We start from the raw sequence: 53,457 nt of genomic DNA on the forward strand, positions 1-53,457 counted from the left end.
CTTTTCCAAAACATGCTACTTTGCATTCCAGGACATTTTGCACAGCTTATACCGCTAGCAGAGACACCTCGTTCGATCGGGGCAACTTGGGACACCGTAATCAGTACTAGTGCCGGGTGTGGGTCGGATTCCGATGGGGGGTGATCCGGCAACATATTTCTTGGACTTAGAATATTGTTCGGACTTAGAATTTTTTCGACTTTTGACCTCGTTTCTGGGACTTAGCCGTAGAACCAGATGTAATGCGTGTTGCATAGATTAAGGCGCAGGGGAATTTAATAAAAAAGAGAGAAGCCCCACACATTTAGGGTGGCTTCTCTCTCTTTTATTGGACGATACACAACACATAACATACATGACATAGCACTGACCTAGAAGCAGTATTTACCACCGTACTTGATGACCCGCTTCCACCTCGCAGGTAGGGAATCTATGCCTCTGGCATAGAACGTAGGAGGCTTGCTCTCGAAGAACTCTTTTAGGAATGCGCTTATCTCATCCTTAGTCTTGAAGAGTTTATTCCTATTTTATTACTCAATGACCTGAATAAATGGTAGTCCGATGGACTGATGTCTGGCGAGTTAGGAGGATGGTTCAATATGTTAAATCCCAGGCTCCTCGCCTTATCTATCGTTTCATGTGCCCTATGGCACGGAGCGTTATCGTGTAGTAGGGGTACCGGCCTATGTTTACTCAATCCCAGTATACCAGCCACCTTTTCCAGCTGCTTCTGATATCGTTTACGATTAACAGATACACCCTTGTCTAGCAATTCCCAGTGTATAATGCCTCGTCGATCCCAAAACACACAGAGCATGTTCCACTTGCGATTCATCCTGTCTTTGGCGATTGTCTTCGCCATGGCGCCTTTTTCGATCCAATGTATGCCTCTGTAAGGCGCAAACATGGGTATCTTCGATTCATCACAAGTGACCAAATTATCGAGCATACCCTGGTCTCGTTCACTTTGTCTGAGTAGTCGTTGGGCTAGTTTCACCCGCTTTGCAAGGTTGACTGGGTCTAGCTTGTGTGGGTGGTATCCCATTCTTCTGGGCACATAGTTTAGTTTATGCAACGATCGCATAACAGTCGCTGCCGAACAGTTGTATTTCTGGGCCATAGACCTCGTAGATTGCTGGCTGTTTTGATTCACATCAGCAAGCAGTGTTGCTGTGTTATCGATTGCCTTCGGACGGCCTTTGCGTGGACGATCCGCGCAGTTCCTGTCGGTATCGAACCTTTTGTACCACATCGTAACCGTTCTACGAGTAACAGTTTGTCCATATGTGGAATTCAATGCCAAGAGGGTGTCCGACACTGAATCACCCATGTCGTAGTGGTGCAAGATGAACGTTCTTGTTTCAGTTCTAGATAGTTTTATGGTTTGTATATCATATTGACTAGCATCTATCGGCTCTAGGACAACTCTGAGTTCTTTCGGAGAGTCTAATTGGATCGTCTGCTGTGTATCAAACGACTCTATGTCTACAGAAGGGGACTGGGGTGGTTGCTCTAGCATCACTCTGGATGACGATGCTAGTGGTCCCCATGATACTGATAAGGGTGACGTTGCTAATGGGTGGTCAGACCTAGCTGCTCGCTCTTCGATTCTTCGTACAGTGGGTCTTGTGTCCTTTCAGATGACGATGGCGGTGCTAATGAGTGGTCAGACCATTGCTGCTCACTATTCGATTCCACGTGTAGTGGGTCTTGTGTCATTTCGGATGACGATGGCGATGCTAATGGGTGGTCAGACCTAGCTGCTCGCTCTTCGATTCTTCGTACAGTGGGTCTTGTGTCCTTTCGGATGGCGATGACGGTGCTAATGGGTGGTCAGACCATTGCTGCTCGCTTTTCGATTCTTCATCCGGATTTATATCTATAACCGGAGAAGGGGATAGCGATGAGGACGAGGACGAGGACGATGATGATGAGGACGATGATGACGATGAGGACGACGATGCAACTGAGTTCGCACAACAAGGACACTTCTTAGGATGACGAATACGCTTCGATCTTCGCATTAGGTTGGTTTTGCTTTTCATGTGGTTCCCACGAGTCGCTAGGGAAAATATATGGTCGACTGTGGACTACCCTGCCATACCACAGCAAGGGCAACATTACTGTGAGGTTTGCCCCGGTACCCCACAGGGTCCGTTCGCGGCTTCATATTTGTATCGCCCCTTCCACCATTCAACTATCGGCACGGATCGTATACACACCTTAAGCTTTGGGGCCCGAGTGCCCCCTTCTCTGTCTACATACGACCTAAGGTCCCACCGAGGTTGGTTACTCGATCTTTCCGAAGGTTGCTCGTATCCCAGTCGGTACCACGGGGAGGTAGAGATAGGAGTTGCTGAATCATAGGCTACCATCATAAATGGATCATCATAATGAGTTCTATGTTCGCTGTATTCAGCCATTTACCGACCACTGTTTAATATATACATGTGGCCCCGAAAGCAGTGTATAAGTATTGATCCAATGTCCTGGAAAAAAGGTAATGAAGATGGTCGAGTTTTGAGCGACACAGCATGCGCTGCCATAACTATTTCGCAAATAGTGACGTCAGTCGTTGTGTTTATCTTTGATTGCCCATCGCATCCATGTGAAAATGCTATTTTCAGGAAGTAATTCATCAATTAAAAACGTTAATTTTTGTAGAGCTCCCGCTGACAAGAGACTAAAGTGATAGCTTGGAGTGAATATTAGTGAAATCTCGTCTAAAAAGACGGATAAAAGTGATATTTCCATGCGGCATTTTCACTCCCCCACGTTCATAGAAACAAACGAAGTTTCATTATTTTACCGTAATGAAGTTGATTTTTCGAAGGCTCTCAGTTTCGGTGTGTATGTTGTGAGATAATAATCGCCAACTAATCAAAATTTACGTTACTGTTTTCCAGAACTAAGCATACGACTGCTCTCTGGACCTTTTGTCACATGAATAACCGAAATAAGCTACGATATAATTGTCATCTGTTAAAAAACAACCAGTTGAATGATTTCATGCGAATTTTGGCTCAAATGATCATGCAACCGTGAGTACTTTCAACATTGTTTTGTTTCTTCCATATACATTCCATATTGAATGCAAATAATTACGACACGATATTTTGTTTGCCAATACAGATACACTTCGCCTACTGCTCCACCTCTATATGTACCTCATTGGTATTGATCCATCCTTTCCAAAACTTTTGCAACACGCCAATACACACTAGTGAAAGAATTTCACTTGTGGAAGAATTGGAAACAGTAAACTATAAACTAATCGGTGACATATGGTAATTTTTAACATTTACAGTTTCGGGAATATTTTTTTTATAATGGACAATATCTACAAGAAAGCAAGAAAAATGAAAGGAAGTTCCCAGAAATTATTTTATATAATCTTTTTATGCCCCCTCTAAAAAAACAGGAAGTGGGTTATATCTATATATAACCGCAAGGGTGACGTAGGACTATCGTTGATTTAGAGATCATTTGTTTGAAGTTGAATCTAAATCCATTCTGAATGAATCAATATTTGGGGGACGAGAAAACGAGAGCGTTACGTTGGAGGCACAAGGTTTTATGCATCCAATATAGGATACGAAAAACCTTGTTCTGAAGAATAATCTTCACAAGCTTTCCTGCTAACTGTACTTGATTAACAAATCATAAACCCAAATGTATTATATGGATATTTTATGGATAGAAAACATTAAAATAAACTCTTTCGCTTGAATGTAATTTTCAATTCCAAGGGGAACTGGCAGATTATTTTCCAGCAACGATTAGATATTTCCAAATTTTCCTCGATACTGGAAGCCCACCAGTGGTTAATGCTAATTCGATAACCACCTGTTAATAGCACTTGATTGAAACATATTTGGTCACAGTGTTACATGGATAGAAAACATTCAAATAAACCCTTTCACATGAATGTTCTTTGAAATTCCCAGAGGAACTGATCGATTATTTTCCGGATCTTTCTCGATGCTGAATGGCATCCAAACGGAAAGAATTCCGTGCGTGTATGTGTGTGTGTAGCGGCTGCTTCGATGGTCATCTTCTCTTCTCCTGAAGGATCGGCTTCTCTGTGCTCCCTCACAGTTTCAAACAAACTGCGTTACAGGGCAGATCTCGATCCTTCGCTGTCCAGCACCCTCAGCAACAATGTTGTCTTGTCGATGTCCTCACGAAAAATGAATGCGTCTCACCACCAGAATATCGCTTAAGTATGCTTTTTGTGCGTGATTGAATCGAGAGAAGGCGTGGTTTACGATGGCAATTTGGAAGGCAAACTAGAGGGGAATGAACTCTCTGAGCTCGGAACTTTCGGCGACTGAGCAATAATCGATTGCGGGCGCATACAATATTGGATACGGAAATATCCTACTGATGGGGAAAAATAATCTTCAGAAGCTATCCTGTTAATTGCGATTGATTGAAAAATCACAAAACCAAATGTATTTGGTCACAGTGTTACATGGATAGACAACATTAAATTAAACTCTTTCACATGAATGTATTTTTAAATTCCCAGAGAAACTGGCAGATTATTTTCCAGCAACGATTAGATATTTCCACATTTTCCTCGATACTGGAAGTCCACCAGTGGTTAATGCTAACTCGATAACCATCTGTTAATAGCACTTGATTGAAACATATTTGGTCACAGTGTTACATGGATAGAAAACATTCAAATAAACTCTTTCACATGAATGTATTTTTAAATTCCCAGAGGAACTGGCAGATTATTTTCCAGCAATGATTAGATCTTTCCGGAACTTTCTCGATGCTGAATGGCATCCAAACGGAAAGAATTCTGCGCGTGTATGTGTCGATCCTTCGCCGTCCACCTCCTCCAGCACGTTAGGCAACGATGTTGTCTTGTCGATGTCGTCACGAAAAATGAATGTATCTCACCACCAGAATATCGCTTAAGTATGCTTTTTGTGTGTGATTGAATCGAAATAAGGTGTGGTTTACGATGGCAATTTGGAAGGCAAACTAGAGGGGAATGAACTCTCTGAGCTCGAAACTTTCGGCGACTGAGCAATAATCGATTGCGTACGCAGACAATATTGGATACGGAAATATCCTACTGATGGGGAAGAATAATCTTCAGAAGCTTTCCTGCGAATTACACTTGGTTGAAAAATTACAAAATCAATTGTATTTGATCGCTGTGTTATATGGTTAGAAAACATTAAAATAAACTCTTTCACATGAATGTATTTTTAAATTCCCAGAGGAACTGGCAGATTATTTTCCAGCAATGATTAGATCTTTCCGGAACTTTCTCGATGCTGAATGGCATCCAAACGGAAATAATTCTGCGCGTGTATGTGTGTGTGTAGCGATGTCTTCCCGGGGAACCGTTTGTGGCATCACTCTCCTCCTGATGGATTCCCTTCTGGCCTAGGGTGCACAAACAGGCTCTTGGTGACACCGTTCATCCGCGCTTTCATGATAAACGAAGAGCTTCACCACAACAGCGACAACATGCTCCAATCGGTGTTCAATTAGAACTGAGTGGATTTCCGAGTGGCGCTCGCTTATATACCGATTGGTGATTTCAATAGCCTGTTTTGAAAGCAATTTTAAGACTATTGAAACAAGTTTTTGGATCAAAAAGTAACAAGTATAGAACGCGTAGGCATTTTATCTTTCGAATGAAGTGTTTATCATACCATTTCGTTCAGTTGTTTAGGAGCTATTAACGCTCGAAATCTCGGTCTCCGGCGTAACGCTTTCGTTTTCGAAACTTTGATTTTACACCCCGGTATAGAAATGAAAGACGTAGTCCTACGTCAAAAGGCATTAATTCTTAGTTTACCAAGAATACAGAGACAAAGAATATTAGAAATATGCAAATTTTATATTCCAGAACTTTTATCATCTGGTAATTATCTAGAAGGTCGTTATACATTCTTCTCTCCGATAAAAGACCCGAAAAACACGCAACAACTGCATGAAATATAAAAAATATGTTTGTTTCGAACATGTAGTTATGCTATGTTCTGATTCTTACTCCAATGAAACCACAATCGATTAATACGTTTTTATGTTATTTTATAGCTCTTTATACTTCCATGAATTATATTCAGTTCCTTACTTCTAATTAATAACAGTAAAAAATTCGAATTTCGTTATTTGTGTTGAAGTATCAAAAATTACTCTGTTTTGAAGAGGCTGGATTAGATGACTATTAAAACTTATTAAAGACGAAGAAAACATATTTTTTAGAGTTTTTTCATTCAATCATACTCTCTTCTTCAAATAAATGCCAATAAAGCCTGAAAAATACACAATGGCAACATTACAGAGAAGTTCAATTTTCGGTCTGTGACACCGTGCGCGAGTATACGTGTTATGATTTTGCACGAAAGTACAGGAGGGTTAATGAAGGCGTACCAAGTCCAGTCGACTGTGTGAAACATCGGGACGTGATAGAGTTGAGCTACGAGTTTAACGAACAATCAGCTGACAACGGTGTGGGCGATCACCTGTCCGAAAAAGGTTGTGATGCCAACGAGGATGATGTCTACACGGACTGTGAGGATGATACAGTAATCAACGTGACTACTGTGCTCCCTCCGCGCAAAACTTCACATCCACCTCAGTCACAGGTGTCGAGGCGTAGCGGTCGGGAGCACAAACTTCCAGGCAGGTACAATGAATTTGAGGTTTCGTTCGAAGGTCTGCCGCATTTCCAATCCTTACAGGGTTCCGATCAGGTCGGAAATAATCAACCGAACCGAGGTAATGAGTCGATACAGCTCGACGTCCAGGAACAGTTAAGTGGAGTCGCAACCGCGATTGATATGGCCGTAGCTAGGAGTACACTAGTAAACGATGATCCGGCAACGCACCAGAAGGCCCTGTCCCGTGAGGATACAGTCCTGTGGAAGAAAGCGATGTGTGACGAATATGAGGCACTGAGGGCAAATAATACATGGACCTTGACAGAATTGCCACTCGGTCGGAAGCCGATTAAATGCAAGTGGGTCTATAAAACCAAGCATGATGCGAATGGCAACGTAGATGGGCACAAAGCACGCCTAGTTGTGAAAGGTTTTTCGCAGCGAAAGGGGGTGGACTACGATGAAACTTATTCACCCGTTGTACGTCATAGTTCACTGCGATACCTTTTTGCCATGCCTGCTAAGTACGGGCTTTCAATCGACCAAATGGACGCTATGGCAGCCTTCCTCCAAGGAGATTTATCGGAGGAAATTTATATGGAACAGCCTCCCTGTTTTGAGAATTCGGGTCAACAAAATGTGGTGTGCCGATTGAATAAGGCACTTTACGGACTTAAACAGTCCAGTCGCCTTTGGAATGCCAAGCTTGATAAAACGCTACAAAGCTTCGGGTTAACAAAATCAAAATACGATCCATGTCTCTATTATCAAATAGATGGACGACGGATTCTGTTCGTCGCAATATATGTCGATGATGTGATAATTTTCTCTAGCGACGAGGCGCTTACGAGGGAAATCAAGACGAAACTGAGCAAAACTTTCCGTATGAAGGATCTAGGAAAGGCAAGCAGCTGTCTCGGAATTCGGATTACTCGTGAGAAAAACGCCATAGCACTGGATCAGGAGGCGTACATCGAGTCAGTGCTCATTCGATTCAACATGCACAATTCGAAACCTGTGTCTACTCCGATGAACCCAAGCGTTAAGCTGACCAACGAAACTATCCCGCAAACCGCGGACGAAGTTGAAATGATGAAAGGGTGCCTTATCAGGAAGCAGTGGGCAGTATTATGTATCTCGCCCAGTGTACTAGACCCGACGTTCTCTACGCGGTAAATCAACTGAGTCGCTTCAACACAAATCCTGGACCGATGCATTGGGATGCTGTGAAGCATTTGCTTCGGTATATACGGGGCACGGCCAAGCTTAAGCTACGCTATACGAAGGAAGGAGATTTCGAATTGAAGGGTTATTCCGACGCTAGTTGGGCTTCAGACCTGGATGACAGGAAGTCCACTAGTGGATACATCTTCATGCTACAAGGTAGCTCTCTCTACATGTGAGGCGGAATACATGGCGTTGTCAGCTACTGTTCAGGAAGCCATGTGATGGCGTGGTTTGATGGCTCAGTTTGGATCAAAGAAAACTGTGGAACTACTTGTGATAGCCAGAGTGCAATTTGCATTGCGAAGAACGGTGGATACACACCACGTACGAAACACATTGACATCCGTCATCACTTTATCCGGGATGCCTTGGAACAAAAAGCCGTTACACTGAACTACGTGAGCACCGATCAACAAGTCGCTGATGGTCTGACGAAACCTTTGGACCGCATCAAGCTAGAACGCAATCGATCAGCGATGGGAATAAACGCATCAACTTAAGGGCGTGTGTTAGAATATGAATAAATAAGCTGTGGTTTATCTGGAAATTATCTGTGCCCCCTTATGTCACTACTACCAGTATGTAGCTAAACGCAGTTAGCGTTACTTTTTCACTTTTCAATAAATGGTTAAACGATACAGACGCTTTTCTATTTTTCTCTGCGCGTTGTATCTCTCCAATAATATCGACGATGAGCTGTATCGCCTGCATTCGTCGTTTCATCTGTCGCAGAGGGTCACCGAAGGAAATATACTCCGACAATGGTCGGAACTTCATCGGAGCGGATCGAATTCTGCGAGACCAAATCAAGCGGATCAAGTAGGATGCAGCTACGACGTTTACCAACACTTTACCTGTACATCGACTTGGTGAGATTGATGGTTCCATTCATTCTTACGGGGAGGGGAATGTTGGCACGATCACAGCACCGGCAACTATGTCCACAGCGCCTTCACTGTAATCGACTTATCGAAGATTGGTTCGCTCCATCAACAGTAGGTTCGCTATCGTTGATAGAGCGAATCAATGCATAAACAATAACCTCAATTGATTTTCTGCCACGAGAAAACTATCACCCTTATTCTCATTTACGGCCGTATCCGTATATTGATTCGTCGGATACGATACGTCGTCAAAGAAAAAGCTATCCTCATTTACGGCCGTATTTTTGTGTACTAGATTTGTTTGGTAAACTGTTTTATCGACATCGATGAAAGATGTTTTCTTATTTTTTCACTTATGTTTTGTTTTCATTTGAGATTCCTACATTGTGTACAGTTTTTGTCGGGAAAAAACGGAAATTCCCGGTTTTCTGAGTGATCCGCAGACATTTTACTGTGCGAATGTCGATTATGACCAAGTTATTCGGGTTACTTCATAACAGCACGATTGATCCAATGTGACAACAAATCGATGATATGTGAATGGAATCCGCCGGATGATAAAGGTAGTCGCGTGAAATTCATGTCAGCTTGCGTGTGTAACTGCATGCGACATTTATTATATCAAAATTGAAACAGGCAAGTCGGAGCACTAGAGGTATGAAACGGCCAATTGCACATGTTCACAATAATAACATTCTTTTCCCTCCCTCAGCACTGTCACATTCACCCTTGAACGAAAGCTCCAGCCGTTCGGAACCATTCGGCAGCGGTTTTCTCGAATGTCAACCTGAAGGAAGTAAATCATATGTGCTCACTTAATGCCGGAACGTATCAGGACAGTTCGGCTCTTGGAACCGAATATTCAGTTATGCTTGGTACAATTAATGAAATTCAAAAGCTGCACATTCGAACGGTACAAATAGGAACAGGAAGCTTCTCAATAGTTTGGTGTTATAACGGTGCGAATGGATCTTCAGGACTCGAGTGGTCTGACTCCTTCGAGCAGTGCCGAGTTTGGTCAAGAAGTTAAAATTCACAATCTACTTTTTTTTTATCTCATTTATTTATTTATTAGGCTCATTAGCATTATAGCTGAACAGAGCCAGGTTTTAATCGTGTACATGTACATATGTTTATGTTTCTATAAATTGTAAATTACACAGTAGTTAGTAGTAGCCATTTAGGCGTTAAGTATTCTGTTCCATTACATTATGGTAAATCACACAGTAGTAACCATTTAGGCGTAAGGGTTTCTGTTCTTCCATTGTTCAGCAGACCGGACAGCGGAGACAGTTGATATTGATCATTGTTGAGTTATTTATAGAACAGCAGCCCGATGTGTCTTGCAGAGCAGAGCATTGTATGGATGAATCGATCTCATTTCGACCGTGGATCGATTTCCATCGCTGATGATGGTTGCGTGGACGTAGTTATTCTATAACAACACAAAGATGGTCAATTGAGGGCCCTGAGTTTGAACTCACGATCGATCGCTTGGTAAGCGAACGCGTAACCAAGTGGCTACGAAGACCCCCTACACACACACACAATCTACTTATCAGAATCAGAATACGTTCGAGTTGCTACATGCACATCAATTCATGCAAACGGAGTATACTATGTCACTGATTCCGGCGAAATTGGGCAACGACTCGAAAACTTATTGCATCGTCGGCACAGCACTGATACATCAAGCGGAACCGGAACCCAAAATAGGAAGGATTATCATCTATCACTACGAGGATGGAGCCCTAACTCAAGTTAGCGAGAAGGGAATCAAGGGCGCGTGCTATTCTCTCATTGAGTTTAACGGCCGTGTATTGGCCAGCATCAATTCAACTGTACGATTGTATGAGTGGACTGATGATAAGGATTTGCGACTTGAATGTAACCATTTCAATAACGTGTTGACATTATATTGTAAAACCAAGGGTAAACAAAATTAATGCAACCACTTGGATTCCTCAGAGTGACGGTTTTTTTTAACAGGAGACTTCATTTTGGTGGATGATTTGATGCGATCTGTTACGCTGGAGGTAATTTTGAGGAGATCGCTCGCGACTATTAACCAAATTGGATGACAGCAGAGTGGATAACAGAACAATCTATTTGTTTGCCTAAAAGATGGATAAGTAGGGTTTCCGTAGCTCTGTTTATCATACGAATTTTTGTATTTATTTGAAGGGCCGCAACAACGGACGACGAACGACAGCAAATGCCAGAGGTTGCTCAATTCCATCTCGTTAATATGATGAATATATTCCGCCACGGTTCGCTCGTGATGGAAAACATTGGTGAGCGTACGACGCCGACAACGGGCTGTTTGTTATTTTGGTCAGCTATCGGTCTGGTCACACAAATATCACCTGTTTATGAATTATGAATTTCTTCGAAAGTTACAAGAAAGTTTGATTGACACTATCAAATCTGTTGGCAAGATTGATTATTCGTATTGGCATAGTTATCATACCGAAATGGAAACGGAACGTTGCGGGGAATTTATTGATGGAGACTTTATAGAAGGTTTTTTAGATTTAAGTCGGGAAAAATGTACGATGTATTGGGATTGCAGATCGACGTGGATAGAACTAAGAAGGGGTGGCCGAAGATGGTATAATCAATATTGTAGAAGACCTAACAAGAATACATTAGGATGTCCAGTGTTGATCAATATTATTCAATCGATGCTATCAGTTGTTTTCTGACACAAATGCTGCGAAACCGAGATATTACACATTTTTCTAAAAAACTTTATTAATAATTCAACTCATTAAGAGATAGCTGGACGGACAATAGAACCAGATCGAGCTAAGCTCGTGAATTTCAGCATTCCTCGCGAAGAATTATTTCATGTTTGTTGGATAACAAAGAGACACCAGTGAATGTACAAAGTTCGTACAACATCTCGTTATTTTGATTCGAATAGTCATGCACGGCGTATTTCTCAAAACTATTTAAGAGTTTTATCAAAACTTTATTACTTTTTGAATATGAAACATAGAATATTCAGGTGTAACGCGGTATGCGTAGGGGGATGTTAGTGTTGGTGCTGTAATTGGAGTATTGAAAGATGTTATGAGATACAATTTGAATGAAATAGAGTGGTATACCTATCAGGTTGGATATTTCCTAGCGTTCACATTTTTCCATCGGACTTCACACTACCAAGTGTCAAATCACCTTCTGGAGAAATGTTGGCCCTGCGAATGAACGAATAGGTTAGTTGATTTCGAACTCTTCCGAATGCGATCATAATACTTTTTCGAATTCTTCTTTCGCTCGTGCTGATCCTGCAGCGGGGTGCCTGCTCCCCAAGCGAACCTATTATGGCTCCACCACCGTGGCTTTCATCACTGAGCAGACCTAACAGACAGAGGAACCACATTAGAACGACCAGCTGCAGCTCTCCTCTTTGGCTGCCGCTGTTTCTAGATGACTTGATACGAGACTCGAGCAAAGCTAGGGGTAAAAGTTTCACATGAGAATAATTGAGACAGTTTTTAGGCAATATATGAGATGCTAACGCTTGCTGGTGGTGAGGTTAAACAACGCCTTTTCCAGAAAATATTTAGCGTTTGCAGTCTAAAAAAAATCACAAAGTGAAAAGAACGAACATTCGTTCCTATAATTTACAATCGTCTTATACTAATAAACTTGATGGGAGAACCTAACGACAAATCAATCGATGCAATTTTTCAAAACATAAATCAGGCAGTGAGAATTTGTATCAAGATTTCGCTTGCCCAAAAAAATATGACAATGATGAAACGAAGCACGTTATTATGAATAGTAATAGAAGAAAAAGAACAACCACAACATATGATATATGATCATGAGGAACGGTAATATATAGTACAAAACAACATTAAATTCGAATGTTGCAAGAGATAACAATTTCTGCACTGGTAAATGCATTGTAAGAATCCAGTTCTATCGTAACATGTAAGAATTGATCTGTAGAATTCGATGCTTCCTAAGAAGTTCTAATGCTCATGGGACCACCTCGTTTCTGTTGGCACAATTTTTGCGTGACGGAGGGTTGTGGCTCCTGCAGTCGGCTTTGCAGAGAAATATGTATCATTAGGATATTTGTCACCAGCCGGTTAGCAGTGTGACTATGAACCGAAAGACTTCGCTGCATGTTTGGACAAAATTATTTTACGAATTGCTGCACAGCTGCATTTGGTTCGCCGTTGTTAATCACAGCGGCAGCGGCAACAATTCGACCGTTCTGATCACAAAGCGCCTTACGTTGATCCTGCAGTTTTTTTGCGGAGCGTTCTGAATTATGGATCGGGTACGGAACTGCAGCTCACGTTGGGATGGATAGTTGGGTTGGGTTGTTGGGTTGTTGCATTTGTGGTGGATCAGTTGCATTCTCAACGTTGTTTTTCATTGTTTCTGTTGATTTTCACTGAGAATTTGCATTAGAATTTGTTGCTGAGTAATCATGCTACTGTTGACTTGATTTTGTGCTAGCATGTCAACTAATCGATTGGTGAGGCGTTGTTTGAAATATCTCCATCGAATTCACAAATTGTGTCCAGGCGAAAGGTAGGTCCTGCCGACACCCATTCTGGCTCTTCCTCGTTTGCTGTATCTTGGTGTCGTTGTTCATCTGCACTTATGTAGTTGTTTCGGTTGCTGAACTTGTAATTGCGACGGTCATCTATTGCTACCGGACGGCGGTTGCAGAGCAGGGATTTTCTCAATGTCAACAGCTGACTAGTCGTATAGCGAATAGAGCGGACACATGAGTTGCATGCCCGACAGTATGATAGCCGGCAATCTGCAATGTAGAATAGCAGGATCTTGTTCCTCTAGCGGAAGTTTATCTGCATTCAACAATTTTGAATTATTCAGAGTACAAATCGTCTGCACATGTTTACAGAGATCTCACCTGCTTTATATCTCGTTTATATTAAACTGCACAAATCAAAACTACAACGTTCAGATAACTCTGTATGTCTGTATCATAAATTGAACACGTTCGATACGTAAACACCTCCTGATTGTCAACGATGTCGATAATGTAGTACACCAATAACTTGATCTAGTACGACTGTAAATTGAAAATACGACGAATGGTTCGTACGAAAACAAGGATGGGATTTGCGTACGTATCCTATTCGTTCGAAAACTATGATAAGGGTGATTGTTTTGATAGCGAATTAAAAATTGTTTGAATTGAACAAAAATTTGAACTTCAGAACCGAATTCATTCCTGATTGAAACCACAGCCTGAAGCAATCAGGTTCGTACATAGCACTATTTGATATTCAAGCAATCAAATGAATAAAATTACTGTAAAGAGTGGTGCTCGTTTGTTAACGCAACAAAAATGTTACTTCTTATTTGGGAGAGACAATCATCAGGGATAATGACAATCACCCTTATTCTCTTTTACGGCCGTATCCGTATATTGATTCGTCGGATACGATACGTCGTCAAAGAAAAAGCTATCCTCATTTACGGCCGTATTTCTGTGTACTAGATTTGTTTGGTAAACTGTTTTATCGACATCCTTGACAGATGTTTTTCACTACCAATGTTGTTTTGATTTGGGATTCGCAGTCTTCGTGTAAAATATTGTGAAATTTGGATTAAATTTGGAGGATAAGGACAATTTTGCTCTATTTGAAGGTATCTTTTATTTAATGTGTGCGCTCGCAGGCGGTCAACGTTTTACTTCCTCATGGAGAAATATACTAACAGATTAACAGGCTAAAAAAAGTTACGCTGGAGACCAGCTGACTATTCTGAAAACGTTCCGGTCACTTCCGACGACAAACGTGTTCGCATGTTCGGATCGCCCAACCGTGATATACCGCTCTAACCACAAGCTGGTTTCCTCAAATGAAGGAAGTAAATCTTATGTGCTCACTTAATGTCGAAGTTTATCAGGACAGTTTGGCTCTTGCACCCAACATTCGATTATTCTTGGTACAATTGATTAGATTCAAAAGTTGCACTTCGAACGGTAGCGATCTTCAGGACTCGAGTGGCCTGACTCCTTCGAGACAAAGCGCGTCTTCTCTGACGACAAATGTAACTTCCTTGAGCAAGATGGGTCTGCTTAAGCCAGGACCCAGCAATGCCGAGTTTGGCCAAGAGCTGAGATTCTAGTTATCATCGATCATATTACTTTCGAGGTGCTACATGCGCATCAATTCATGCAAACTGAGTACATTATGCCACTGATTTCGGTAATGATTCGAATACTTATCACATCGTCGGCACAGCACTGGTAAATCCAGAGACCCAATGTAGGATGAATGGAGCCCTCACTAGAGTTAGTGAAAAGGAAATCAAGGGCGCCTGCTATTCCCTCGTTGAGTTCAACAGTCAGTTGTTTTTGAACAGGCAACTTCATTTCGGTTGGATATTTAATGCGATCTATCACGCTGCTGCAGTACAAGCAAATGGAAGGTAGTTTTGAGGAGATCGCTCGCGACTAACAACTAAATTGGATGACAGCAGTAGAAATATTAGATAACGATGCCTTCCTTGGGGCGGATAGCAGCCAAAATCTATTTGTTTACCTAAAAGATGGGTAAGTAGGGTTTCCGTAGCTCGGTTTATCATACGAACAATTTTTCTATTTATTTGAAGGGCCGCAACGGACGACGAACAACAGCAAATGCCAGAGGTAGCTCAATTCCATCTCGGTGATATGGTGAATGTATTCTGCCATGGTTCACTCGTAATGCGAAACATTGGTGAGCGAACGACGGCGACAACGGGTTGTGTGCTATTTGGCATGGCTATAGGTCTGGTCACACAAATACCACCAGATTCTTATGAATTGTGAATTTCTTCGAAAGGTACAGGAAAAATTTACTGACACAATCAAATCTGTTGGCAAGATTCTTTTTCTTCTTTTTTGGCTTTGAGAGCCTTAAAACTTTTCAGTTCATTCGCCTCTAATGTTGGCAAGATTGAGTATTCGTATTGGCGTAGTTTTCACACCGAAATGAAAACGGTACGTTGCGAGGGATTTATTGATGGAGACCTTGTGGAAAGTTTTCTGGATTTAAGTCGGGGGAAAATGTACAAAGCTGCATTGGGATTGCAGATCGACGTGATTGGAACTAAGAAGGAAGCGGCCGTAGATTAACCCAGATATTTGTAGATTGTAGAAAGCAGAAAGTAGACAAAAATATAGAAAACCTAACACGAAGAAATCAGAATGTCTAGTGTTGATCATTATTGTTGAATCGGTGCTATCAGTTGTTTTCTTGCACAAATGCTGGAAAAACGAGAAGTTACATATTTTTCCTTAAAAAAAAATTATAAAGAAAACAACTCATTAAATAATCTATTCAGCTGGACGAACAATAGATCGAGCTAAGCTCATGAATTTTAGCACTTTTCGCGAAACTAAATTTTATATTTGTGTGATAATAAAGAAACTCCAGTTTACTACAAAATTCGTACAACATCTCATTAGTTCGATTCGAATAGTCATACACGGTCGGTCTCTCAAAACTATTTAAGAGTTTTATCGAAACTTTATTACTTTTGGAATAGCATATTTGCATCGGACCTGGCACTATCAAGTGTCAAATCACCTTCTGGATGTCGACACTGCGAATGAATAAATAGGTTAATTGACTTTGAACTTCTCCGAATGCGATCATATTTCTTATTCTTATTAGACAGCTTCTTCCGCTCGAGCTGCTCCACACACAAATCACCTTGCGTTGCTCCATTAAAAATTGTTGCTGAGCAATCATATTACTGTTGACTTGATTTTGTGCTAGCATGACGACTAATCGAAAGATACCTCAATCAACGCCGTATCTTCATCGAATCCACAAAGTTTGATTGTGTCCAGGCGAGAGGTAGGTCCTGCCGAAACCCTTTCTGGCTCTTCCTCGTTTGCTGTATCTTGTTGTCATTGTTCATCTGCACTTATGTAGATTTTCACGGTAACATGTTGGTTCCGGTTGCTGAACTCGTAATTGCGACAGAACCTTGCTGCAAAATTTGACACAATAGGGTCATCTGCTGCTACAGGACGGCGGTTGCAGAGCAGGGATTTTCTCAATGCCAACAATGACTGGTCCATAGTGAATAGAGCGGACACACTGGTTGCATGTCCGATAGTATGATAGCCGGCAATCTTAATTTAGAACAGCCGGATCTTATTCCTCTAGCGGAAGATTATCTGCGTTCAACCATTTATAACAATTATATTATTGAGAGTACAAATCTTCCGGACATGTTTTAAGAAATCTCACCTGCTTTATACTTCGTTTTTATTAAGCCGCACAAATCAAAACTACAAACTCGAACTCGAACGTTCAGATAACTCTGGATCATAAATTAAACACGTTCGATACGTAAACACCTCCTGATTGTCAACGATGTCGATAATGTAGTACACCAATAACTTGATCTAGTACGACTGTAAATTGAAAATACGACGAATGGCTCGTACGAAAACAAGGATGGGATTTGCGTACGTATCCTATTCGTTCGAAAACTATGATAAGGGTGATGATGACGTAGAGCTCCCAGATAGTCACAAGATGGCGGTCAAGCGTTTCGAATGCCTGGAACGCAAGATGATTAGAGATCCAGAACTCGCGTCCAATCTCAAAAAGCAGATCACTGAGTATGTATTGAAAGGCTACGCACATCGCGCAACTCAAGAAGAACTAGATCGAGCCCATCCAAAACGAGTGTGGTATCTACCACTGGGAGTAGTGACAACGGAAACCCGGCAAAGTACGTCTAGTGTGGGATGCGGCAGCCACAGTGGATGGAATATCCTTGAATTCCATGCTACTGAAAGGCCCAGATCAACTAACGTCGCTTCCAGATGTGCTATTTCGTCTTCGACAGTTTTGGGTGAGAGTTTCTGCCGACATCAGAGAGATGTTTCACCAAATGAAGATTCGAGAAGTAGATCGCCATGCTCAACGATTTTTATTCCGTAACGATCCGTCAGAACAATTAGAAATATTTATGATGGACGTAGCAACCTTCGGAGCCACATGCTCACCAGCGTCTGCACAATATCACATCGCACATCGCACATCGAACTTGGGAACACTGCCTTATGTGTACAAGTTAAATTTTCCTGTCGTGATTATCACCGTCGATTATTGTGTTTTTGACGTAGGACTACGTCTAACCGGAAGATATAGGGGGTGAAATGGAAATCTAGGCACTGAACAAGTAGGAAAAAATGCAAGATTTGGAACGTTTATAACTCGAGCATTTCTCAATAGATCGCAAAGGTTTTTGCATCAATTGATAGGAAATATATCTACGCATCTATCATAACGAATAACATTTCATTTTTCTTGAGATAAATAATTGAATAATTGTGAAATATCAAGCATTGTCCAAATGCACTATGTGCCCATTTTTGATTGGTCCATTTTGTGCTCCTCAAATCGTACCGACCAAAACGGGCAACCAGAGCAGCAGCGAAATAGAATGAAGCACGATTGGAAAGGAAAAAGAAAAAAAAGAACGAAACATTGGTCGCAGTCTCACACATGCGTAATTCTCGAGCCAGCCAGTCAGCTTAAAAATCCCCGCTCCGCTGCCGTAGCGATCATTCTCATTCAAACCGTACACCACATCAGTTCGCATCACAACACATCAACAAACCAAACCAAGCAGCCAAATCTGGACATGGCAAAGGAGGAAAAATTAAGGGAAAGGCAAAACCCGCTCGAATCGTGTCGGTCTGGAGTTCCCCGCAAGGGTAGCTAGGCCGAGCGCATTAGTACCAGTGCACCAGTCCACCAAGCCGGCGTTATATAGTTTCGGCCGCCGAAGTGATCGAGTTAGCTGCCAAAGCTGCTCGCGCCGAAAACAAAACCCGCATTCGGAACAGAACACATTCGGTTCGGTGGACATCAAGTCAACAGGCAGTTGCAACGAGTGGTGAATGGCAAACGCAATCGCAAAACGGCAGCTGGTAGCAGAAGAAAATAGTTTGTTCTTTATACAATCTGCTTTGGTGGCAAATCCAGAACAAGGCGGCATCGAGGGCGTTTGAAATGGTTTTTTTTCAAAACCACGAGTACAAAGTTTTCTAAATTGAAACCATTCCATAAAACAAGGCGCTTATCAGGGCCATTAAACCTTTCAAAAAAGAGTTTACGAAATATAGTTCAATGTTTTCTAAAATAATATCCAAAATAATAATAAAAAACAATTTGATTTTTTCATAATTTGTTTGCCAGGATCTGCTGAGTATGTGAATTTGGCAGTTGTTCTGAGCTTATTGATAGTTGGGGACTTTCCTGATTATTCAATTTACACCAATTCTTAAATTGTTTCCAGATTGAAAGTACAGTAATTTACAATTAGTTCGACATTTAGCTAATTGGACGGACATGTAATGCAACATAATTAGTTGGACATTTTTGTAAACATAGAGATCCAAATTATGACCCCACATTGAAAGTCGACACTGTACCACTGTCATCGCAAATGTTCAATTACAGGTTAAAATCGCCTCCAATGCGACACTGAGTGGCGCTTTGACACGTCGCATTGAATGTGATTTACTGTACAACATGTCACAAAGCTGGATGGGATGAATTTTCCAACTGTGAAAACTGTGGCGAGTGGCAAACGCAATCGCTAAACAGAAAGGTTTAGCCGAACAAGATGGGGATATCGAGTGATAACTAAACAATAAACTCTTTAGATTGAAGATAATTTTGTGATCCTGAAAAGGACCCTTTTTAACCTGCATGTGAATCCAACGAGCGAACAAATCGTAATGAATGTATTTTTTTGCCATCGCTCCCTTCTAACGCTCATTCGTTCGTCTCGTTGGACTCGCCCTTCTGGCTGAGTCTGCCGATTTGTCTCTATCCTGTGAGTGTGTACCGCTTGAGTATAAAACACGCGGACCCCAAAAAAATATCTTATTTTCTTTCAAACCGTAAACCCGTGTGGTTGTACGGCATCGGCATCGTGGACGTAACAAAGGAGGACAAGTTAAGGGAAAGGCAAAGTCTCACTCGAACCGTGCAGGTCTCCAGTTCCCTGTTGGTCGCATTCACTGATTGCTCCGCAAGGGTAACTAGGCCGAACGGATTGGTGCCGGAGCACCAGTATACCTAACAGCGATTATAGAGTTTCGACCGTCGGAGTGCTCGAGTTGGCTTGCAAAGCTGCTCACGACAATCAGAAAACACGCATCAAGAACAGAGCAGCTTCGGTTCGGCGCTCGTCAAGGCAACAACTAGTTTCAGCGAGTGGCAATCGCAATCGCAAAACGGCAGCAGGTAGAAGAAAGAAAAAGTTTGTTTATACAGACCGCTTTGGTGGCAAAACCAGCCACCGTAAAACACAGCGCTTTACAGGGCCATTAAACCATTCAAAAAAGAGTTATTAAAAGTTTTTCACAATACCAATGCATTCTAAAGTGACATAATATGACATATAATATAAACTGTTTTGTTTTGTTTATGCTTGTTCTTGAACTGGTTGGGGTTTTTTAAATTGATCATTCAGTTTTCACAAACCCATGTATAGTTTCCGAATTAAAAGTGGCTTCAAATTACAACACATTGTATGCAGGATGGCATAAACGAATTTTCTCGGTAGCAAGAACTGCTTTCTTTGGTTGACTGACTGACGTTACATCTGCATTGTATAGGAAAATAACTAAGGAGCAACATGATGAGCTATGTATTTCCTGCTGCTCTGTTCTTATTTTAAGTTCTTATAGTTCGTTTATTTTTCAACAGATCGTCTCCAAAACCTCAGTTCTTTTTTATTTTTATTTACTTTGTTTACGGATACTACAAATCTTACAATTCATTCGTCTCCGAAACCACAGTTTAAGGTACGGTAATGTGCTCAATAATGAAATATATGATAGTGAATGAGTTGATGACTACCTATGCATTCCCTATCACAGCCATCATTTTGATTGTACGATATATGCATACGCCGAAAGATGCCCGGCGTTGAGCATTTAATAAGTACAAAGCCTTTAGAAAAAAATCAAGAATCAAGTTGTAAAAAAAAAACGCAAAAACACAACACCAAAGGTTCTTTTCAGAACCCCCAACATGTTCATAAAAAGTAAACAGTAAAGTAATTCATTTTTCAGGTAGATAGGTAGGTAGAAGAAAATAAAACAATATAATTAAAATATATATTTAGCAAAAGCTGTCCCCTTTGTATAGTCCTACGTCACTCCGGTTATGTCCCCGACATTACCCACCCGTCTTTTTTTACGTCCTTTAATCTTGTTTTCGAGTCATCACTGTCTGTCAGTACTTCATCGTTGATTCTGCTCGTTTGTATATTGATTATTTTTACCGTTGTGATAAAATTTTACGTCGCGAGTTTGTGCATTCGTTGGTGTCTAAAAACAACAAAGTCGTACTATTCTCCACGTCGATTTTTTCTTTTGAAGCGACATCTGCTGGAATAAAACAAAAACCATAAAAAGCTCGTTCGATTGCACGCTCCCCTTGCATCCAACTGATTTGCACGCGTACTATATAGCCTACCTAAAGGCGCGTCATCATGGTTAAAAACTGCGCTAAGTGCTCTAATGCAATCACGGGCATCGATTTCGTTATCTGCCGCGGCTACTGTGGTGCAGTTTTTCACATGAATGCCTGTTCTGGTGTAACTCGTGCGCTGCAGTCATACTTCGCATCCAACAGAAACAACCTTTTTTGGATGTGTGACCAATGCGCTGAGCTTTTCGAAAATTCGCATTTTCGTGCTATCACGCGCCAGGCAGACGAACAATCTCCTCTATGCACGCTCACGACTGCGATTACTGAGTTGCGCTGCGAAATAAAACATCTGCACTCTAAGCCCGTTGCTGAGTTCTCACCCGCTACAAGCATAGGCTGGCCAGCACTTGAACAGCGCAGAGCTTTGAAACGTCCCCGCGAGACCGATTACACTACGCGAGCTCCCGAGAATTGCCAAATAGGAAGCAAAAAGCCGATGGAAAATGTTGTTTCAGTGCCTATTTGTAACAATGATGCTGATCGGAAATTCTGGTTATATTTATCCAAAATTCGTCCCGACGTCTCTGTGGAAGCGGTATCGGCTATGGTCAAAGCCAATCTCGGGATTGAAGATAATATTTCCGTGGCGAAGCTCATCCCGAAGGGTAGAGAGTTAGAATCTCTTACTTTCCTATCCTTTAAAATTGGCCTCGACCATTCGACCAGAGAAAAAGCACTGGATCCATCAACATGGCCCGAAGGTTTGCTGTTTCGGGAGTTCGAAGATTACGGCTCCCAAAAATTTCTATTTCCACCGAAGCACAAGAAGCCAACAACACTGTTGCTGCCACCAGAAACTACACAACCTCCGATCACGCCTATAACGAGTTTGATTCCTCCAGCCCGGGACGCAACAATATAAGCCATTTGGAAGGCCCTTATCCCTCCATCACAGTCGTGTCCTTCTCGTCAACGGTCAACAGTCGTCCCTGTGTTTTGGCATGGAAAAGGGGTCTTCCAGCCCTTTAGTGCAGGCGAGTACAATTCCTTATACTTCAATTTCGTACCTGATACTCGTTACGATTCCAGTCACATCTGGTTACCAAGTATGACAACGTCGCATAATTACCATTCATCCGGTCGCCCATGGTTACTCCCAACGGAATGCACACAAAACAGCATGATGGAAGCTCCCAAGTCGCCCGACACAGTCGAGTGCCGGTGTCGTCTCTCCGCCGACTGTTCCTGCCATCCAAGACATTCCGTTCCTGTGTCTGGAGCTGGCGAGGGAGTCTTCCAACTTGCTACCTCAGGCAAGTACGTCTGTAATTTCGCTTCTTCGCTTCCTGAAATTGGTCCCATTAACAGTGACACGAACCCTGAAGCATCCGTCGATTCTGCTGCTTGTCGGTCACCAATCATCGAAACAGAACATCTTTCATCACCGTCTCCGCTGATTGTTTCTGGGGAATTAACGGTTTATTACCAGAATGTTCGGGGAATGCGGACAAAAATTGACGACGTTTTCTTGGCCATTTCATCCTGCCATTATGATGTAATTGTGCTGACGGAAACTTGGCTCGACGATAAAATTTTTTCATCACAAGTTTTTGGAGATTCGTACACAGTTCTTAGAACAGATCGCAGCAAAGTCAACAGTCGTAAATCAACTGGCGGTGGAGTGTTGATTGCTATTTCAAGTAACCTCAATGGATACATCGATCCCACATCTGTAAATGTTACACTCGAACAGGTTTGGGTCAAGGTGAAGCTGCAATATTGCTCAATGAGTATCGGTGCTATTTATCTACCACCTGACCGCAAAAATGATTTAGCAAGCGTTAGTGATCATATTGAGTCAATTGCAGCGGTCTATTCCCGCCTTGGGGATAATGATCTTGCCATTTTGCTTGGTGACTACAATCAGTCGGGACTTGTCTGGAACACTCCAAGAAACGATCGTCCTTCCGTTGATGCCTTGCAATCTAGCATTTCTGTCGCTTGTGCTTCGTTACTAGACGGTTTCAGTTTGCACGGTTTATCTCAAATCAATCACATTACCAATCAGAATGCACGAATTTTGGATTTTGCCCTGGTAAATGAAGCTACGCTCTCACGATGCCTTCTCGAAGAAGCAGCCGAACCGCTCTCCGTTCTTGACTTCAACCATCCTGCTTTGGAGTTGACAGTTAGTCTATCACAGTCCATCGTACTTGAAAACATTCCGGATGAACCTGGACTTGACTTTCATCGAACCAATACTGAAGGCTTACTAGAAGCCCTTCGCCAAACTGATTGGCATTTCTTAGAATCCGCTGACGATATAAACGTTGCAGTTGATTGCTTTACAAGCTTGCTTAAAAGTCATTTGGTTGATTTCATCCCACTGCGCAGACCGTCTCCTAAGCCACCCTGGGGAAATGCACACCTAAGACATCTAAAATGTCTAAGATCGAAGGCGCTTCGAGTTTATTGCCGATCCCGGTGCTTATATACCAAGCAACATTTCGCGCGGGCTAGTGACAGTTACCGAATATATAACCGCTATTTATACAAACGCTACAGCATACGGACTCAAGAAGATTTACGTAGACACCCTGCACATTTTTGGAAATTCGTGAAGTCAAAACGGAAGGATAACAATGGGTTGCCCGCGGAAATGTTTCTGGGCAACGAGGTTGTTCATTCAACTGCAGAAAAATGTAGATTGTTTGCAACTCACTTCAAAAGCGCATTCAACGACACGATTTCGTCAAGAATCTTGGACGCTTGTAGAGATACTCCAAGAGACGTGTACCATCTGGGAAACCTCGACATCACACCGAATCAAGTGAAATTCGCCATAAACAAATTGAGATGTTCAATATCCAGTCCTGATGGAATACCTACCTACATCCTTAAAAAATGTTGTGACGAGTTGGTTTCTCCACTCACGTCCATCTTTAATCTGTCATTAAGGCAACGCTGTTTTCCCACAAGCTGGAAGACGTCTATCATGTTTCCTGTGTTTAAAAAAGGGAATCGGCAGAATGTTGAGAACTACAGAGGAATAACTTCGCTTTGCGCCTGTTCCAAGGTTTTCGAAATTCTTATGAACGACCTACTTTTCGACTCTTGCAAGAATTACATTGCCATGGATCAGCACGGGTTTTATCCGAAAAGGTCAACTACCACGAACCTAGTTCAGTTCGCCTCTTTTTGTATAAAAAACATTGATGCTGGTGCCCAAGTCGACACCGTCTACACAGACTTGAAATCTGCCTTCGATAGAGTTGATCATGGAATACTGTTGGAACGATTAGGGAGAATCGGTATCTCCGCGGATATTATCAGCTGGTTCAAATCATACCTCTTAAATCGTAGGCTCACTGTTAGCATTGGGTCGGTAACTTCGGAACATTTCTCGAATTTATCTGGCGTGCCACAAGGGAGCAATCTGGGCCCCTTGCTATTTTCAATATTTATTAATGAGCTATTTGTCATACTACCACCCGGCTATCGACTGCTTTACGCTGACGACGTCAAAATCTACATGGTCATGAGGAGTATTGAGGACTGTTACGCTTTACAACGGCTGCTGAATCGTTTCACTGAATGGTGTACACGGAACATGCTTACGCTAAGCATTCATAAATGCAACGTTATCACGTTCCACCGCAAGCTCAATCCGACAGAGTACGATTACGCAATTGACGGACAGTCTCTCGATCGTGTATATCAAGTTCATGATCTCGGGATCATCCTAGACTCAGCATTCACCTTCCGATCACACTACAACGACATTATTTCTAGAGCTAACCGCCAGCTGGGATTCATGTTTAAAATATCCCAAGAGTTTAACGACCCACTTTGCCTCCGGTCTCTATACTGCACTCTGGTGCGATCGATTCTGGAATTTAACTCTGTAGTTTGGTGCCCATACCAGTCAACATGGACCGCAAGAGTCGAAGCAATACAGAGGAAATTCGTTAGATATGCCCTCCGACGTCTTCCGTGGCGAGATGCATTGAACCTTCCCCGATACGAAGATCGATGCAGATTGCTGGGACTGCAGACATTGGAACAGAGAAGGAGTATTGACCAAGCTGTGTTTGTTGCAAAAATTTTCAACGGAGAAGCTGACGCACCGGAATTATTAGGACAGCTTAACATCTACGCTCCTGAACGACTGCTTCGCCAACGAAACTTTCTGCTTCTTGAGCCCCGAAATACTTTGTATGGCCTCCATGACCCTGTGCGATTCATGTCGGCAAGTTTCAATGAAGTTTTCGCTCACTTTGATTTTGGCTCTACTGCGTCCGCATTCAAACACAGACTCACAGAACTGAATAGGATGAACCACTGACAACGACATTAACTATGGACAAGGGCCCAGTTCCCAATTAGTTTTTTGTTATTTTTTTTTATGATTTGACCACAGTTGACGCCTATTATTATTTACTTTTTTATATTTGTTGTGTTCAAAATGTGCTACTTTTTTTTTATACGTATATATGTTTTGCATGTGAATGAAAAGATATGGGGTTTTGGCCTCCTCTATTTGGTTTTTCCCCATCTTAATTCATTAAGACTACAAAAAGTCAGATGAATAAATAATAAATAATAAATAATAAAAAATATGTAAAGAACGTCAATGCAGCAGAATTCGCTGATCGCTTCACACGAGCGGTTGAAGGAATATTGAAAAACCACTACGTGGATGACTATCTCGATAGTTTTGAGAGCGAAGAGGAAGCAGAGCTGGTATCTAAGGAAGTGAGGTTAATACATCAACAGGATGGATTTCATCTCAGAAATTGGCTTTCAAACAGCACTTCGTTGCTCAGCGAATTACAGGAGAAGGAAACTTTGGATAGCAAGAACCTCTGCTCGAATCCAACGGTCAGTAGTGAACGAGTGTTGGGAATGTTGTGGCTGACGACTGAAGATAAACTGAAATTTGCGATTAATATGAAGGATGAGGTACAGCAGATAATTGATAGCGGTAATAGACCAACCAAGCGGCAAATGCTAAAATGTTTATTGGGAATATTTGACCCCTTGGGACTCCTTAGCGTATTCCTCGTACAAGGGAAGATATTACTGCAGGATACGTGGCGTGCTGGATTGAAATGGGACGAAAAGGTGCCAGAAGACATATTTGAACGATGGATCAAGTGGACTGGAATGTTCCTCAGCATTAGTACCATAAGGATTCCTCGATGCTATTTCTTGAATGCGACCAAGCAAACCTATGACAAACTTCAACTCCACATTTTCGTTGATGCGAGTGAAGCCGCATTCGCTGCTGTAGCTTACTTTAGAATAGAAGATGCGGAAGGTAATGTCGAATGTACAATAGTTGCCGCTAAGACGAAGGTCGCACCACTTAAACCACTTTCAATTCCACGCCTAGAGCTACAAGCAGCAGTTCTTGGAAGTCGCTTGATGTCCTTTGTACAAGAAGGTCACAGCATCGAAGTGAAACAACGATTTCTCTGGAGTGATTCCGCGACAGTTTTGGCATGGTTGCGAGCAGATCACCGTCGCTACAAACAATACGTAGTCTGTCGAATTGGTGAGCTTTTTACAACAACGGACGTCGCAGATTGGCGATGGGTTCCCAGTAAACTCAACCCAGCGGATGCAGCGACGAAATGGGGAAAGAGCCTGTGCCCCGAAGTCGAGGGTGAATGGTTCAGAGGTCCGCAATTTCTACGTCTGTCCGAAAAAGAGTGGCCAAAGCAGGCTAAGTCATTGGATCAACCGGAAGAGGAATTGCGCTCGTGTTTTGTGGTTCAAAGTTCAGCAATTCCAGCTGCCATAGTGGACTTCACTAGGTTTTCGAAGTGGCGTCGATTGTTAGGGACAGTCGCTTACTTGCATCGGTTTATAGATAATTGCAGGCGCAAAAGTCGAAAGGAAAGAACAGATGTGCCTTGTTTAAGCCAAGACGAATTGATAAAAGCGAAGAATACACTAATACGATTGGTTCAGTGGGAAGAGTATCCTGATGAAATGGACTTGCTGTCACGAAGTCAAATGGAGCTACACAGAACGAGTGCCTTATACCAGTTAACGCCCGTAATAGATGAATATAAGGTTATACGGGTCGGTGGAAGAACCGGAGCTGCACCACATACTACGTTCGATGCCAAATTTCCGATAATACTCCCGAAGAAACATCCAGTAACCAAGATGGTTGTTGATGAATTTCACCGAATCTTTCGTCACGGAAACTCGGAAACAGTGGTGAACGAAATTCGTCAGTTCTACCATATTGCTCAACTGAGGACGATCGTGAAACAAGTAGCCGCAGCATGTCAATGGTGTAAAATTGTGAAAGCGACACCTAAAGTACCGCAGATGGCACCACTTCCTGTTGCTCGTCTATCGTCATTCACCCGACCATTTACGTACGTCGGTATTGATCTGTTCGGTCCCTTGTTAGTGAAAGTAGGTCGAAGTACGGCAAAACGCTGGATATGTTTGTTCACCTGTTTAACTACTCGCGCCGTCCATGTAGAGGTTGCCTACAATCTGTCTACATCATCATGCGTAAAGTGCATTCGTCGTTTTGTCGGTCGTCGTGGTGCGCCAGCCGAGATTTATACCGATAACGGCACCAATTTTCAAGGCGCTGAGAATTTGTTACGAAAGCAGATTAATGAAATACACAACGAACTTGCATCAACTTTCACCAACACAGATACTAAATGGATCTTTATACCACCAGGAGCACCTCACATGGGTGGCGCGTGGGAAAGAATGGTTCGATCGATAAAATCGGCCATGCAGGTATAACAACGATCGGAAGCTAGATGATGAAGGGCTAGAAACGTTGATTGTGGAAGCCGAGAGTATTGTGAACAGTCGACCGCTAACGTATCTACCTTTAGACGCCGATGAAGGGGAAGCACTTACGCCGAATCATTTTTTGATGAGAAACTCAAGAGGTGTTCGTCAGCCAACTGTACCGTTCAGTGATCCAGTATCTGCGGTTAAAAACTCCTGGAACCAGATTCAGTACCAATTAGATGTTTTCTGGAAGAGATGGATCCGGGAATACCTCCCAATGTTGACAAGACGGATGAAATGGTTTGGTGATGTGAAACCAGTAGCTGAAGGGGATCTAGTCTTAATTGTCGATGATACTCATAGAAATGGTTGGATACGAGGACGTGTTAAGGAGGTTGTTACGGCGAAGGATGGTAAAGTTCGACAAGCCATTGTACAAACTGCCAGGGGGATGTTGAGAAGACCAGTATCGAAGTTGGCTGTATTGGAGGTTGAGTATGAAAGTAAAACTGGGACCGATGGCCAGTGTTACGGGTGGGAGAATGTTGCCGCTGGGTGCACTGTTCCAAGTATGCGTTCAAAATGGTCACCTTAAATCAACTTGACGGCAAATGTCATCGACGAACGCGCGGTGTAAGAGCTGTCATCGAAAAGAAGAGAGAGAAAGAGAAATTTTTTTCCGGCAACGAACGCTAAAGAGAATACAAGTTCAAACTTGAAACAGTGACGAATATTTTTGTTAGATTTAAAACGTAGATTACAAAACTCGTATTTGCTCACATATTGTAGTTGAGATATCGTTGTATTTGTTGAATCAGTGAATTTCTTCCAAATTTATTTATCGTAAGAACACCGAATGTGTAAGTAATTGAAAACTCCACTATGGAAGCCATATTTAATAAAATATATTTGCAGTTTAAAGCTGCGCTAAACCTATAGTTACAGTGTTTTTTGCTGCTAAGAACCCGGTGTCCGACAAAGAAAAATCATCGTTTTTCGCCCCAACAAAAGTAGTTTTATTATAATCAAGGCTTACTACTATACAATAATTCAACGATTACTATTCTAACATTCCCCCTTAATCTTGAATTATTGAATTCCAAGGGTCTTCCTGGCTTCTTCTAGTTTCACAATTGGAACAGCTTTAGTAAGTGCATCGGCGACCTGTTCTTCTGTTTTCACATGTTCTAGATTGATGATGTTCTGTTCCAATTTTCCGCGTATAAAGTGATGGCGAATGTCAATATGCTTGCTGCGAGCAGAATATCCGACTTCCTTTTCCGCTAGGTGCACAGCACTAAGGTTGTCGCAGCGGATCTGCACAGATTCTGATATTTCCGTACAGCTCCGTAGTCCACACCACCATAGTGCTTCTTGGGTTGCCGCCGAAACAGCCATATATTCCGCCTCCATTGTAGACAGAGCCACTGTGGCTTGCTTTCGGCAAGTCCACGAAATCGCACCACCAGATTGCTTGAAGACATTGCCAGTAATTGAACGACGGTTATCGGGATCGTTCGCCCAATCAACGTCGCTGTAGCCGACGAATCCTTCATCAGACTTCTCCGAGTAGGTTAGTTTCATCGAATTAGTCCCTTTTAGATATCGAAGTATCCTTTTCGCTGCTGTCCAATGCACCTTCCCTGGGTTCTGGCAAAACTGGCTAACTGCATTGACCGCATAACTAATGTCAGGCCTGATCGACTGCGCCAGATACTGCAAACTTCCCACAAGCTCTCGAAAAGGCACATTCTCCATCAGCTTTCGTTCCTCTTCGGTGTTTGGACACATTTCCTTGGTGAGCTTTTGATTCGGATCAGCTGGTGTATTAACCACGTTGCAATCAGCGATATTAAATCGCTGCAGCAGACTGTTGATGTAACTCTCCTGGTCTATCATTACACTTGCTTGCTCTCTGGTTACCCGCATTTCCAAAATCTCGCTGGTCAAACCAAGGTCCTTCATCCTGAATTTCGTTATCAGTTCTTTCTTCAGTTTTTCCACCCATTGCACCCAGAACACCAGCAAATCGTCCACGTACACAGCAACAATCAAAACCGTGTTACCTTCAATCTTGAAGTACACACACGTGTCGTAAGCGAACCTCTTCAAACCGAAGCGTTTCAGTTCAGCGTTCAGCTTCTGGTTCCACACCCTACTATCTAGTTTGAGGCCATATAATGCTTTCTTCAGCCGGCAAACTTTCTTCGGTGAAGCTGGATCCACAAACCCTTCAGGCTGAACCATATAAATTTCCTCTTCGGCTAGATCTCCCTGCAGAAATGCTGTAATCGCATCCAGCTGATAAATCTTGAGGTTCATTCTTGCAGCAATCGACATCAGATATCGAATGGTGGCGTACCGAACTACTGGTGAAACGGTTTCGTTATAGTAGACGCCTTCTATCTGGGAGTAGCCCTTAATAACCAAGCGGGCTTTAGTTTTATTATAATCAAAGCTTACTACTCCACAGATCCATCCGCATTTGTTTTTACTTTGTAGATCCACTTGCAGCGTAGAGGTTTCCTTCCTTTTGGTAACTCAGCCAAATCCCATGTTCGGTTGTTCATCAGGGCCTCGTATTCCATCTGCATCCTTCCATCGGTCGCTTTCGTGTCCAGTAATCGCCTCACGAAATGTACCAGGCTCGGCATTCGTATCCATGTCACGTTTCTGTTCGGGTTGGGACGGGTTTTCAGGAAAAATATTACAGCTCATAATATAATCACGATACTTGCCTGGGACAGTGTGCTCCCTCACACTGCGCCTTACCAACAATTGTGGGTCCTCTGTTTGTGGAGGGAGCACGATGGGTTGTAACTCCTCCTCAACTATCGAATCTGCATCACTGTAGACCGAATCGTCCAGAGAATTCTCGTCCTCAGTAAGCTCGTCGTTACCTTCAGTTAGCTCAGTTTGACCGTCAACTTCAATCAGCTCATTTTGAATTATCAGCTCGCTTCCTTCTGTGATATCCGATGATTCGCCAATTGCTTCGGTGCGCTTAACTTCCATTTCCTCCACGAAGATAACATCTCGGCTCCCCAATACCTTCTTCGTTTTCTTGCTGAACACCCTGTACGCCTTGGAACCTTCACTGTATCCAACAAAAATACACGCTTCGGACTAACTCTCCCACTTCTTACGCTTTTCCTTAGGGACGTGTACCATTACCTCCGCTCCAAATATTCGCAGGTTTGATACATCCGGTCGCTTTCCGGAAAACTTTTCCTCGGGGGTCACTGACAGTCCTTTTGTCGGCGAACGATTGACCACATACGACGCTGCTGCAACTGCTTCCGCCCAAAAGGTGTTGTCCAAATTTGCATCGAATAGCATACTCTTCACTCTTTCCACCAACGTCCGATTCATCCTTTCGGCCAATCCGTTTTGCTCCGGATTATAGGGAGCTGATGTCTCGTGTTGAATTCCTTCCTTCCGTAAGAAATTCCGGAAATTTCGGTTCACGTACTCTCTTCCATTATCCGTCCGAATCTTCTTGATCCTCTGTCCCGTCTGATTCTCCACGAAAGCCTTGTAATCCTGCAACGATTCCAGTACTTCCTCCTTGGACTTCAGAAAATACACGACAGTTTTCCGACTTGCGTCGTCAATGAAGGTCAGAAAATAACGACTGCCTCCCATCGACTCTGATTCCATGGGACCACACAAATCCGAGTGGACCAGTTCCAGTATGCGATCCTCTCGATGTCCCTTTGCTTCAAATGGTTGACGACAATGTTTAGCTTCAATAAATGGTACGCACTTCGCCGGATCCTTCACCTCGAACTCCAAACCAGTCACCATACTTTTCAATCGCTTCATTCCACTGGCTGAGAGGTGTCCCATTCGCCGGTGCCATAGCTCGTATCTACCGTCTTGGACCAGATTCAACACGGGCTTCTTCACTTCGGATAGTTTGTACAGGCCATCAACTTCACGACCAATCGCAACTATCGCATTGTCCGGATCGACTACTTGGCACTCTTCCTTGGTGAACAACACTCGAAATCCATTCTTGCATACCTTGCTCACCGAAAGTAGATTAATCGACAGATCCGGAACGCACAGCACGTCGCTCATTGTGAGGTCACATGTCCTTCACCGTAATTCGCTTCCAGCTTTACCGATCCTTTCGCCACGACTTCCACCGCAGCGTTATTGGCCACATTGATCCTAGTAGACACTTCCTGTGGGTTTTCCAGAATCTCCTTGTTCCGACACAAATGAACGGTTGCGCCAGAATTAAAAAACCAATCAGTGTCATTCCTCTCATTCGACTGCACAGCATTAGCAGCATAGAAAGCCGCATTACTTTTCTGGACAGGACGCTTCTCTTTCTGGCAGTCCGATGCAAAGTGTCCGATTTTCTTGCAACGGAAACACTTCACGGTAGACTTGTCGACTTGCTTGCCAGATTGTCCACCTGCTTCTTTGTTCTGCTTGCTGAAGAACGCACCCTCACTTTCAACCGGCTTCGAACCCGTCAGTACCTTAACTTCTTGCATGATCTTTGATTTCACCAGGTCCGCGGTTAGCGCCACTCCAGACGATTCCAGGCCCAAGATCATTGGATCATATTTCTTCGGTACAACCTTGAGTAGCAAACTACACATCCAGGTATCGTCCACCTTGAAACCGACCTCCGACAGCTGGTTACAGGTCACCATGATCTCGTTCACATATTCCTGGGGAGATTGGCAAATGACATCATCGTCCCGCTCGGCTCCTACCAAGCGAATTCCCGTCAACCTTCGCAGAAGTCCAATCTTACGAGTGGAACCGCTATCCTCGAATGTGTTCCGTAACGTGTCCCATGCTTCCTTCGCTGTCTTCGCATTTTGAACTAATCCGTAGATGCTCCGGTCGCTGTTTAGGCAAATGGTCGCCAGAGCTTGTTCCAACACCTCATCGCTTACTTCCGGATCTCCTTCATTACGGTCCTTCACGGCACACCAGATCCGCTCCTTGATAAGCACCATCTTAGTTGAGAACGCCCAGGAATTGTAATTTTCAGATCCACGAAGCACTTCCCTCGCGTGCACCGAAACCACACCACCGGGTGGATGAAACGAGTAGGTCGTTTCATGAAAATTCTAAATTGAGTTACGCCTAATGTTAGATATCATACCACGAATAGAATCAGACGCTCAGAATAATCGATCAAGAATTTAGTAGTCCTCGACGAAAATTCTAGATTAGAGAATGCCTAAAGATCCGGAAGTAGAGACAGAAATTGTGAGGGGTCAATGTACCCCTCGTCATGAGAGTAGCTCAGTTAGCATCTGGCATCACTTTATGGAAAGGAATTAATATCACATCTGGCAACACGCTTCCTCCGTGGTTGGCCACTTGATAGACAAGTCCTTTTTCGACACTCAACTGACCACGAGGTAAGACGTACAATATCAAGCTCCAATTGACCCAGTGATTCCCGTAGTAAATTCAGGACTCACATTTTGGCGATCCTGCCAGGAGACCAATACTGGCTAATTTGACTATAAGAAAATCAATTTATAAAACTGATTTACGGGAATCACTGGGATCACGCTCAGAAAGACATCTTATAACAAAGTAAGGTTATTTGCGTAGTTCTGAGAATAGAAAATTCGTATTCAATGTGGTGATTCAGCATATTTTATCTCTGGATCGGTCGATATAACTCCAGAAAACATGATTATGCCTGATCATATACGAGGTGGTTTGTTTTCACCCTCGTTGGTAGACCGCGGAGGTTACCATAGAAGAAACACTGGATTGGTCGGGATGACTCCAGGAAGCATGATTTGAACTGATCATATACGAGGTGGTCTGTTTTCACCCTCGTTGGTAGACCGCGGGGGTTACCACAGAAAAAATTACGGAGTCGGAATTACTCCAGAAAATCGCGAGGTGGGTTGATTTCACCCTCGACCGCATCATTTATCAATGAAATAAAATTTAAGATGATTGTAACGATTGCGAGGTGGTTGACATTCACCCTCAATGGTAGACCGTGGAGGTTGCCACAAAAGACATAATCTGATTGATTGACGATAACTACTAGCTCTGTTAAAAGCCCTCGATCGAGAGAGATTTCTAATATTGTGATATAACTTGGATATTATAGGTTACGAGTTCACATTCAATCTTGGATCATGGAAGGCAAATACGTGCGAGCCACCAGCGGCTCCGATAGTGACCACAACGAGTTGTCTCATAATGGAGAAACCAGCGAAACCTCGATGCGTCCGGAAGACAAGGACATGGAAGTCAGCGATAGTAGCAGCTGCTGTGAGAGCGGCCAAAGCGATGCTTCAGACCGTGACGAGAGTTTTGATTCCAGTTCTGACATTTCTGACAGCCATAACGTTTCGGAGACTTCGGACGCATTGTTGGACGACGAGGAACAACATTTAAATACGGTGAATACACAAACTGCAATCCTCGAAAAATCACCGGAGAAACCAACATCCACGCCAACTAACGCAAATCTTGAGCTAGCCCACAAAATCGAACGACTCGAGAAAGTCGTAGAGAATTTAGTTCAAGCCATGGCAACCAATAAGCAACCGAACGGCGGAGTATTTACTGCCATTCACGACTCGACTGTTCCAGTTTCCAGGAACGAACACGGTTACAGCACATGTACCACCACGCGAGCCAATGTCCACGACAGTTGGAATATCTCCCATGAGCGCGTTGAGGGTTCCATTTCCTCACCAAGATGGGAACACATAAAACCGTTTCCCAACGGTATTCCCGCGAATAAAATGTGGGAGGAATGGAACCGATTTTTCGAAAACTTCGAACTTTCGGTGTCTCTGGGTAATGCTACCAACCCAGTACAACGATCGAAGTTGCTTTTCCTATGCTTGGTCCAAGAGCTCCAAGGAATCGTGAGAGCCGCGGATCTACGACCGGGGCTGGAAGAACCGAATTGCTACTCTATCTTCGTGAGCAACATTACAAGGTACCTCCAATCCATGACGGATACCGCGGCGGAGCACGAGGCATTCGCAGGAATGATGCAAGGTATTGGAGAGTCGGCGGTTACTTTCCATTCCAGACTACGGGAGAAAGTTCGTTTGTGCGGCTACAGCACCACAGATCAGGAGCGTTTTGTCAGAGCTCAACTGCTAAAGGGATTGCGTAACAGGGATTTGAGCAAAACCGCGAGAATATACAATAATGACACAAACTTCATTGTGCAATCCGCAACGAGGGAGGAAGCTTATGAAGCAGAAACGGCACAGCCGAGTGGTTCCGGAATTTCAGCAGTGCATCACGGCAAGTCCACGGACTTGCAACGAAAGCGTAATAGAGATGATCGAGAAATTAGAAACCAGTCGAAGCGGTTCCGCAGATCGGACAAGCGACCCGACGCACGCTACAACCGTTGTAACCGTTGCTACCGTCCCGTTCACAGAAGTGGGGCAATTTGTCCGGCACGGGATAAGAACTGTAACGGGTGCGGTGAACGAGGACATTTCTTGTCAGCCTGCCGAAAGCGACGTGTGAATAGTCTTCAAAACGATGCGGCCCGTGAAAATCCCCCTGGTTGGACCGATGAGGAAGAGGAGGACATAAAGGTATTAAACAAGTGAAGCTTGTAAATCTGTTTTTTAAATAAATGAGAAGTTCGCTTGTTACTAAAAAAAACTGTTTCAATTCGTGTCTTACCATTCCAGCACATAAATGCCCTTTCCTTTAATGACGTGCTGATTGACTGTAGCGTTGGGTCTTCCAATCCGATTACCTTCCTAATTGACTCTGGGGCCGATGTGAACGTCATCGGAGTTGACGATTGGAAACATCTAAAACGAGAGTTCCATAAAGGTCGGGCCGAGCTTTATCCGATTCAGCCATCCATACAGAATGGGTTACACGCATACGGTTCAAAAGAACCGTTAACCATCAATGTCGCGTTCAGAGCTAAAATCAATGTTCCTGGAACCTCCAACTCTTCGGTTGAGACAACATTTTACGTCGCAAATGAAGGACAGCGTTCGCTACTCGGTCGATCCACGGCGAGTGACATGGGTTTGCTGCATGTAGGACTATCCATCAATATCTGTGAGTACTCTGATGGGCCTGGAAAATTCCCGAAAATGCCAGGAATTAAAGTTAAGTTTAGCGTCAACAAGAGCGTTGTACCGGTGAAGAACGCGTATTACAACGTTCCAGCCGCCTTCAGAGAAGGAGCACGGAAAAGACTGCAGGAAATGGAAAACCTTGGCATTATAGAACGTGTCACAAAGGCACCAGAGTGGATTAGCGGTATGTCGACGGTTGCCAAAGGCAAGGACGACTTCCGGTTGGTTGTCAATATGAGAGGACCGAACAAGGCAATCAACCGTGAGTACTACCGGCTGCCGTTAATCGATGAAATGAAGACAATACTTCATGGAGCTCGGTACTTTTCGAAGCTCGATTTGAGCAACGCGTACTACCACCTAGAACTGTGTCACGAGTCACGTGATCTTACAACTTTCTTAACGGAAACGGGGATGTACCGTTTCACAAGATTAATGTTTGGCGTGAACTGTGCGCCAGAAATATTTCAGCGTGAAATGGTGCGGATCCTTGAGGGCGTTAAAAACAAAATCGTTTATATCGACGACATCTTGTTGTTTGCAGAAACCTTAGAGGAACTACATGTTACAGTGGCGCAGGTTCTGCGCATATTAAAAGCGAATAACCTAACAGTAAATACAAAAAAAATGCGAATTCGAAAAAGGACTTGTCTATCAAGTGGCCAACCACGGAGGAAGCGTGTTGCCAGATGTGATATTAATTCCTTTCCATAAAGTGATGCCAGATGCTAACTGAGCTACTCTCATGACGAGGGGTACATTGACCCCTCACAGAAATATAAAAAAAAATTACTAGAAAATTCGAAAGGTTTCGCAATCGGAAAGAACAGAGGAATCGACCTTTCCATTCTGAGCCGCCGAGCGAAGAAGTTCAATTTTGGTGAAAACGAGTGACATTATTTTGAGTAGTTTTTTTTTAAAGTAACAGTAAAAATAGTTTCAAAACGTTTCGAATATTAAGTTTTGATTATTTCCAGATATTTTCGGAGTGATTTGGATAAAAGTATCAATAAATCGTGAGTTGCGCGATTATTCAAATCAAGTAGAAGTGAGTTTATTGTTTACTATAAAGACGCTTTTGTTCATTGTGAAATTTTATTTAGGACAATTGTACAATTGAGTACAATCAATTAGTATAATTAAAAGTTAGTGCAGCAGTGTGCTTTGCACCCAGTAAAACGGAGGTAAATTTTTATTAAAACAACATTGGTTTGATGATTTTATAATAATGGAAGGCAATTTATACAGCCTTGGTGGCTCCGTGTACAGGTTACATTTACGTGCCCGAGTCCTAGTCGGGACTGCGCTTGCGTTCCGGCGATCAGCCATCGCTGTGAGATCTTGGTGCTACGCCTCGCCTCGTGGTTGCGTACCACTATAGACCATTCTGGAGCGCGTTGGTCAACGGAAGGGAAGCTCGGCCCCGTGTGAGTCGCACGCTACACGCGACCCTACTCCAACACGGTAAGCTCAGGACGGGAAAGTCCACCAACGCCAGCGAGATTTACCGGAACTCACGTCGGTGAGAGTTTTGGTGTCGGAGCGGAATAAATCATCACGCTGCTCTACCATTTGAAAACCCCACCGTTGCTGCACGGGTGAGCTCATCCCGGTATTAAAACATCAAATAGAGTGAGTACCCTGAAACAGAACGCTATATAACGGACCACCACCACAGTTACGCGTAAAACGACACCAATTAGTAGGGACAAAATATTGTGTTAGTAGGAGAATCATAGAGTTAGGAAAACACGTAAAGAGTGACGTCACAAGCAATTTGGAATTTTTGGGAAAAGGAGTTAGGTGTTTTGACGAAAATAAGAAACAAAGATTCGGAAAATTTCTGGAAAAAGATTTGGTGAATTTTTTATTAAAACATTAGCGGTTTATTTTAAAATTAGTAACATTTTCTTATTTAGTTTCGGTTAGAAAGAAAGATTGGGTTCCTCAAAACGACAGAGAAACTTTTCGAAATTCTCGTCAGCAAATTGGGAAGTGTGGCAAGCCGCAATTTGAAGGAGGATACTGTAGCGAGGCCTACGGTACGCGCTGGTCCGGGCAACAATCAATCCGAATCCCGACAGAGGACATTGGTCCTCTGGCGCAAAAGTCGGCGATTTTCAAAAGGCTCGCACAGGACCCCCCTTACATTGGCGCCCAACTTTTAATTCACGACCCAATTGAGTTAAGCGTAGGTTTATATTCTAGTTAGATTTTTTTTTCTTTTCATTTTCAAGTATCGGGAATTTTAGTTATCGTAGTTTTTGAATTCGGTAAATTGAAGTCTGATTCTATTAGTTAAGGTTATTATTAGGTGGAACTGGGGAAATTTTGGTGGAGGATATTTTTTTAAAATTTTTATATATTATTTTTATTTTGAATTTTAAATTTTGGTGGGACATATATTTTTCTTTTATTATTATTTCTATTGATTTGTAGACTACATTCTGTTTAATATTGGTTTCCTGAAAAGAAAGAAAAGGAAATAGAATTAGCAGAATGGCAGAAAGTAGCAATTGGATAATTAATCCATATGATTTAAGCGAGAATGAATTGGAATATGAGTTAGAAATCCGAAAACAGAATTTCGAGGAATCAGAAAAGCAGAAAAGAGAACGATTGAAAAAAATATTCCAGAAAGAGGGAAAGGGGAAATATACATGGGATGTAGAAACTAATATGGGTGAGGAATTATCTATGGTTAATAGAAGATTGAACGAAAACGAAACAGGTATTAAAGAGAATGTGCGAGTAAAATGGATCTCACAACTTCGTCATTGGAGAGAAAGAATAAACAGAACAAATACGATAGATTTGGCACAGGAAGAGCAGAAATTTGAAACATTATTGCGAATTTCAAAATTGATAGAAACGTATAAAACGGTGGCTAGAAAATTAATGAATTTGAGTGATACAGAGGAAAGTGAAGAGTTAGAATCGTCGGGAAATGGAATAAAGCAAGAAGGAAACGTAACATTGTTAGACCAAAGTTTGCAGTTTGAGAGTAGTTTCGCGAAAGGGATTAAAGAAAGTATGAAAAAAAGTAAAATTTCTCCCATTAGAACAGTCGCTGAATTTTCAGAAAATCACAGCAAGGACCAGAAAAAAAATCGAAAAATTATGAGCAAGAAAAGGTAGAAAATAAAGAAGAAAAACGTCATACGAAGAGTACGAAGGAAGAGGAGAAATCGAGTGTAGAGGCAAAGGAGAAAAAGAGGGATAATGGAAAATCGGAAGAAGAGGATAAAAAAGGAATTAAACAGGAAAAGAAACATAAACAGAAGAAATTACCTCAGAGTTTATCATCGGATTCAGAGGGCTCTTCGTTAGATTCTTTGAGCAGTTTGCTCTCATCAAGCTCATCCTCAATGTCTTCTCTGGATAGCCTTTCCGATAAGGAGAAAAAGTCTCGAAGAAGCGAGCACAAATTTCGTCATTTTCGCCTAGATAGATGGGGAATCCAGTTTAGTGGAGATTCTCATGGGATGGAGGTCTCAGACTTCGTCTTCCAGGTGAAGGAATTAATGGCTGCCGAAAGGATTCCAGACGATTGTTTCCTTGACCAGGCATATGTTTTATTTTCTGGTGAAGCACGTCGATGGTATTTTACCTATAAAAGAAAATATAAAACATGGCATAAGTTTTCTAAACAATTGATAATCCGCTTTGGAGATCCAAATAGAGATAGAAAAATTCTTCAGCAAATTAAAGAAAGGAGACAGCGAAAAGATGAGTCTTTTGTAGCATTTTGCTCAGAAATAGAAGGAATGTTCGAAAGAATGTCAAAACGGTATTCGGAGCGAAAAAGACTGAAGGTGTTGAAGAATAATATGCGTAGATCATACAAAACAAAATTATCATTCTTCGTTATTAAAAACATCTCACATTTGAGCATGCTTTGCTAAAGATTAGACAGAGATAGTGGTAGAATATATGCAAATAGTTCGTTGCCAGGGAAAAACACATTAGGCACGTAAAGGTAACTTCAGAATCTGATTCATCATCCTCAGAAGATCTTGAAGTTTGTGCATATGATAAGGACAGGAAGTTTATGGACAATAAATCAAAGAAACCAATCGAGAGAAATACATTTCAAGAACCGAATGCTCTCTGTTGGAACTGTAGGAAATATGGTCACCGTTGGAGAGACTGCAAACAGTCAAAAGTTATATTTTGCCATGCTTGTGGCACTCCAGGTGCAACTTTCTATACCTGTCCAAAGGGCCATAAGATTCCCCACGTTCCAAAAAACGGGAACAGGGAAAGGAAATAGAGGGTGATCCTTTTTCTGAAGCTTTAGCACACCCTGTTAATAAGGGTAAAAAAACATACGATTCTAATAAAAACATGGAAATTTTTGAATTACAAGTCAAACCCAATAAGTGCCCCCATGTTAAAGTGAAAATTGTAAATTCAGAAATAGATGCATTGTTAGATTCAGGAGCTGAAATATCAGTGTCAAATTCGCTAGAGATTGCCAAAACATACAACTTTAAATTACACAAAACAAATATTTCGATAGATACCGCCGGAAAGTCAAATCACAAATGTATTGGATTTGTAAATTTACCCATTACATTCGAAAACATTACACGAGTGATCCGCGTATACATAGTTAAAGATTTCGCGAAACCCCTCATACTTGAGGTAAATTTTTGGGAGGCGTTTAAAATCGTTCCAGCAATGCGAACCATCAATAATCGCGTAAAAATTTTGGAGAACACAAACTGTCCACAAAATGTAAATTCGAATTAACGTACAAATGATCATATTTCTCTGAAATTTTCGAAATCTGTATTAACAATGACAGAAGATCAAAGTGAGGAGGAAGATTTATCACTTGAAATTCCCACACTGGATTGTCAAGATGTGTCCGTCGAGGAAATTGAAACTGAACACGATCTCAGTGAACAGGAACGACAAAAACTAATTAACGCGATAAGTAATTTTGAGTTCTCGGAGGAAGAAAAGATTGGTCGTACGCAATTATTAGCACACGAAATTAATCTGATTCCGGGAGCTGAACTGAAGGCTTCTCCGATGTATCGTTGTTCGCCTTACATTCAGAAATTTGTAGACGAAGAAATTGAACGAATGAAAAGAATGGACATTATTGAACCATGCGATTCAGACTATGCGAATCCGTTACTGCCTGTAAAAAAATCAAACGGGAAATTTCGTGTATGCCTAGACTCAAGACGAGTGAATGAAGCAACGAAGAATGACGCATATCCTATGCCAAATTTGCATGAAGTACTGCACAGAATCGAGCAAGCAAAGTACTTCAGCGTTATAGATTTGAAAGAAGCTTATTGGCAAATTCCACTTTCTGAACCTTCGAGAAAATTTACAGCTTTTAGAACCAAAAATGGACTGTACAGGTTCAAAGTAATGCCTTTCGGTCTAAAAGGTGCACCATTCACAATGTCAAAGCTGATGAACCAGGTGATAGGTACAGAGCTGCAACCAAATGTGTGGGTGTATCTAGACGACATTATTATTGCCACAAAATCGTTGAATCAACATTATGATTTAATTAAGAAGGTAGCAAACAAACTTAAAGCAGCTAACCTGACGATAAGTTTAAGTAAATCCCGATTTTGTAGAAAAAGCGTGAGATATCTAGGCTATGTGGTATCTGAAAAAGGTATTTCGGTAGACATGGAGAAAGTAAAACCGATTTTAGATTACCAAACACCGAAAACCGTCAAAGATATCAGGCGACTGCTTGGTTTAGCAAACTTTTATCAAAAGTTCATAAATAATTACAGTGACATAACTGCACCAATATCCGATTTGTTAAAAAAGGATAAACATAAATTTTCGTGGACTGCTGAAGCCGATACAGCATTGGGAAAATTAAAGGAAGCCCTAATTAGTCCATCAATTTTAGCAAATCCTGATTTCAATAAAGAGTTTACTATTGAATCGGATGCATCGGATCTTGCTGTTGGAGCAGTGTTAACTCAAATACAGGATAACAAAAAAAGAGTTATCGCTTATTTCAGCAAGAAACTGAATTCTACTCGCAGAAAATACGCGGCGGTAGAAAAGGAATGCCTTGCGGTTTTATGGGCTATTGAAGCCTTTCGAAATTATATTGAAGGAACCCATTTTCAAGTAATAACAGATGCTCGAAGTCTAGTTTGGCTTTCGCGAGTAAGTGCTGAAATATCAGCGAAATTATGTAGGTGGGCGTTGAAGCTGCAACAATTCGACTTTAGCATTGCATATAGAAAAGGTCGCGATAACATTACCGCGGATTGCCTTTCAAGGTCAATCAACGCTGTACAGGCAAAATGGGAAGATATTGACTACCAATTGATGGTCACGAAAATTAAGAATAATCCGGAAAAATACCGGGATTTCAAGGTAGTGGATAATACAGTTTATAAGCTCGTTAATGACCAATCAAAAATGACGGAAGCCTGAAGTAGTCCTATCCGACAATGGAGTTCAATTCACTTCCAAGGAATTTGAACAATTGCTACAAAAATATGGGGTAACACATTGGCTTACTCCAGTTTACTTTCCTCAGGTGAATAACACTGAGCGAACGAACCGTGTAATCACATCGGCAATTCGAGCCCTGATAAAGGAAAGCCAAGATCAATGGGACACGGATATATACAAAATCGCGAATGCAATAAATAATGCTTCACACACATCAAGTGGTTTTACTCCATATTTTAATAATTTTGGAAGAAACCAAATAAGTTCAGGAACGGAATATGAAAAGCTGAGAGACACAAATAGCGAACCAGTTCCAAATGGAAAAGAACACAGCGACAAAATGATTAGAATATACGAACAAGTTCGGAAAAACCTCAAAATTGCCTACGACAAGTACTCGAATTCCTATCTAGCATGCGAAAAACATTGGACAGAAAAACCCAACTATGATGATGCTGAGAAAAAATACTACGAGTACCTAGCACAGCATTCAGTTGGAGAATCACGCAAGCATTCCATCTGTCCGAATCTAACGCAGAAGTCTGTGGCTTCTCAAGTCCAGCCAAAACCAGAGATGCCCAAGATGGAGCAATCGTCACCGGCCCCAGCTGCCGCCGACACTATTAATGGTGAACAATCCAAGGTGAAAAAAGAGAGAAAGAGAAACAGGAAAAACAAGAAAGATACTTCACAATCACCCGATCCTGTTATACCGGTTGCAATTGTAGTACCGCCCAATCAACAAGTGGTGGCACCACAGCCTGTAATACCCGTTGCAACAGAGGAAGCATCTCAAGAGCAAGCTAAGAAAAAGGCTAAAAAAAAGCAAGAAAAATAGAGCCAGCCAGGAAGCCGCAGCCGAGACTGTGATTGGCAATACCACCTGTCCGGCAACTAACAACACTATACTAACCGAAAAAAGTCAGCAAGAGAATACCAAGAATCTGAAGGAGAAGGAGAATCTGGCACATAAGCTTTGTGGAAATATTACGGAGGAGATAAACAAGATTAGTACATTCCCCCCGGCACAATGCACGCTGGCGTCGGAAATCTCCAAGGCTAGACAGCACACCAAGAACTCACTTGAACGCATGGATGGTATCGCTGCTCTAGCCGCTAGTCCCGGTGCCGAGCTTCTTGATCGTCTGTCAACGGTCGAGAAGGAAAATGAGAAATTGCGTTCGGTCATTGATGGCCTGAACAAATTGGTTATCGATCTTCATGAGCGTGTAAAGTCGTTAGAGACGGGTTCAATGGTCCCGGTAGCACCGAAAGCAGCAGCGCCGGCACCAGCCAAGAAAGCTCCAGCACCTGCCAACGAAGATGAAGATGATGACGATGTTGATCTGTTCGGTTCGGATGATGAATCTGAAGATAAGGCAGCAGCTGAACTACGCGAGAAGCGACTAGCCGACTACGCCGCTAAGAAGTCTAAGAAACCTGCTCTGATCGCAAAATCAAACATCATTCTTGACATCAAACCGTGGGATGATGAAACAGATATGAAATTGATGGAACAAGAGGTTCGCAAAATCAGCACCGATGGTCTGCTTCTTGGTGCATCAAAGCTGGTTCCCCTAGCTTACGGAATTCACAAGCTTCAGATATCCTGTGTGATCGAGGACGATAAGGTGTCGGTCGATTGGCTGCAAGAGGAGATCGAAAAGATCGAAGATTACGTCCAGAGTGTGGACATTGCCGCGTTCAACAAGATCTAGAAAGCTGTCATTAACGCGTCTGTGTAAACCAATGCTCATTAGAAACAATTACAACTTGGACAATTATGTGTAATCTTTGTATCGCCCTACTTTTCAAATTGAACTTTTTAACACTTGAATACCGCAAAACAACAACAGAAACAATACAAACTCTAGATGTTCAAAATAAAAGAACTGAAATTTGTGAACCTAGCCAAAAAAAAAAAGACGGGTGGGTAATGTCGGGGACATAACCGGAGTGACGTAGGACTATACAAAGGGGACAGCTTTTGTTAAATATATATTTTAAATATATTGTTTTATTTTCTTCTCCTACGTGAATACCTACCTATCTACCTGAAAAATGGATTAGTTTACTGTTTACTCTTTAAGAATATGTTGATGGTTCTGAAAAGAACCTTTGGTGTTGTGTTTTTGTTATCACTCGATATTCCCATCTTGTTCGGTTAAACCTTCCTGTTTAGCTATTGCGTTTGCCATTCGCCACAGCTTTCACAGTTGGAAAATTTCTTCCCATCCAGTTTGTGACATGTTGTTCAGTAAATTACATTTAATGCGACGTGCCGGAGAAACACTTTGCCACTCACTGAAACTAATTGTTGCCTTGAAGAGCGCCGAACCGAAGCTGCTCTGTTCTTGATGCGGGTTTTCTGATTGTCGTGAGCAGCTTTGCAAGCCAACTTGAGCACTCCGAAGGCCGAAACTCTATAATCGCTGTTAGGTATACTGGTGCTCCGGCACCAATCCGTTCGGCCTAGTTACCCTTGCGGAGCAATCAGTGAATGCGACCAACAGGGAACTGGAGACCTGCACGGTTCGAGTGAGACTTTGCCTTTCCCTTAACTTGCCCTCCTTTGTTACGTCCACGATGCCGATGCCGTACAACCACACGGGTTTACGGATTGAAAGAAAATAAGATATTTTTTTGGGGTCCGCGTGTTTTATACTCTAGCGGTACACACTAACAGGATAGAGACAAATTGGCAGACCCAGCCAGAGGGGCGAGTCCAACGAGACGAACGAATGAGCGTTAAAAGGGAGCGATGGCAAAAAAATACATTCATTACAATTTGTTCGCTCGTTGGATTCACATGCAGGCTAAAAAGGGTCCTTTTCAGGATCACAAAATTATCTTCAATCTAAAGAGTTTATTGTTTTGTTATCACTCGAAATCCCCATCTTGTTCGGCTAAACCTTCCTGTTTAGCGATTTGTTGCCACTCGCCACAGCTTTAACAGTTGCAAAATTTCTTCCCATCCAGCTTTGTGACATGTTGTACAGTAAATTATATTTAATGCGACGTGTCGAAGCACCACTCAGTGTCGCATTGGAGGCGATTTTAACCTGTAATTGAACATTTGCGATGACAGTGGTACAGTGTCGACTTTCAATGTGGGGTCATAATTTGGATCTCTATGTTTACAAAAATGTCCAACTAAATAAGTCGCATTACATGTCCGTCCAATTAGCTAAATGTCGAACTAATTGTAAATTACTGTACTTTCAATCTGGAAACAATTTAAGAATTGGTGAAAATTGAATAATCAGGAAAGTCCCCAACTATCAATAAGCTCAGAACAACTGCCAAATTCACATACTCAGATCATGGCAAACAAATTATGGAAAAATCAATTTGTGTTTTATTATTATTTTGGATGTTTTAGAAAGCATTGAATTGTATTTCCTACACTCTTTTTTGGAAGGTTTAATGGCCCTGAAAAGCGCCTTGTTTTATGGAATGGTTCCAATTTAGAAAACTTAGTACTCGTGGTTTTGAAAAAAAACCATTTCGAACGTCCTCGATGCCGCCTTGTCTGGATTTGCCACCAAAGCAGTTTGTATAAAGAACAAACTTTTTTCTTCTGCTACCTGATGCCGTTTTGCGATTGCGTTTGCCACTCGCCACTCGCTGCAACTGCCTGTTGTCTTGATGTCCACCGGACCGAATGTGTTCTGTTCCGAATGCGGATTTTCTCATCGTCACGAGCAGTTTTGCTAACTCGATCACTTCGGCGGCCGAAACTATATAACGCCGGCTAGGTGGACTGGTGCACTGGTACTAACGCGCTCGGCCTACCTACACCCTTGCGGGGAACTCCAGATCAACACGGTTCGAGCGAGATTTTGCCTTTCCCTTCACTTTTCCTCCTTTACCATGTCCAGACATGGCTGCTTGGGTTGGTTTGTTGATGTGTTGTGATGCGAACCGATGTGGTGTACGGTTTGAATGAGAATGATCGTTACGGAAGGAAGGAAGGTCTTGTATTATAGAGACTTTAAACTTTTGCAGTTCATTCGTCTCTAGCCTTGAGAAAGGCCCTTTGAAAACTCTACTCTACTTTTACTCCAGCGCTACCACCTCCACCCTCTTGCCTTGAGAAAGGCACTCGATCCCTCGCCGTCCAGCTCGTCCAGCAACGATGTTGTCCAGTCGGTGTCCACACAAAGAATGATCGTTACGGCAGCGGAGCGGGGATTTTTAAGCTGACTGGCTGGCTCGAGAATTACGCATGTGTGAGACTGCGACCAATGTTTCGTTAATTTTTTTCTTTTTCCTTTCCAATCGTGCTTCATTCTATTTCGCTGCTGCTCTGGTTGCCCGTTTCGGTCGGTACGATTTGAGGAGCACAAAATGGACCAATCAAAAATGGGCACATAGGGCATTTTGACAATGCTTGATATTTCACAATTATTCAATTATTTATCTCATGAAAAATGAAATGTTATTCGTTATGATAGATGCGTAGATATATTTCCTATCAATTGATGCAAAAACCTTTGCGATCTATTGAGAAATGCTCGAGTTATAAGCGTTCCAAATCTTGCATTTTTTCCTACTTGTTCAGTGTTTAGATTTCCATTTCACCTATATCTTCCGGTTAGACGTAGTCCTACGTCAAAAAAAAAAAAAAAAAAAACAATTTCTCAATTTGGTTCTCAAATGGGGATCAACACTAGGGTAGGAGCCTACCTGTTGGTCTCAAATGTTCCTATCTCACGCCTCCACGAAGATCATATGACGACATTTTTAGATCGGGCGTGAACTGGAAACACACACCTGGTCTTGGCTCCGTGAACGGGTGTCGAAAGTGGCTAAGTGAGGGGGTGCGAGCGAGTCAGAGCGCTATATCTCTCCCGGGGAAGGCCTCCCGGGTCATGGAGGCCTTGCCAACCCGCTGTCTCCCGGGCAAAGGAGATACACCCAGAAAATGGAGCTACGTTCACGAAGAATACTCAGAATGCGATCGCCCGAGGAGGGTCCCCGAACTGGAGCTGGTCCTGGAACGGGCGTAAGAGCGAGCGGCCAGCGGCTGGAGGGCGATGTGCAAGAGCGGGCCACCAGCCGGGTTCAACCCGAAGAGCTACCGCCACACGGAAACAGCAGCCATCGACATCACCCAAGAAACGCTGCGCCTACGAGACGTGTTGCGACTGCCAGACGACAGTCGTCCACACTTGTGGGTACCACTAGGCGCCGGATCATGTGGACACACGAAATGAATGAATTCGTGATCCGCGCCTATTACATCTGCACTGCTTTGGAGACGGACATGAGCGGTCGCCCTCGAATACTAACAATGTTCGAGGAAGCGTATCCAGAGTTCGTCGGGAGGCTTGATCAGAACGCGATGAACGCGAGGCGTAGAGCGATAGTACGCAACAACATGCTCTCCCAAACGCAAATCGACGAGATCAAGCAGCAGGTGCAGAGAGAAATAAGCTCCAGGAACAACAGAGCAAGCGATGTGTCGAGACGAAGTTCAGTACGGCTGAGCAATTCATTCGCGAGTGGGGCACGCGAATCAGCACCAGTGGAGGCCACAGTACTACAACCCCCTGAGCCGGAAGACCCACAGCCAGATCAACAACTACTACGCGATCTGGTCTTCCACTACGACGAGGCGATCTCACAGTTCCACGACACAGACCCATTGTCGCGCCCCAGGATCCCGAAGTTGCAGCATTCCCGCAGGCTGACAAGTGCAGTAAAGCTCATGAACGAGCACGTTCTTCCGCTGCACTTGGTTGATGCTGAGAACATGGAGGAGCTGCAACTGAAAGTTTACTGTGCTGCTGTGGCGACCGCCAAAAGTTTAGGATACCGTATTAGGCCAAGAGGCGGACTGCTCCAACATCTCCGTGAAAGGCGTGAGCCTCCATGGCGAAGGAGATTGGAGCAACGGATCCTAAACAAGCGCGCCGCAATTGGAAGACTGATGGCGTACAAAAGAGGCAGCAGATCGGCGAAATTATGTCGCCAAGTTGCTGTGATCGTGCGGCCTACTGAACTTCGCCAGCTGGGAGCTCACCAGCTGACGGAAAAACTCGACACACTGGTACAGCAATTGAGCGTCCTAACTAAACGGCTGAAACGTTACTCTGACTCTGCAAAGCGCCAGGAACAAAATCGGATGTTCAGAGATAACGAAAAAGCGTTCTACGACCACATTAGCGACGAGAAGCCCGACTACCGCGAAGGTTTGCCAGATATTAGCGATGTGACGAACTTCTGGGCTGGTATTTGGGAGACCCCAGTACAACATCGCGACGGGCAAATGTGGTTAAGACGGGAGGAGGAGAGTTGTGGTGAAATTGGAGAGATGCCAGCTATCATCGTCGAAGAGAACGATGTCCGCGAAGCCTCGCGGTACCTGAGGAACTGGGCAGCACCGGGCCCCGATGGTGTTCAGAACTTCTGGCACAAGAAGCTGACCGTCGCACATCAAAAGATAGCTGAGTGCTTCAACAAGGTGCTACGTGACCCACACAACCTCCCTGAATTCGCCACCCGTGGCGTCACATTCCTCCTCCCGAAAGACAGCAACACATTGAACCCATCAAAGTACAGGCCGATAACGTGCCTATCGAGTCTGTACAAGATATTAAGCAGCATCATAACCGCCAAAGTTTCTACCCACTGCGAACAACACCATATCATCGCAGAAGAGCAGAAAGGATGCAGAAAAAATACGCATGGCTGCAAAGACCAGGCCATCATCGACGCAACCATAGTCGGCCAGGCGGTTTATAATCAGCGGAACCTAAGCATGGCCTATATCGATTACAGGAAGGCTTATGACTCCATACCTCACTCGTTTCTCGTCCGGGTATTGGAGCTCTACAAAATTGATCCCGTCGTCGTTAGGTTCCTGCAGCATGCGATGAGGCAGTGGAGCACGTCTCTGCACCTTAGTGATGGGGAAAATGTGTTGCAGTCTAGAACGCTGCAGATAAAGAGGGGGATATTCCAAGGCGACTCTTTCAGCCCGCTTTGGTTTTGTCTGGCACTGAACCCCCTCAGTAGGACGCTCAATAGAAACGGTCATGGCTATAAAATAAGGTATGGCGACGGCGCCCACGAAGAAGTGACCCATACCTTTTACATGGACGATCTCAAGGTCTACGCTGATTCACGTCAGCGTCTAGGTGTAGCTATCCGGGTTGTCGAAGACATAAGCAGGGACATCTGTATGGAGTTCGGCCTCGACAAGTGTCGCTGTGTCCACCTGCTGAAAGGACAACTTACCGAATCCGGAGGCTACGAGGTCTATGACGGCGAGTTTATAAGAGACATGGTTCGTGGCGAATCCTATAAATATCTTGGATTCCGACAGCTCACCGGGATTCGCCACTCCGACATCAAGACGGAGCTGCGAGACAAGTTCTTGAGTCGAGTGAACTGTGTCCTGAGGACTTTCCTCAACGCGGGGAACAAGGTACGCGCGATCAACACATTCGCGGTTCCCCTGCTGACCTTCAGTTTTGGTGTAGTCAAATGGAGCAAAACTGACCTAGAGGACCTTGAGAGGAGGATGAGGAAAGCATTCAAAGAGGCCGGAATGCACCATCCTCAATCGGCACTGGAGAGAGTTTCACTACCACGCAAAGAAGGGGGACTTGGAATCGTCGACATTTCTGCACTGTGTGTTGCCCAGGTACGACAACTGCGCGAGTACTTCGCAGAACGCGCCAACCAAAACGCGCTATACCGGGCTGTCTGCGCCGCCGACAGAGGATACAGCGCTCTGCACTTGGCGCAAGCGGAGTACCAACTCAACTGCAATCTGCAGACAGTGGAGGAGAAGATTGCAGCTTGGAAGCAGAAGGCAGTGCATGGTGCCCACCCCCATCAACTGGACCGGCCACACGTCGACAAGGCCGCATCTAATCTGTGGCTAACGCGTGGTGAACTCTCTTCAGTAGTAGAAGCCGACATGATAGCCATCCAGGACAGGATAATGCCGACGAGAAACTGCAGGCGGTACGTCTGGCATCAAGACGTTGATGACATTTGCCGGATGTGCCATCAACCAGGTGAAAACATAGAGCACATTATGGGAGGCTGTCCCGTTTTGGCCAACGCAGCCTACACCGAGCGCCACAACAACGTGGCCCGTATTGTTCATCGACAACTGGCGCTCCAATGTGCTCTACTGGAAGACAACGTACCAAACTACCGGTACCTGCCTGCACCTGTCCTGAAAATGACCGTTTCAAGCTGTACTGGGATCGCACTGTTCTGACCGACCTCTCGATCCACCACAACCGCCCAGATATAATGGTTTACGACAAGAGCGACCGCAAAGTCACCATCATCGATGTCGCTATTCCACTGAACCAGAATCTGGAGGAGACCCACGGTCGCAAAATCTGCAAGTACCGACCATTGGCCGTGGAGCTCAAGGAACTGTGGGGGCTAAGGGAGGTCCCAAGAATTGTTCCAGTCGTTCTCTCTATAACTGGAATTATCCCGAAGACACTTCTGGAAGCGCTAAAGGTGTTGAACATCGAGAAGGAATTGGCCGGCATCCAAAAGTCGGTCATCCTTAGCACCTGCACGATTGTCCGACAATTCCTCGGTCAGGACTAAAACAGCACGAGCATGCAGATACGTGCATTCCGCAGAGCCTAGTCCCCCTTTGGCATTCAGAAGCCCGGGGGCAGGTGAAAATTCTGGCTAGGTTCGCCTAGTTAAGAAGTGAGATAAGTCTGCCAAAAAAAAAACCAACCCGCTGTCTCCCGGGCAAAGGAGATACACCCAGAAAATGGAGCTACGTTCACGAAGAATACTTAGAATGCGATCGCCCGAGGAGGGTCCCCGAACTGGAGCTGGTCCTGGAACGGGAGTAAGAGCGAGCGGCCAGCGGCTGGAGGGCGAGGTGCAAGAGCGGGCCACCAGCCGGGTTCAACCCGAAGAGCTACCGCCACACGGAAACAGCAGCCATCGACATCACCAACGAAACGCTGCGCCTACGAGGCGTGTTGCGACTGTCAGACGACAGTCGTCCACACTTGTGGGTACTACTAGGCGACGGATCATGTGGACACACGAAATGAATGAATTCGTGATCCGCGCCTATTACATCTGCACTGCTTTGGAGACGGACATGAGCGGTCGCCCTCGAATACTCGCAATGTTCGAGGAAGCGTATCCAGAGTTCGTCGGGAGGCTTGACCAAAACGCGATGAACGCGAGGCGTAGAGCGATTGTACGCAACAATATGCTCTCCCAAACGCAAGTCGACGAGATCAAGCAGCAGGTGCAGAGAGAACTAAGCTCCAGAACAAGCAGAGCAAGCGATGTGTCGAGACGAAGTTCAGTACGGCTGAGCAATCCATTCGCGAGTGGGGCACGCGAATCAGCACCAGTGGAGGCCACAGTACAACAACCCCCTGAGCCGGAAGATCCACAGCCAGATCAACAACTACTACGCGATCTGGTCTTCCATTACGACGAGGCGATCTCACAGTTCCGCGACACGGACCCTTTGTCGCGCCCCAGGATCCCGAAGTTGCAGCATTCCCGCAGGCTGACAAGTGCAGTAAAGCTCATGAACGAGCACGTTCTTCCGCTGCACTTGGTTGATGCTGAGAACATGGAGGAGCTGCAACTGAAAGTTTACTGTGCTGCTGTGGCGACCGCCAAAAGTTTAGGATACCGTATTAGGCCAAGAGGCGGACTGCTCCAACATCTCCGTGAAAGGCGTGAGCCTCCATGGCGAAGGAGATTGGAGCAACGGATCCTAAACAAGCGCGCCGCAATTGGAAGACTGATGGCGTACAAAAGAGGCAGCAGATCGGTGAAATTATGTCGCCAAGTTGCTGTGATCGTGCGGCCTACTGAACTTCGCCAGCTGGGAGCTCACCAGCTGACGGAAAAACTCGACACACTGGTACAGCAATTGAGCGTCCTAACTAAACGACTGAAACGTTACTCTGACTCTGCAAAGCGCCAGGAACAAAATCGGATGTTCAGAGATAACGAAAAAGCGTTCTACGACCACATTAGCGACGAGAAGCCCGACTACCGCGAAGGTTTGCCAGATATTAGCGATGTGACGAACTTCTGGGCTGGTATTTGGGAAACCCCAGTACAACATCGCGAAGGGCAAATGTGGTTAAGACGGGAGGAGGAGAGTTGTGGTGAAATTGGAGAGATGCCAGCTATCATCGTCGGAGAGAACGATGTCCGCGAAGCCGCGCGGTACCTGAGGAACTGGGCAGCACCGGGCCCCGATGGTGTCCAGAACTTTTGGCACAAGAAGCTGACCGTCGCACATCCAAAGATAGCTGAGTGCTTCAACAAGGTGCTACGTGACCCACACAACCTTCCTGAATTCGCCACCCGTGGCGTCACCTTCCTCCTCCCGAAAGACAGCAACACATTGAACCCATCAAAGTACAGACCGATAACGTGCCTATCGAGTCTGTACAAAATACTGAGCAGCATAATTACCGCCAAAGTTTCTGCTCACTGCGAACAACATCACATCATCGCAGAAGAGCAGAAAGGATGCAGGAAAAATACGCATGGCTGCAAAGACCAGGCCATCATCGACGCAGCCATAGTCGGCCAGGCGGTATATAACCATCGGAGCCTAGGTATGGCCTACATCGATTACAGGAAGGCTTATGACTCCATACCTCACTCGTTTCTCGTCCGGGTATTGGAGCTCTACAAAATTGATCCCGTCGTCGTTAGGTTCCTGCAGCATGCGATGAGGCAGTGGAGTACGTCTCTGCACCTCAGTGATGGGGAAAATGTGTTGCAGTCTAGAACGCTGCAGATAAAGAGGGGGATATTCCAAGGCGACTCTTTCAGCCCGCTTTGGTTTTGTCTGGCACTGAACCCCCTCAGTAGGACGCTCAATAGAAACGGTCATGGCTATAAAATAAGGTATGGCGACGGCGCTCACGAAGAAGTGACCCATACCTTCTACATGGATGAT

The 53,457-nt window shown here is 43.6% G+C and overlaps 2 protein-coding genes, 1 long non-coding RNA gene and 2 pseudogenes across 5 annotated transcripts; 4 read left to right on the forward strand and 1 right to left on the reverse strand.

Annotated features, from left to right (window-relative positions):
* Positions 1-9,213: 9,213 nt before the first annotated feature.
* LOC129771234 (uncharacterized) lies at positions 9,214-11,871 on the forward strand. Its single transcript, XR_008742315.1, has 3 exons — positions 9,214-9,401; positions 9,459-10,678; positions 10,736-11,871. It is a non-coding gene; the product is annotated as an uncharacterized LOC129771234 (long non-coding RNA).
* Positions 11,685-13,784, reverse strand: LOC129767733 (uncharacterized). 3 transcript variants are annotated; one of them, XM_055768890.1, is made up of 6 exons: positions 13,647-13,784; positions 12,998-13,581; positions 12,271-12,328; positions 12,005-12,205; positions 11,857-11,946; positions 11,685-11,795 (listed from the first exon to the last, which is right to left on the reverse strand). In XM_055768890.1, the coding sequence occupies exons 2-5, from the start codon at positions 13,121-13,123 to the stop codon at positions 11,918-11,920; spliced, it is 414 nt and encodes a 137-aa protein (XP_055624865.1). In that variant the 5' UTR covers positions 13,124-13,581; positions 13,647-13,784; the 3' UTR covers positions 11,685-11,795; positions 11,857-11,917. The 3 variants fall into 3 exon arrangements, 2 of the variants coding, with proteins under 2 accessions (XP_055624865.1, XP_055624866.1); XM_055768891.1 differs by lacking the exon at positions 13,647-13,784 and having other exon boundaries at positions 12,998-13,582; XR_008741569.1 differs by lacking the exons at positions 12,271-12,328; positions 12,998-13,581 and having other exon boundaries at positions 13,647-13,783.
* An 818-nt stretch (positions 13,785-14,602) lies between these two features.
* On the forward strand, positions 14,603-16,073 carry LOC129766459 (DNA damage-binding protein 1-like; annotated as a pseudogene).
* Positions 16,074-34,118: 18,045 nt separating this feature from the next.
* On the forward strand, positions 34,119-36,609 carry LOC129766460 (uncharacterized). Its single transcript, XM_055766995.1, has 3 exons — positions 34,119-35,552; positions 35,652-36,536; positions 36,601-36,609. The coding sequence occupies exons 1-3, from the start codon at positions 34,119-34,121 to the stop codon at positions 36,607-36,609; spliced, it is 2,328 nt and encodes a 775-aa protein (XP_055622970.1).
* A 6,240-nt stretch (positions 36,610-42,849) lies between these two features.
* Positions 42,850-44,293, forward strand: LOC129766461 (probable elongation factor 1-delta; annotated as a pseudogene).
* The last annotated feature ends 9,164 nt before the right edge of the window (positions 44,294-53,457 follow it).

Source organism: Toxorhynchites rutilus, chromosome 2 (genome assembly GCF_029784135.1).
Source record: "Toxorhynchites rutilus septentrionalis strain SRP chromosome 2, ASM2978413v1, whole genome shotgun sequence".
Taxonomy (NCBI): Eukaryota; Metazoa; Arthropoda; class Insecta; order Diptera; family Culicidae; genus Toxorhynchites; species Toxorhynchites rutilus.

Coding starts and splice junctions, on each gene's coding strand:
- LOC129766460 (XM_055766995.1), top strand. CDS start 34,119: ATGGAAGGCAAATACGTGCGAGCCACCAGCGGCTCCGATAGTGACCAC. Junction 35,553..35,651: donor AGGAAGAGGAGGACATAAAG/GTATTAAACAAG, acceptor TTACCATTCCAG/CACATAAATGCCCTTTCCTT.
- LOC129767733 (XM_055768890.1), bottom strand. CDS start 13,123: ATGCAACTGATCCACCACAAATGCAACAACCCAACAACCCAACCCAAC. Junction 12,329..12,997: donor AAAAAAACTGCAGGATCAAC/GTAAGGCGCTTT, acceptor GATTTTTTTTAG/ACTGCAAACGCTAAATATTT. Junction 12,206..12,270: donor TAACCTCACCACCAGCAAGC/GTTAGCATCTCA, acceptor TTTTACCCCTAG/CTTTGCTCGAGTCTCGTATC.